The following is a 72,089-nucleotide window of genomic DNA, read 5'->3' on the forward strand; positions in this document are numbered from 1 at the left end:
GATGTTTCGTTTGTAGCTAGCGTTAAATGATACTTTCCTAGTTTGTTTACAAATATATCCCCATTGTTCATCTGAAAGTACGACCTGGAAATCTTTATCCCACTTCATTCTTGATGAAGCAGTCGCTTGCCCGCCGTTCTCCGCCGTTCTGTGATACATTATGCATACCAGGTGTACTCTGCCTTAAAGGGATATTATGTAACAACTGAAAGGTGGCAGGAGAACGCCACGTGCATGACGCCATCTGTAGTATGTGCAAATATTGAGCACCAATCTGCCCCCAATCTTTTAAATGTCTCTAATGAAATAAATGTTCTCTGAGAGAAAGCATCCCCTCAATTAGAGGTTCATACTCATTGCATCCAATGCAATAGCATCGAATGCCATACCAGAGAGAAAAAAGCATCGAAAAAAAACATTGAATGCATTTTTCAATGGCAGAATTGGGCAATATAGAAGATCCTCCTTCCACAGATTACCTAACTTGGTCAGGCTTTAATAGTACACTGTACCACATCAGTATCTCGGCACCTAACATTCCTATTGGCCAGTATACACTACCGCGGCAGTGCCGGGACAGCTAGAGCTTGTGCCACCTGCAAATGGGGCCTACTGGGGGATGGGTTGCACCATTAGTATTGCGTCTGAGCTCTCAAATAGTACAGCTCCAAGTCTGACATTGGCTGCTCCCCAGTCTTTCTGACCCATAAAAAACATAGAAGAATGCTTCTTAGGCAGACCAAATAAGGTTGGGGTAGCACTATAGGAACATTGGTAAATAAATAAATATATCTTGGTAATACTACCATTTTCAGAAGAGCTATTCTGCCAATCAGCGATAACGGGAGATTTTGCAATTTGTCCACACAAGTTTCTAGTTTTTGAACGGTTCGTTCAAAATTCAGCACAAGCAGTCGTCCCTCGTTCAATGCTAGTTCAATGTCCAAATAGCGTGTGTGCTCATATTGCCATTCCAAACTAACTACATGCTATCGGTGCCCATGTACCTCCATCAGAGAGAATAGTACAGATACGGATGCATAGATGCGCAACACTACGAACTCAGTGAAACGTAATGGCTTGCAATACTGGGGGGGGTTGGAACTAGGTTGTACGAAAATCATCATGTCATCAGCATACATAGATATGAGGAACCGATGCATATAGAATTGAAGACCCCTGTGCATGTGGTTCTCCCTGCGCTAGGTCGCAAGCAGCTCTAGTGCCATTGCAAACAATAGCAGAGACAATGGTCATTCCCGGCCAGGTTCCTCTATTAGCAGGGATCGGTGATGATATGCGCTCATCAATCAGGAGTCTGGCCAGGGCTCCAGTGTACAGCAAGTGCACAATTTCAACCAAAAGTCAAAAACTTTCTCTGTATCTAGCAGAAAAGATGTTGCCTGGCTATCAGGGTCAACTAGATTCTTAAGCCCAAACAACTTTCGCAAGTTATACAAAACAGACTTAACAAGTATAAATCCTGCATGGTCTGTCTCGACACAGAGTGGCATCATACGCAACAGGAGATTGGCTAAAACCATAGCGAGGATCTTATTGTCCACATTTATTAAGGATTTCGACCGGTATGAGGAGCAGGCATGTGGGTCCTTGTCCGGTTTAATTAGGAGGATGGTTGCCTCTTTAGAAGTGCCAGGAAGTACCCTGCACTCCAGAGCCTATCTATATATTTGCAATAATAGGGGCACAAGCAGGTCTGCAAAGGTCTTATAAAAGTTTGAAGTAAGGCCATCCGGGCCAGCGCCTTATCACTGGGCAGGTGTATTATACCCTGATGAATTTCCTGCTCCACAAGCGGCGAGCGTAGAGCCTCTGCCTTTTCCCTTGTGAGAGTAAAATAACTAATTGAATCCAAATACTCCCTAATTTGTTCCTCTGATGCCTTTACTTTGGACGAGTAAAATGCTGAATAGTAGTTTGTAAAGACATCAACAATATGAGGGCCAGAGAACAGGGTCTCCCCGGAATTGTCTCGTACCATTTTTATGGTAGTAGGAGTGCAATCCGCCTGCAATAGCCAAGCAAGGGTTCAACCTTGCCTATGCCTCTCCTCATACTGCCTGAGCTGATGTCACTGGCCCACAAACTTAACCTCCCTCGATGCTGCTTTGTGAAACTTCTGCAGCGCATCCCTAGAGTCCTTACGTAGGATTGGATCCTTGTTTTCTTGGTATGCAAACTCCAGCTCCTTCAAAGTTGATTCCCACTTATTAAGCTCTGCTTGGACCTCTTTAAAGATCCCAGCTTCTTTGGCTATACAGACCCCCCTAATGCAACACTTAAAGGCTTCCCATGGGGTGGTCACCTTCTCTACCGAGCCTGCATTAAACTCAAAGTACTGACTAATTTCCATTCACAGTTCTTCACGGAATACAATGTCTGTGAGAGCATCTGATTTTAAGCGCCAGGAGCATGCAAGTGGCGGCATGAGTGGTACAGTGAGTTGATTTGTTACTGGTGAATGGTTTTGCAGTCTACAAGGTAGTATCTTGCATTCCTGCATCCAGCTTGTTTCCCAGTCGATTAGGAACAGACGATCAATGTGTGCTGCTGTGCCATGCGAGTGAGATAAAAAGCATGCCTCAACCTCCAAACATCCACTCATTATATAGCTCACATATTTGTATGATCTGTTTGGTGGATCGGGATAATTCACTAATGGGAATGTGGGAGCGATCAGAACCTAAGTCTATCACTGTATTAAAATCCCTGCCCTAAATTATAGCCACCCCAAAACATTTCACCAATTGCGATTTTATCCAATCAGAATATTCACGGCTATCTATTTTTGGTGCATATCTGTTAACAATGATCACAAGGTGGACCGACCACAGTAAGCGTCCATCCTTCCCCATCAGCAATGAACTCTTTGAGTCTGAATCTCACATCTCGCCAGATTAAGGTTGCCACCCCCAGAGAATACGTAGAGTAAGATGCAAAATATCTATGGCAGCCCCACTTGCTAGCATATTTGAATTTGTGTTGCAGACTAAGATGCGTTTCTTGTATAAGGGCAAGATTGATCCCATGACGCTCTGATTGATCCCATGATGCTCCATATACAACAAGGTCTTCCACGCCTTTATGGGGTGATTCAGTCCCCTCCATGTCAATATGTTCAGACTGAATTCACAAAAAATGCCCAATGTGCTAGTCCCCAGCTTGCTCCAAAATCACGTTTTACATGGCATTGAGAAGTTACGCAGGCCCCATATTGAGGCAAACCCAGGCCCGACACTTCCCACTACCCCATCTCTTCGATCTCATCCACTTAATAGGAAAAACCTTTTTACCTCAATTAGTTTCCCCATGTGTACAATCTCTTGTGTGTTAACTTCAAACCAAAATCATGAACACCCATCCCCTTCCCTCCAACCTCTTCCCATCAAAAAGTAGAATCGGCACAGAATTATCCACATTGACCCCGCAACATCCTCCCTCTACACCTCCCCCGCCCCTACTGATAACACAAACCTTCAGTGCAGCCCCCCTCGCCAAACACAAAAACTTCAACTATGTCTTATACTTGGTGGACGAGCGAGAGCCCAATCCCAGCCCAACGGCCCCTCACGGGATTCATCATTTCAAAGCAGGCAACATATCGTGTTCCCTAAGCAACTGCAAGGGATACCCATGTGCCCACCTGTGGACAGCGTACCCTCATACCAGTGTTATGGCCCAAAAAATATAAAAACAGGAATGCCACCAAGACCAAGTGATCGACTCAAACAGAAATGTCTGTGATTCAGTTATTGCCCTGTGAGTTTCATGCAGTGCTATTGCTTGTGCATGTTGGGCTGGCACAATCGTCCTCCATCCCCTGATCAGTGATTCCAGATTGCTAAAACTGGATGCCGGGCTGACTCCATTCTAACAAGCCATGCTCTGCAAAACCTCCTGGTGCATATCAGGAGTCATCATTAACGTCATTGCTGGAGGTGCCCCTTTTGCCAGTATTGTTGTCTGCTCAGAGTTTGGCAAGAGTGACCAGAAAATCATGTGCAGGCCCCAGAGTGGTAAAACATTATGTCTACCTTTTAAATGATTTGCATAACTTTGCCTGAAAAAAATCATTGAATAGGGAATATTGTGCGTTGCTTAGGGCCTTTTTGATATTGAGATAGGATCTTCTGGCCATTTGCCCTACGGGCCAAAAGTTTGGATAGATATGTATCTCATCCCGTTTGAACTGCAACTCCCCGTTAACAATAATGCATGCCTATCTTGTAGTTTAACAGCTTTGCTATAATGGGGTGCAGTACCCCACCCCGTACCAGTGTCCTGCTGTTCTGTGGGCCCATTCTACCACAACAGCATTGAAAAAGTCTTTGTTCCAAAGATCATGCAAAAACGATTCTACAAAGTTCGCCATGGGAGCCATCAGGGCGGGTTCACTTACCCCCAGTATGCGTACATTATTCTATCTTGAAAGTCCTTCCAAGTCCTCATTTTTTGCTTTGACAGCTTTGAGCATAGTTTCCAGCACAGGGAGCCTAGCGGATACTGACACTGTTGCACCCTCATCTGCAGAGTTTCGAGTCTCCACCTCATACAGTCTGCCTCCACACCCATCCAGTGACTACTCCCCAACAGACGACTTCACAATAAATGTAGTACTCAGGCGTACCTGTAAAGGCTGCGGGCCCTCAGCTCCTTCTTCAGCACCAGGACCACACCATGCCCCTACGAATTTTGCGGCACTTCTTGCAGCCAGCCCTTTCACAATACTGCCAAGGCTGGCCATGCAACACAGCCGGCAACGCCTGCCACTGTGCAGGGCGCACGCTGCTGTCCCCACGGGAGGCCGTCCGATGCTCTTTGTGTCCGCTATGGCATCCACCTTCATTCCACCAACTTCCGCAGCCGCAGGTCTGACACTCAAATGAAGGCCGGAACGTGGTTCTGAGTCAAACAGCACATGGCCATCAATGGAGTATGCTCTAGAGAGGAACTCCTCCCGGCACTGCAGATTGTTTTGGACCAAACAAGAGAAATAGAGAATTTTGAAGACTATTGCAGAGCTTGGACACCAAAGCTCACAGAGGAGCCGCCATGTTGGTCGGGCTTTCTAGCGCCACCTTACTTAAGCTTTTTTAAACACACGTTTGGTTTACCTTCATTTTATCTGAAGCGCATTGTGAATTTCATGTTGACTTTACATTTAATACCACTTCACATTTATATTGTAACAATTTTTTTCTTGTTTCTGTTGTCAAGAAGCACGGTCAGTATTCAGGGGATTATATATGTACCAGAATAGATAGAAAAAGAAATGAAATCAGGGCAAAGCATAAAGAACATGGGGGAGATCACTGATACAGAGGACAATTCTCCCAATCCAGAACTGAATAGAATGAAAGACATTTCCACTTGGTGTCACTGCCATCACTGTCAAGTAATTCCATCTTTTGAAGAAAATACATGGTGCCAAGAAAACTCCACCTGCAGGGCCTGTCTATTTGGTGATTTTGGGGCAGCATGCATTAAACGCTTGGCTCTTCGAATGCTGATGGCCCTTATTCATGAAATTAGTTGCACGGTGCATCCATGTATTCACACTAATAAGTGAGTATGGTGTCTATTTATTTTAAAGATTAATCAACCTGTGATTTGTTTCAAATGATTTCACAATCTACAAGTCCAACAATCTCAGGTTTTTTCTATATTTGGCATTTCATATTTCTTGTTTTCTTTTTACAGTCAACCAATCATTGTTCGTGTTACTTATTTCAATTACTTTACAAAGTTTGTGTTCACAACAAAAATCCCAACAAAAAATTATTTTGTGAAAAATATATTCCTTTTTATACTGCCCCCTGCTGAGTTGGCCTTGTATTTAAATGTTACGGTTATTATTTTATATTGATTTGTTGTTGAACCCTGATGTTCAGTATTTTTATGTTGCCTAGCGCTATTAAAGTTTAAAAATGTAAAAAGACGTGCACAGGTACAGGGTTGTGGCATATAGAGCCTTCAAGTGTTGGATTCACTGAAGACTGGGTGTCAGAATCTATAGAGTTATACCAGCATGTGTACTGCCAGCCATGAGAGAGGATTTTCCAAGTGCGATAGGTGAATACCGAGGGATTGTTGACATACCAGCCAATCAAGGATCATATAACACACATGTTTTGTTAAAGAAATCGGAATTTGTTTTCAGTTTTATTTTTTGGTTTCTTTACCATGTGAAATAAACATTAAAAAATGGACTAACTTTATGAATTTTAAAATGCAAGTCACGTCATTTTTTTAATTAATAATTTTCCCAGCATTTAGCCAGTTTTCGACCACATTATAAACAAGTGATGAGTGCACTGTCATTCTGCTGTGAACTCATGATTCTTTTTAAACATTTACAAAAAGAAACAATAATTATCTGATAATTACTCAGGTGATGCTTGTTACACCTTTATACAATTATCATTGATCTAATGCTACAACATTGTACACATGGAACGCTTACAAAGCACAACATTATTTGAGATCCAATTGCTTTTCCTCCAGTGAAATGGTTCTACTCTGCTCAGAAAAACCTTTTGAGATTATGTGCTAACTGTCCACAGGTTATCGCAACATGTATCAGTCAAAAAGGGGCCACCATAGACATGTTGTCTCCTGCTTGTCAATATAGAACTATGCATTAGTCCGAATCCAAATTTCAATTAGTCATTAAGATGACAAGATGTCTACAAGATGAGAACTAGAGAGTTGTATTCACCTCAATGACACATGGTAGAAATAACATTTCGTCCATGACATTAATATACATGCTGCCTCTATGCAGAATATTTACGAAATGATATAATATCGGAACAAAACAATCATCTATTGACTTTTTAAGTGGTGTCATTTAGGACACAATCTTATTTTATAATGATATCGCTGCTGTATATTCAAACTTTCTTCAATTAACATGTACACAAAATTTGTTTCTGGTGTTTATGATCAATGAGCAAGTTTAGAACATTTTGTTTTCTCCAGTATCCAACACAAATATTGGTATTAGAGAAAATGTGCATTGAAAAATTGCATTTATGTACACATATTTGCATCAGTCCACCTGTGAGGAATTGTCATCTGTGTTCAGGGTGTAGAAGCCCTGGCTTTTTTCATTTCTATTAATTAATAAAATGATGCATGTAATTCTATCTCAGAACCAGTAATCTGCTTATCGTCTCCCCCTTTCACAAGCTCCATGCCAAAAGCATTTTGTTTACCTGTGCCCTGCTGGATCAGTGCCCTGATCTACAGTGTCTGTTCTCTAGTGGAACAGAGCAGGTTCACGGGTCGCATGTGCCCTCTTGTGGGCTGCAATGGCAGCTGTCTTTGCAGTGCAGGGCCTGCATTTAAGACATGCACCCCTGTTCCCGAAATTACGTTACTATGAGACTGCTATCCTGGTGGCTTGTTAAATGCTAAAAATAAGCCATATCTTTGTTTGAGGCATGGTCGCTGGCATCTCTCAGAGTTATCCTAGCCATATCAAATTAATATCACACATGTGCCAGACTTGTGCGCCCAGTTCAGCTATGGAAGGGTTATATGTATTCCCCCCAGCCAGGCTGCCTTTACTTCTGCCAGCAAGACTGTAGCCCTGGGGGCTGCATCTCTTCCTTCCTTTGTAAGGGCAGGTAACACCCTCCCCAGGGTACAGGAATCAAAGGGCACACTCATTCACAAACGGAGTAGCTTCACACCAGAGTGCTGTATACCAAACGGGACATTCATTCTATTGAGAAGGGGTGGAGCTAGTGTAGGCAGAAGGAGCTCCTTGCAGCTGGACACAGGTTCCATCATCTTGTTTCTCACTGCATCCATCTTTCCTTCCTGTCCCCTCCACTTCCTGTAGCACAAAGCACTTTGGGTGTGATCTCAAAAAGCAAGGTCCACTTGTTCCAACGACAGCGATTGGACCATTAATGCAGGCTTGCTTTTTCCAATTGCCTGTAGACATTTGCCTTTAAAAGGAGGTCTCCTACTCCTTCTTTGAATCATCCCCCAAACTTGAAACCTCCACGAGGGTTTTGATGACCTGTCGCAACAGCAGTCCTTTCCAAAGTTGCCAGTTGTGAGGTGACGACAGGTAGTCAAAGGCAGAGGAAAGCTCTGTTCCCTAACCATCCCCAGGGCACATTTAGGGGGACCTAATGCTGGAGCAAGACCTGTACCTCTCCTAGCCACACTGCTGCCCAGGTCCTCTCCATGCTGACAGAACCCTGAAGGTGTGTTCTATCCTTCCCCATACTTGCGAGCCCGAGAAAAAATTACTCTTGCCCCAGAGAACCTGGAGTGAGACTCATAGCGTTGAGAGCTGAGACAGCCAGGATTCCTGCTCTTTCATTGTTGACCCACTGAGAGCTGTGATTCAAGCTTGTTTAACACCATTTCAAACCAACATGACACTCCAGAGATACCTTTGGCACTCACTGACTTTCTCACTGCAGTTCCGCACATTCAAACCCGTTCATCGACGTACTGTGTCAGCTGAAGCATATCATTGCCTTAACTCAAGCAAAGAAGTATTGCTGCACTTGCATTGCTCATACCACATTTTGAACCATCCGTCTCCTCACCGCCACTCCAGTCAAGCATTGAACCAACTTTTCTGCACATCCCAGTACCAGCTCGACTGCCATCAAACTTCAACTGCAGAACCACAGCTTGTGACCTCCAAAATCTGCATGACTTGGGTAGATCTTCGGACCGTAGCATCCTTCCATTCAACCTTGCCGCAAAAACTGCTCGCCTCTGTGACTGTGACATTTCAAACCAAACTGAACTACCGAACAGCACAGAGAAGCCTTGTTCACCATGTCAAACTGCCAAGACACTGTAAAGGTACTGACTGATAACTGTCCCACTCATTCATTTTGGGCCCTAGAGACTAGCTAGGTCACATTAATCCCTTTTGCAACTCAAAAACATATTCCTTTTGAACATTGTGGTTTTCATTGCCTTTTCTCTCACTGCCTCACTACCCAGAAGCTGCTGCTTGCTATCTTGCATATTCTGTGTTTTTTCTACAGGGGTGAATTTTTGTAGTGTCTGCTATTTAATTATTATTGCATATGGTGTTTTAAGTAATGTATATATATTTTTATAGAACCTTGATTAGACATTACTTTATTTTGTATTGTTATACTTCACTGTTTGGGTTGGTACTGTTTTACAATCACACCCCTCTTGAGAATATAGCCTTCCACGTAAACCATGAAAGGCGAACGTGGTACATCTCTTAACTGTGCCTGCTTTACCTTTATGATTATGTTGGCTTTTGGTTTGTAGAAGTATGAGGGTTGAGCAGGCGCATTCACCTCTATTCATCCTTGCACTCCTGCAGGGCAGAAGATAATTCACATCACCCCCCTGTCCATACGTGGGGTTTTAGGTTTCTAGCATGTGCATTCAACTTGAAAGCAGACTATAATGGGTTTCATCTAATTCTGAAGGTTTGTGTTAGGAAAACAGCATTATCAATTTAGAACACACAGGATATTGGCTCACCCATCCAATATAGGAACATGGTTTTATGATTTTCTAATGCAAGAATCAATGCCCCTCGCACTTCACTTCGCAAATCGGGTCCCACAGATGCAGTGCCCTTCCCCTAATGTGCAATGTCAAGAGAGAGGAGAGGGTTGATTTATGTTGGTATCATTTTCCATGGGAATGAAATTGGAATGTGTAAACTAACTTTCACCTCCACATTCACTTATTAAATATCTATGGCTTTCAAAGGTTGCACATTTTCAAGCAATCCTCTATTTAAGCTATGAAGTGTGGCCGCCTATTCAGAGCCAAAAGTATTTGACTATACCTGTGACAACCGCAGGATTCGGTTAATTTTAGCAATCATTTACAAAATGCTACACTGTCAGTGTTGGGAAGTCTTCCATGTTTTACACAGCAGAGAGAAGCATTTGTTTCTTACATAAATATAATCTCCCTAAGCTTTAGTACAGTAAAAGCAGGATACAACTCTAATTTTATTAATGAACATTTATCAGCCCTTTGGCTCTGGCCACATAAAAATGCTATGTTTTCTACAAGAAGTCAAATCTCACTTGGCTACAAATATAGTGAGAAACACGGTACATTTCTGCACTATAATACTAAAGTATTCTATTGAAAATGGGCGTACCAGTATTATTATCTCTTCAGTTCCCTCTCACTACATAGACTCAGCAGGTCAATGATTCTAGGAGACTTATCTAGTTACATTTGTCGAAATAAGTATACTCATTTTAAAATAATTCTTTAGGGCACTAAGTCAGGTTGGACCCTCCTGAAGTGTCCAGTCCACCTCTCCTTCCTGTTGGAAATCAGATTGGCTTCAGTTAATAGCCTCCTCATGGATAGAACTCAATCACCAAGGTAATATACAGGCTCAGCTTACATCCATTTGGAGGAAGTGTTATCCCTACTATGCAGCTTTTGATCCAGAGTGAGTGAGAGCCTTATCCCCTCTGTGCTTCTGCTTTTATCATGGGTGATATTCCCATGGTTTGTCACATTTTGATTGGTCATCTTTCCATTGGTAATCTTAATAGTCAGACGGTCTCAAAGAACACATCCGCAATCTTTGTAGATTAATCATAATTCTAATATAAAAAGGTAGGGGGTTAATCTCCTTTTAGCACCTTTGAATGCAAAACCATATTAATTCAATATTTCATTAGTGCAACATGCCGCATTGATGAAATATGAATTTCTGGTATCCCTCGACAAAGACAAATGTCTGGATATGTACCATGAACATGTACCATCTTTTTTCATGAAGTTAATAATATTAATAATATCAGTTAATTAAAAACATGTGAAAGATGATTTTGGCTTCATACGATAGATGAATATGCCATGATCGTCACACATTTTTCTATTTGGTTTTAGGTTATGTGATTGTGGATATATAAGCAACGCGTTTTTAAAGGCATGCTTAATGTAGGGTCAAATAGGCCATATGTTTCTAGGTTATGTGATTGTGAATTTATACGCAAAAATAGTTTTAAATGCATGGCTGGTGTAGGTTCAAATAGCCCATTGTACTCTTGCAACAGAGTTCCAACCTTACATTTTATTTCTAAGATTTTTGAAACCCCATATTCGGCATAATGAGTCATGCAAACATCGCTGAGAGGCCCCATTGTCTATTTTCCATTACTTGGCATTTAGCTGGCTTTATTTCCTTAAATGATGTCAAAGGTGTCACCTTAAGTGAAGTCATTTGTTAACACCTGGTGTTCCTCCCTGACATTTCCTTCTGCAGTCAGCCACCTCTTGGAGACATATATCATGGAAGAGAGGGAAACGTACAGCCACCTGGAAGTGAATTTGTTGAATCTATGCTCTTACAGTTCTTAAAAGGAACATCTCAACGTTGTACTGTACACATCATGAGTTTTTTACAAAAGCAACAAATTACAATCATTTATGCTTATATGACACTTAGATTTTAACATGTTCTAATTGGCCATTTTACATAAAGGTCAAACATCACTTAATGTGACACTTACCTGGACTCCTCGGGAGCGTAATACCTTCCCAGCCTGTGGACCTGATACCTTGGAACCTTTAGGATTCTTTCTCTGTTTGAACAAATGATAACAATAGAAATCCTATAAAATCGATTAACTGAGATGTACTACATGAGATGTGTATTCCCTTAAATTACTCCCTTCAAACTCTAGAGAGGAATTCCCTTCTCACCTCTGTTTTATTATTGTGCAGCTCTCCATCCTGCTTTTCTACAGGGGCGCGTTGAGATGGAGAAACAATGCAGATGAATTCTATAGCTTCTTGCCTTGAAAAGTCTATTCTTTTAAGAATGAGTCTTTGGGTAAGTAAGCAGGTGAAGATACTGTAATCTTTAAGGGCTTGAATTGATTCCTACATTGGAGATATCTCTCTTTCCAATTTCTTTTGTTCTTTTTCTCTTTTTCGCAGGTTTTAGGAATTCGGGAAATAATTATGGCTGCGGATGGCTGCGGAGTTACTCAGGATGAGAAAACATTTTAAAATGTATGTTCGCCAATATGGAGTTACTGCAGCCTTCAAGGTGGAGCATGGTAACAACTGTGAGGTGATAACTTGAAGAACCTTCAGGTACGTAAAAGCTTATAAAACGTCTTCTCTGTAAAACTGTTAAGTTCGTTTTTCATTAAATACCTCTTGTGTTGTCTGCAGGTTTTCAGAAAGCTGAGGAAAAACCCTTTGGAAGATGCGGTGGCTGTGGAAGAAACTTCTGAATGGAGATGCTGCGGCTGTGAATGAAACTGCTCACTGAAGATGCTGCGACTGTGAGTGAAACTTCGGAATGAAGATGGTGCGACTGCGAGCAAATACATTTTCTTAACTGAAGATAACAGCATCGGAGATAACTTCTGTCGGGTAAGTCTCTTCTGAAAACTATGGTACTCTGTAGCTTTTCGTAAAACTAATGTCTCTATTATCTCCTTTTATCACAGGTGCTGTGAGGAGAAATGCCGGTAGCGTTAGCCACTGTCAGTGAAGCAGAAGCGAAGCGCGCATTGCAGTGGAGGCGGGGCTTAAGTAGCTCCTCTGCAAATATGAATAGAACCGTGCTGCTACTTGTAAATGGGTCTTGTGGCGGCCATGCTAAGTGTATGCAATCACGGTTGAACATCACAGGAGGCTATGGAAGTGGATGCTGTGGATGGTGTAAATGACATATGTGCCAGGCTAACACCCACCTTTGACCTGCTGATTGATATAATCTTCCCTGCCTAGCCTGAATGCCTGAATGAGGACTATGCTCACTGACTGTGATCATCGCACTTAATTTCCCATTGGACATAAACATTTCCTGAAACACATGACTCCCTATGCAAATTGGCAAGACTAGGTAGTTTCCCAAATGTCACTGAATCATCGACATATGTTGCAACCTTATAGCTAGACAAAACAAGTTCCCAGAAATGACATCTTGAGACTTTTTAGCACATTGTGTTCCAGACATAAACAGGCTGTCTAGTTTTTCATTGGTCAATTGCTCTACCTTATCTTTCCCATGCTGTTATGCCAGTTTTGTTTTATGAGTCATACCACTGAGAATCACATATTCTGCTACTTAGTTTTACCATCTCACTGTACCTTGGTTTCTGCCCAGACACTCCCTTTTCTGCACATAGCACTTTTCCTGTGCTTCCAGCCCTTGTAAACCTTCATTGGATTCTGAGACCTGCAGCCATCTATAATGCAATGGCTATCTTTTAGTAACCTATATTCTACATCTGATATCTATGTTCTGCGATAATTATTTTGTACCCTAAACAAGTGTATCTAGTGTCAGTTATTTCCAATGTATTTGCCTTAAATAAGAGCAGCCTAGCTGGCCCAATAAACAATATTCCTGATTTGTTCAAATTTGGACAGGAGAGAGGGGTATTGGCGCTCATTTCCATATTTACGTGTCTGTCATCAAAATAGTGAGGGAGACGCTGCTCTCCTACAAAAGTGTTTTTTGAAGCTGGACACAGGTTTCATAGGCTGGATGACCATGTGAACCATCCTGATTATTACTAGTCCGAACATCACATGTAGGCCTCTTCTGGAATTTTAAAATGTATTTTTTAGAAATAACTCTTTGGAATGGGAGGGATCTGTCTCATTAACTTGGAGGTCTAGTCCAAATGGCTCTTCATACTTATGAGAACTGTAATGAATCACAGATATTCATCCCTTCTCCCCAAGGAGGAGACTCCCCCTGTGAGGCTAGGGAGGTGAGCCTGCCTAGGGGTTGAGGCAAGTGGGACCTCAGCGGGAGAGTCTCCCCCTTTGGGGACAAGGACTTCCGTTCCTGTGAGGAACTCCCTAAACAACCTACTATAGCTGCATACATGAGATTACCTATTATAACAAATAATGGGATACCTTTTCATTTGACTGCAGTCATTACAAAGAATGTGGAAAAGAAAAGAAAGATGTCTCGGTAAGAAGAGACATATATTTAACAGGGATGAGTCCAATGAGAAGAGGAGGAGAGCCTTGTGCACAGAGGGAGTCCCCTGACATCATCACACCTTGTGGTGGTGGAGCAAAGGTGAGTTGCATAGCCTGTGACTTTCAACAAGGCAGGGAATGTCAGCATTAAATTCCAGAGGCCTGGCTTGTGCAGAAAGCATTGTGAAGAGAAAAGAAAGAACGCTGTATCCGGTGGTGGCATCACCACACGTGCAGCTTGGTGGACAGGATACAGAACAACAATGCTGAGATTACCATTGTGGGATGTGTCGATAGCTTCCGCTCATTCGTGCTAGTCTACGGCAGGTACCCGATGAGGAACCGTGAACAAGTAGTCAACTACCAAGAAGAGTGAGAAAGCACACTTGAGCAAGAGCGAGCACCGCCACCTTCCCCTGCATATAGAAAGGGTACAGTGGGAAACGGGAGAAGCAGGAGGCTACCGGGGCACCATTCTTAACCTGAAGAAACTCTTCCAAGTTCTAAGGACGAACCATACAAATAAGACTGTGTAATTATGTCCTGGGAGGATAGCTCAGTGGCAACGTGCTCGCCTTGGAAGCAAGACGACACGAAGCAACACAGGTTTGATCCCTGGGTCCGCGCTTAGAAACTTCTGGGTATTGAAGCGCATTATAAATATGCAACTAAGACAACAACAACGACAAACATTCCGTAACAGTGCCTCGATGCCCCTGGGCTGTGTGAGCACTTTAAAAATGCAAATAGATAAATAAAATAATTGGAATTCGAAAAAAAGCAGAACATTATAAATGTAGGGCCACACAATACACAAAAACCAAGAGTGTCTTTGAAGAACTACAAGAACTGATCTCGCAGACTATCCAAGGAAACTGTGTTAAGAAATATTTGTACCACAGAAAAAGGTTGTTAATACAGAGACTATCTGAAGAGAAGAGAAGACCAGGCGAATAAAAAACACTCTCCTGGCCTTATTTAATTTAGCTAGATACAATGGTAGGGTCAGATAAAGTTACTTTGAACGTGGGACACATTGACTTTGGACTTCCTGACAACTGACAAGGACCTTCCGTTCCTTTAGATAGGCAGGATATTCCCTCTAATAATAGGGAAAGTTAGGCCTTTATTTATAATGTAATTAAATAGATTGAACAATGTCCTCAGTGAGTCTGACTCCTTCTTCTGACCCGCCACAGACCCAGTGAGTTTTCAGGATTAAAGGCAATCAAAACGTATTCCCCCCAGATGGTCCAGTCAACTCTGCTGGGTAACACACACCTTCCCCATGTACAAATGCAAGCTGCAGTTGAGTTTTTTAATCAAGAGACAAAACAACAAGCATTGGTTTAGCCTTCTCAAGACACCAAATAATAAGCCATTATTATCAAATGCTTTACAATGATTTAATTCTTTTTTGTTAAACATATCCTACCCAAAAGACTCATTGGGCCTCATTCCGACTTGGGCGGTAAGGGATAACGGTCACCGGTGAGGAGACCGGTGCCGTTAAACCCTTACCGCCCAATTCCGAGGTCCCTTAGCGGGAGCCGCAAAGACCGTGTGGTCTGACCACACATCCTTTACGGGTCCCGCTAAGAGACCAGGGCGCTAATTACGGGCCTGCTATTTGCGGGCCCGTAAGTAGCGCCTTCCCCATTCCCATTGAGCCCTATGAGGGGTCAATTGGGAATGGGGAATGGTTGGTTGAATGGAGACTTACCGGGTCCGCACAGGTAGGAATGTCCCGGTAAATCCCCATTGAACCAGACCGGACCCGGACCGGGTTTTGGAGGCAGCCATAGCGCTAATAGCACCATGGCTTCCTCCAAACTTGGAATGAGGCCCCTTGTAATTTAAAAAAAAAATTCTTTTCATTTATTCATGATTAACTACTTATGAAATCTGTCAGTGAAGTTCATATTGTTTTTAAAGTTTAAGCTTTTTTCAAAATGTCATTTCCCTTTGTCCTGGGAGGATAGCTCAGGGGCAACGCACTCGCATTGGAAGCAAGACGACACGGAACACCACTGGTTCGATCCTCGCGTCCGCGCTTAGAAACCTCAGGGTATTAAGCGCATTATAAATAACCTATCATATCCAAGTAAGATGCCTTCCTGTATTGTGATGTGATAGCCAAACTTTACTCATTCTAAAAAGCCTGGCTTTGTGCTCCACATTTTCCCAAAAGATGTGTTGTTGATATGTCAATGGTTACTCAACTGTGGATTTCCAGATTCTGAAGTTGACAGCCGTGTTAATGATGTCTTGTAGGATGCAAGACACTATAGTTCCCAAATGTACAACAAGCATTTTTCAGCTGAGATGTACCAGTCTTCTGAATTTTCAAAAAAGGGGCATTCCAAGATAGACTCATAGGTTACTGGCAAATTTTGTTCTGACTATCTTTCATCATAGACATGGTGAAGTGAGTGTAAAGAAGAACAATGTTTTGAATGCATTATGCTTCCTCCATTTCTATTTTATTGGACACCATGTGTGACAAGGTGAAATCCTTAATGTTGTCAACAGGGGTGAAGCACCCCTAATCCAGTCCATAGGCGATGGCAGGAGAAAGGGAGAATCCATAACCAACCGTAAGGCAAGTGTGGTGAAACTAACCTAAATCTTTAACCACCCCCTGCATTAGCATGCTTCTGCGCAGAACGAGGTCTCCAACCTTGCCTCTGAATGCATACACTCACCAGTCTTCTCTTTCTATTACAGATGCAGAGCCCACAGAAAGAGAAGAGCACCCTGAGAATGTAGAGGTGTGAGGAGAAAAGCCAGCAAGATCAGAGACATCTACCTGCACTATTGAGGCTCCAGTGACACAGGGACCCGATTACTGCAGCGGAGCAACTAGGGAGATAGAGATGCCAGCTCCAACCATGCAGAGACACTGACCAGCCACGGGATCACAGGGCAGCCATGCAGTGGTCCCAAGTGGCTGCAAAAGTAATGCGACCAGCAGCGCATGCCCATAGTCCGAAAACAAATCCACTAGACAACTATGGGCTTGAAAGGGAAATGATCCCTGGATTTATGACCCTGATGATACAACCCTGAAAACGAATTTGGACTTCATCTTCCATTACCACCAGATCTAACAAGTGGCAAGCCAGCACTGAGAGGGTGGACCGGGACAAGGCCCTTCTTTAAGCCTTTTTTCACATATACACTCCCAGATAGGGGAAGAAAGCAAAAGGATTGTGTAGGGACAGCTGACCAACCATTAGCAAGGGAGGGATATCTAAGTAGGAGACAGGAAACAAGAAGTGTGGTGAATCGGGTGAGGTCAGAGGAGGAGGTGGACAACCAGGAGGAAGGAGGGAGCTGTGAATTTTAGAGATGAGTTTGGAGCAGGTGGTGCATTGGCTTAGTAGTGTTAGTGGTTTTGTAGTGTTTGTGCTGTAAGTGATTTCAACCTGGCACTTCACCTAAGTCAATGCCTAGTGTAGGATGCACAATTGAAACCCTTAATTATTTAATTATGTCTATAAATTAGTTTATTTCTGAATGATGTACCCTTATATCACGCCCCTCTCTTTGAATCCCCCCCCGGTCACACTGAACCAGCAAGCAGGCTGTTTTGCAAAGTTAAAAATATTTATTTTAAGTATTTCACAATATATATATCACACATTTTTTAATGGTTATACAATGATCACCAAAGGGGTGATGTCACAATAAATCTCCTTAATCACACAGAGTAATGATAGGAAAAATAATGCAGCATAGAATAAGACTTTTGTGTGGGTTCAATCAAAAATGCAATGTGATTACTCTTTCCCCTGCACACTACTCAATCCCTCCAATATGCAATATAAAGAGATGGATGAAGAGAACACAGGTTTCAGGAATACAGAATTCAACACAGGAGTATCAATCCCAATTTCCCCCCAGCAAACATAGAGAAAAACAGGAATGATTGCAAACTTGTCAAAAATGGTTATGAATTTGGCTTTGCATGAATGGGAAAAACACTGAAAATGGATTTAATTCACTAAAATGGTTTCAATACTAGTGGGAGTCACTTTGTATGGTATCAGACAAACACTAGCAATGATTATTGAGTAACTAGCAAGTTGAAAACTTAATTCTGAGGTCGGATGCAATGAACAGCTATTTCACACGTGATAGATTTGAGCCAAACGAAAAATGTGCGGCAAACTTTTTTGCAAATGCGGAATAATTGTAAGGAGTTGAGATGTGTATTTTGGATCCTTTGGAAAGCTGATGATGTTAGCTTCAAGTAGACACTTAAATTTTGTTTCTAGCATAAATGGTGAAGACGTTATGAAGGTTTTTGTGGAGGTCGTTTTTTTTAGAAAGAGGCAAAATTGCAGAACAAGAATGTGCTTTTAAAATTACAAACAAGGTTCTTTACACTAAGGGAGACTATGAAGATACAAACTACACAACTGGTTTGGCCTGCCGAGACGCTCGCCTTTCTTCAGAAAATATATCAGCGCAAAGATTATTTTAACACTACTATTACAAAGGACTATAAGGTAAGAGAAAGAGTTCAGGCATGACAAACGGATTCTAACAATGCAGTTCTGGATGTAAGAGAACGGGTTTGGATAGGATTACTTATGGACAATACATTTGCTAGTGACAATCATAGGCTATGGATACTCACTACCAATGTTTGGAATGGACCCGTCAGGGATCTGGTCAGGGATTTTTCTGGACAGGAATTCAGCTAGCACACCGGACTGGACTCAAGGCGCTCTGGTTCTGCAATCAGCAGGCACTCTGGATACCGCACGGTGGGGCCGGACTGGATCTGACGGGGTCTGGTTCTGGTTCGCAGCTATCTGGTCATAGCTCTGCTCTACTGGGTTGGAACTTTGGATTCTGGCAAGAATTCCTAGCAAGAAAGCAGTACAGCACAGCCAGGCTGTTCTTTGGTTCCCCTTAGAGGTCTGGGGTAAAATCTGGTTTCTGGATTTTTTTAAAGGCCAAGCTGAGAATGGTTCAGCTTTGGAAATGGGCCTTACTGCTTTCAAAGTTCTGGAGTCTGGAGTCTGGAATATGGATTTCTCTTGCAAAGTGCTCCGCCAGCAATTGGTTGGTAGGTGAATGTGTGTGTCTTTCTAGGTCCTAAACTGTCTCTATTTATGTATTTCCAAAAGGGGTGGGTATGTTGAATTCTGCTAGGCACACCCCTAGGTATTCTATTGGTTAGGGTCTTTCCTCTCCCTTGATTTGAGAAGAAAACAGAGTGTCATCATGACGATGTGTTTTATGATCCAGGGAAAACCTCCCCTTTGTCTTTGCACATGAAATCTACTTTTCCTATTATGCATATTTGCAATTTTACAACCTTGATAGCAATAGCATATCTCTATCCCAGATTTGGTGGACCAAGTATTCATCCAAGCCGCGTCGCAGTGAGAGCTTGGGTCTAGATTTGGCAATTTATCACACTTTTGGTCTGGTACCAAATGTCAAATTTGTCCACAATTTTACATATATGTGCGCATGATATCTGGGCATAATCATATGAAGGTTCATGTTTCTGTCATCAATACAATTGCTACAAAACCACAATTTCTGCAGTTATGTCCCTGAACATAGCACAGAGTTCTCAGTACTTTTAAAACGTACCCAAACATTTCACATTAACAATACTGTCATTTTATATTTTTTACAAATTTGCACAGTCCTTTGTCAGTCCTTTTCAAAAATATACTTTTCTGTGCTTTAAGAATAAACAAAACTGTCTGTTCCCGCCCCCAAAGTTCCTGGAGGCTCAAGAGCAATCCCCGCCTCTTTCCTCTGGCAGGGGCTTCTGTTGACACTTGCATCTGCATATCCTTTCAATCAAGGAAGTCCTTTGTCTCTCCCAGGAGCAGCAGCTCAAATCCCCTCGCCTCTTCATTAACACCTGGATGTGAGTTCCTGGGTCAGAGAGCAGAAGGGAGGACCCTTTTGTTGGGGCAAGCTGTGGAATTTGCTTTGGAGTGCTGTGGCTGGGATCAGGTCCCTTTACAAATCCACTTTGTTAAATTTTTCTTTGATTAAAGTAAACTTACATTTTCAAAACAGGCAAACAGAACTCTAATTCCAGTCTTTTAAAACCTAGAGATTAAATAGTTGCAACCTATATTGCTTTTGATAGCAAGTCACTTAATTCTAACCATTTGATTTTAACTGCACAAGTTTAAGCTTCCAATGCAATTAAATGACAGGTTTCATACAGGCGGCCGGTGGTACTGCGCCCATATTTGACAGATTTTCTCAGACAAGCACACTTTTTAATGTGGATATTCTTCTGATGGATTCTGCTTTTCCTGACATTGTGTGCTCCTGTTAATTCTTTAAATGAGGTGACGGGTAACACCCAGCAAGGATTTTGGATATTTTCTGATGTTTAGAACCATTATTTTGTAATTTCAGCAACCAAGGAAAAAAAGGGATTTCAGAGCACTTCTGTGTTTCCTGGCAATAAAGCACTGCCTTTCATGTAATTTCCATTTTTCATTTTTCATTTGCGGCCCAGTGACAGGTTTCAGCAGTGTGGTCTCCTATTCCACCACTGACACAGGCAATGTAGATTGGCAGCCATCTTTTCCGGTTTCACCATGCAATTTTCAGAAGTTTAGCGTGCATAGGGCTTTTTGCGGCCCTAGGTCTGGTTCCACCAGCACACAGGGATGTCACAGGGCAGAGCCTAGTGGGTCAGTACATCCCACAAGGCCCCTCACGTGATTTGGCTTTTGACTGCCCATCAAGGGGAAGTCGCGAGATTGGGATGATCAGTTTCTTTTCTTTCTGGTCCAAATGGCAAAATTATCTGCTTCTTCTATCTTTGGTGGATCGACCGGTTCTCCTTGCCGATTCCTGATGAGAGTGTGGAGCGATACCCCGGGCCCCTTGGATCTTTCCTTCCAGTCCCTGGGTGGTCCTCCTTGGTTTTAGTCTCCATGGTTTCCAATTCTAGGATGACAAATCAAAGCATATTTGTAGACATTTCCCCACCACTATTCATGTAGTGGGGCAAATACATACATTTTTACATATGAGGACAATTTTTCTATTAGCAATTTATTTATTATATAGATGGAATCATTTTTATAGTTGTAATTCTAGGGAGCGGGAGTGACCCCCTCTGGGGTTCCAGAAGAATCCTCTAGTTGCTGCAGAGTGTGCCTAGGATGGCAACACTTCAGTTGGTTGATATGGACCCACTTATCATCCCCCTCTGCCAAACTGCCTTTGGGGATACGGATTTTGTAGGCGACTGGTGAGATTTTGTCTACAATTTCAAAAGGACCCCTCCAGCTAGGCAAAACTTTGCGCTGTTTGGCCTGGTTCCTTTGGAAATTGTATAAGTAGACCCAGTCTCCTACATGGTATTCTTTTCTAGCAGTCTTTAAGTCATAGTGGGTCTTCATACTGTCTGCAGATATTTCTAGATTTCGCTGAGCATAGGCAAAAGCATGCTGAAGGTGTTTTCTCAGATTTGCAACATACTCATGAGCTGTGGAGGCCTTGATCAATGTCTGCTCTTGGATTCTGTAGAGCAGATGCTGGGGAAGCAACATCCTGCGTCCAGTCATCAGCTCAAACGGTGACATTTTAGTTGCAGATGAAGGGGTAGATCTGATGGCCATCAGGACAAGAGGTAATCAAATATCCCAACTTGGCCCAGGATCTGCCACAATTGTCTTGTTGTATCTCTCCACTGCACCACTAGAGGCTAGCTGCTAGGCAATGTGTAATTTCCTTTTGACCCCAAGTATCTCCCACATCTTTGTCATTACTTCGCTAGTGAAGTAGCTACCTTGGTCTGACTCGATCCTTTGGGGTAGGCTAAAAAGCGAGAAGATGTGGTTGATCCTCAGGGCAGCTGCTGTTTCTGCCTTGCAATTTGGGGCCGGGAGACATTCCACCCACTTAGTAAACAAGCATGTCACGGTCAACATGTACTTGTTCCCCCTAGAGGAACGAATCACAGGCCCGATAAAATCGACTTGTAAATCTGACCAAGGCAGTTTCATCCCCCTCTTTTGGAGAGGCGCACAGTGTGTGAGGGATGTTGGCTGAAATTCTGCACACACAAGACACCCCTTCAAGTATTGGTCGAGGTCTTGCCCCATGTGTGGCCAGTATGCAACCTCTCTTAAGATTTCAAGTGTTGTATGAAATACCCTATGACCGGCTGTGGCCGCATCATGGGCGTGACTTAACATCAGGCTTCGGAATGAGGTAGGGACCACCCACTGATCTTGGCCAGCTAGGGCTCGCCTCACCAACAAACCGTCTTGGATTCGGAACATTTTTGGACATTTCATCAACACTCTGAGGTCCTCTTTCCCTATGTAATCGGTATCCGTCAGGGGAAAGTTCTCAGGGTCCTCAATGTGTTGATAAAACGTACCAATTATTGGCTCCCCTTTTTGAGCCGTAATCAAATCAGCATCTGGGGTCGCCTTACTCCATTGTGCAGTTGAGAGTTCATTGTGAGCATTTGTCTGGCACCTAGTGATAGCAGTGACCTGGATTTCCCCCAACAGGCACTCAATCTCAATTAGATCCCCTTGGATGGCTCCGGTTTTGGCCAGCTGATCAGCTAGGTCATTTCCAGTTCTGTCTGGTCCATTTACTTTAGAATGACCCTTGATCTTTTTCCAGTAGATGGTCATCCCATTCGAGGTGACAAGATCATCAATGTTCTGTATTCATTTCCCAAGTTTCAATGGTTTGTTATTAGCAAATAGCATGCCTCTGGTTTTCCAGTTGACCAGGTGGAGTTGGTGTTGGACAGCAGTGAGGATGGCTTGATGCACAGCCATCAACTCTGCCACTTGACTACTTCAGGGACCAATATTGTACCCAAAAGAGGGCTCTGGGGCATCGTTCACCCATGCATTCCCTATGGCGGTCACAAGTTATTTTTCCCCGTTGTTGTCAACATGGTAGGAGCATCCATCCACATAGACAGTGGGCATTCCCTCACACTTGTCTTCTTCAAAGACTTTGTGTGGGGAATTAAGGTATGCCTCCATGTTGTCCATGATTTTTAGACTCTCGTCCTCGAGACAGTTTTCTCTGGCACAATCATGCAAATCAGCCAGACCTTGCGCGAGGGCACTCTTCTTGTTTTGCCCATATCTGACCTCCACAGGAAAGCCTTGCATTGACAGAATCCAAGAAGTAATTCGGGAATTACTTACATTTCCGGCCCGGATTCTGTCACTTTGGAGATATTGCAGAGGCTGGTGTGGAGTCTCCACTATGATGTGTTCCCCCTGGATAAACGGGCGGTAATTCTTCAATGCCCACACAGTTGCCAGGAGTGCCTTCTCACAATTGTTGAATTTTTCCTCCACCGAGGATAAAGTTTTACTCGCATAAGAGATTACTTTATTGACCTTGTCATGCTTTTGGTATAATACTGCAGTCAAGCATGTATTTGAGAACCCTGTCTCCAAGACAAACTCCTTGTTTTTGACAGCGTAAGCTACCCAAGGTGCTTGTGAGAGGCTCTTTTGTGTTGGCTTACTGCCTGGGCTTGTTCTGGACACCACTCTCACTTAACCCCCCCATTCAAAAGATGGATCAGTTTTATTGTGATCTCTGCATAGTCCTCAATGAACTTTCTGCTATAGTTAGTCAGTCCAAGGAGGCTCCTTAGTTCCCGCAGAGTTGTGGGGTCTTTTAATTTCTGGAGTGCTTCCACTTTCTTTTCTTGGGGACTAGGGCCCTGAGGAGTAATCTCATGCCCCAAGAAATTGACATGGGTTCTGCACCAGTGTGCCTTTTGAAAGGAGAGTTTTGCTCCGGCAGCCCTCAACTGTGTTAGAACATGACAGATCTCTGCTATGTGTTCCTCCACCGTTGAGCTTTTGATTAAAACATCATCTACATAGGCCAGGTTACCCCTTTCACCCAAGTTGGGCATGGCCTTATGTAGAAAAATGTAGAATTCATTGCCGGAGTTGATGCATCCGAAGAGAGTCCGGGTCCATGTGTACTGCTGCCCCCCGGAGGTGAAGGCCAGCTTGTATTGGTCCTCCCTACTGACAGGTACAGTCCAGTACCCATTGGTCAGGTCTATTGCAGTGAATACCTGTTACCCCTGGATCTGGGCCAGCCCTTGGTCTATGTAGGGAAGAGGCCTTTGGGAAGTATGGACCCATTTGTTGAGCTCCCTTCAAAATCCCCAGCACCGGATTATTGAAGGTGCTGTGGACTGGACGGATTATCCCACGGGACACAAGGTTCTTAATTATTTCAGTAAGGGACTCCATTGATGCGAGAGGCAAGCAATATTGCTTCACAGACACTGGAGTCATGCCAGGGTCCTTGGGAATTGTTGTTGTGTGGATGTCGGTGCGATCACAGTCATATGAGTCCACCACAAAGAGATCTTGAAAATCTAATAAAACTTGTTTCTATTGTTGCTTCTGCTCCAGAGTCTCACAAGCATCAGCTAGGTTGACTCTCTCTTCATCCATCTGCATGAAGCCTGGAAAGACTTCCTGTTTTGCTATCTCAGCGTGAATTTCAGAGTGTTTCCGTCCAGTGTGGAACGCCACCTTAGACTGGAAGGAAGGTTGATTTTCAGAAATAGATAGGACCCCCCATCACCAGTGTCCTACTGTTATTACTGTCACATCTGGGATTTGGTTGTTCTTGAAGTGACATTTTACTTGGTCAGGTTTTTGTGCAACCATGTGGCATGTGCCGTTTAAACTAACATGGTTGACGCTCTGTTTCAACTTTATTGGTCGGCTAGTCTGGGTCCAGAGGACCTTGTTTACACAATCTATTACAGGTGACAACCCTCGCAGGAGGTCATTCCCTAGTAAACAATGGCTGCCCTCTGGATTACAACTATGACCGGGAGCTTCACCTTGTGTCGCCCAATTTTATTATCCAAATCCGCAGTCCCCTCAACGGGAATTTCCTTCCCGTCGAAGTTCTGAAGTTGTCCAGGAAGAGGGGTGAGAGGAATTTGGTATTTCTCCCCCTTCCCGCATTCAGTTGGTTAAAGGCCCTTTTTGACAGAAGGGTAGCTTGGGATCCAGTGTCCACCAGTGCCAAAATTGTACACTGCCCCTGTATTTGGACCGGGGCATAGAATCTTCCCTTCTTCTCCTCGAGGGGGCACAGACAATGTATATTTTCGGACAACTGGTGGGTCAGTTTCTTGGTTTTGGACACTGATAGAGAGGTGATTTGGGCAGGATACTGTTTGGAGTCTTGAGAATCTGAACGAAAAAGGTGACAGCTAGATATGGGAGAAGTTTTGGGTTCCCCTGGTTCTGGTTCTGGGCCGCCCCCCTCTTTTTGGAGGGAGTCACCAGGGTGGGTTTGAACCAGGGGATTTTCATGCTGTTCATTCTGGGGTTGGATGATGGGCGGTGCTAACTCAGTCCCCACATCTACCCAGTCTGGATTTGGATCCTTTGGGACCCATTTTTCTTTGGAAGGAGTTCCCCCATCTCTGAAGGAGAAGATCCTTTCCCAAGATCCTCTGAGGACCCCTCTCCTTCAAACTGGAAGACTTGTACCTCCTCCTCAAATTGGGTCTTTTTGGGCTCTTTATTTCTCCTACCCCCTCTCTGCTCCTTGGGTGGCAGACTTTCAGGGGCAGGAGATTTTGGCTCTGGTTCCTGGATTTCCAGGGGCTTTTTACTAGTGGGGAAGGAAGCTTCCTTCAAGGCTTTACACCCCCTCCCCCTTGTGCCTCCTCCCTGGGAACCGGTGGGTTGTCAGGGTTCTTCCCCCGTCATTGCTCTGGAGCATCAGGTCCGGGGATTGAGGCATTCTGCACCGCCATGCTCATCTGAGGGTTCTGTTAAGTCCTCAGCATGCGACCCAGATCCTGTGCCATGTTTTGGTCCTGGCGCTGTAGTTGTGACACCCGCTCAGGCTGATACAGGCTTCTCATTTCTCCCCAGGGCTGATCCTGGGAGGGGTAGCTATCCCTTCTCCCAAAATACCTCAGGTTTGGAAAATTTGGGTACCCCTCCACCCTTGGCCTCCCCTCTCCTGGATTGGGTTGTCTGGGCTCAGGAAGGTGGGGAAAGAAGGATGGATTGTTTTGGGGTTGAACGTTTTGCGGGTACCCTGGGAAGAAATTCTGTCCAGTATTTGGGGAATTACTGCCCTCCTGGGGGAAGTGAGGAGGGAAGTTCGCTGGGTTAGCTGCTGTTTGGTTGGATCCCCCCTCCTCCCCCTTGGGCTGGAGGAGTCCACACATAACCCAGGATGGGTCGATTCCCCTTGTAGCGGGGGCTGATGTAGTCAGGGGAGTTAGAGGTCCCGTTTTTTGGAATTGCCTCCGTGGATCCCTGTTTGTTATTGGCCCGATGGCTTTCTGGGCTTGGGGTTGCTTTGATTCTGTGCAGGCAGGTTTCTAGGCCCCCCATCTCCAAATCTAAAATGGGGGTAACCTTCAACTCTGCCACCTTAGCAGCAGCACGGGTGTTGGTTATTTTAGTGCTTTTTGGATTATTATTTTTTCCACTGGCTTTTGCACCTCATTTGCGGGTGGCTTGTTGAATGACCCAGTCTAGTGATCGTTTCTTTTGAAAGTCTCTCACTAGCTGGGTCATGATGTACTTGGGGAGAGCGTGGAAGAAAGTATTCACAAACTCTTTGCTGTCAGTGCGCACCCTTCTGGTGGTCTGCGCAAAGGCACGCTTTAATTCTTGAACAAATTCTTGTGTGGCCTGATCTTCCCCACATTGCAAGTTGTAGGCTGCCTTGCAGAGCCTCCTGAGGATTCCTGTGCACAGAAAAATGTTTCAAGATGGCCGCCCTATAGGTGGACCGTCTAGAATGATTCTGGTCCTCCAGCCCCGCAAAGAAGCTGGAGTACTCTGGACAGAAGGTCCATTTCACATATTGAATACAGTTTTGGCTGTCCTTCCAATGGAAAGTTTCGATCATCTGTTCAAAGAGCTCTAGGTGCTCCCAAACTGAATATTTTGCGTTCTTATGATAGGGCGTGATGACGATACTTATCGCTTTGATTCGTTTTAGGGGATCCTTGAGCAAGGCCCTTTTTACCTTATTGGCCTTTTTGGTTCGGGTAACCCTGGTCCACTCCTCCTCTGACTCATAGGCACTACTACCAGAGGTGCCTGTCTGATCTTCTAGGCTCTCCCGGATTCTGCAAGCCTGAGAATGGCTGGCAGAATGTGGGGGCCTAGTTTCTTATGTCCTGGGGCACTCAGAGGAGTCTTCTGATTCCTCCTTTCTCCCTGGATTTGATGAGTAACCCCCCACTGTACTAGCTGGGCAGAGGTTTTCAGAATGCCCTTAGTGGGCCTACTCTCATGGAGTTCCTGACTAAATTTTACAGCACTTGGGAACCCATACCCAGATGTCCGCCCATCCATTCCTGGGAGGTGCTGATCTATGAGCCCCATATTCCTCATTGGATTGAAGTCTGCCATCCCCGTGGCCCTTGGCTCATGTGCGCCAGTGGACATGGGGGTGGCAGAGTCCAGGGATTGGAAGAGATGAAGGCCTCTGGTACTAGGGTTCCTGAGGTTATGCTCAGGTATTTGCCTTTCCCAGCGGACCTCATCTCTCTCAGCCACTGCTCCCTGTTGCCATGCAAGAAACTGAGCTTTCTGTTCCTCTAACAAGGTCTTGCTAGTTTCTATCAGTTGTTCTTGCATAGCTACCTGTCTGTGGAGCCTGTCATTTTTCTCACAGTGAGCCTCATTGTCTCTCTGTGCTTCCTGTGTCAATTTAGAGTACTGGGCCAGTTTCTGCTGCAGGAGTGTTACCTCCTGAGCCCTGTCCATACTGGCCTGGTCCTTCCTTGCTAGAGCATCTTCCACCCTCTTGGTGTGCTCTAACAGTTTTTCATGGTGTTTTTGGAGGTCACCCAGTCCCTGAAGGGCCAGGTGATTTTCTTCTATCTTCTCTTTTAAATAACTGACCTCCTGGCCTAAGGTGTCCCTCTCCTGAATAAGGGTATGCCTCTGTGCAGCCAGGTCGTCCCTCTGTCTTTGGAGCGCACCAGCTTTCTGGCGCTCTTCATCAAATTCTGTTTGGGTGTCCAGGTCTTTGAGAATTAGTTTATTATTCTCTTCTTTTTCTTGGTCTAGGCGGCTTTGCAGGGTGACTACCTGCTCTGCGTATGCTCTATTAAAGTTTATTTGCTGTTCCCGCTTTTTCTGGCTCTGTAGTAGAGAGTCCAACCTTTCTTGGTACTCCTTCTGCAAGGCCAGCATTTTGGTATCCTGCTCTACCTTCTCCTGCTGCAGGATACCCATATCTTCTTTTATTTTTGTCAGGTACTGCCTGATTTCATTTTCTGATTCATGGCTCCTTTGCAGCCTTTGCTCTGCAGAGTCCATATCAGTTTGGGCTTTTTCTAATGCTTTCAGTTGCTTGTTTGCCAGATCTTGGCCATCAGCATTTTTGTCCTGTATTGCTCCAATATGGAGGTACAGATATTCCGCTATTTTGGCAATCTTAGTTTGCTTTTCTTTTACCTTAGGGGCCATATGCAGTTTACTCAGTGCCATATGTAATGGACCCTGATCTTGCCATGTGTCTAATCCTGTTGCAGTGGTCTACTCTTTAATTCCCTGCAACCACACATTCTGATCCTGTTGTGTCCATTCACCCCTGCCAAATAGTTTGTGCAGTAGGTGTTCTTTAGCCATATTGATTTCTACCAAGGTCGCCATTCTGGAAATATTAATTTCCTTTCTGACTTACAGGAGTTTATTTTATTTTTGCAAACAGACTAAGTTCCTTAGAGCGTTCCTATTGAGGGGTGCTTTTCACAGTGTAACACAGCGTGGTAACCCAACAGGGTTTATGTACCCCATTAGTTAGCACGCTGTATTAAGCTGTCACAAGTGGTATGTCTAATTCAGAAATCCCGGTGCACAAGCCCAAAATCTTGTAAGTGATTTCAACCCGGCACTTCACCTAAGTCAATGCCTGGCGTGGGATGCACAATTGAAACCCTTAATTATTTAATTATGTCTATAAGTTCTTTTATTTCTGAATGATGTACCCTTATATCACGCCCCTCTCTTTGAATCCCCCCCGGACACACTGAACCAGGAAGCAGGCTGTTTTGCAAAGTTAAAAATATTTATTTTAAGTATTTCACAATATATATATCACACTATTTTAATGGTTATACAATGATCACCAAAGGGGTGATGTCACAATACATCTCTTAAATCACACAGAGTAATGATAGGAAAAATAATGCAGCATAGAATAAGACTTTTGTGTGAGTTCAATCAAAAATGCAATGTGATTACTCTTTCCCCCTGCACACTACTCAATCCCCCCAATATGCAATATAAAGAGATGGAAGGAGAGAAAACAGGTTTCAGGAATACAGAATTCAACACAGGAGTATCAATCCCAATTTCCCCCCAGCAAACACAGAGAAAAACAGGAATGATTGCTACCTTGTCAAAAATGGTTATGAATTTGGCTTTGTGTGAATGGGAAAAACACTGAAAATTGATTTAATTCACTAAAATGGTTTCAATACTAGTGGAAGCCGCTTTGTATGGTATCAGACAAACACTAGCAATGATTATTGAGTAACTAGCAAGTTGAAAACTTAATTCTGAGGTCGGATGCAATGAACAGCTATTTGACACGTGATAGATTTGAGCCAAACGCAAAAACTTGCGGCAAACTTTTCTGCATGCAGTAAGCATGATTGCCGGATAACTATAAGGAGTAGAGATGGGTTCGTTGGTAAGCTGATGATGTTAGCTCCAAGTAGACACTTACATTTTGTTTCTAGCATAAACGGTGAAGAAGTTATGAAGGTTTTTGTAGAAGTCGTTTTTTTTAGAAAGAGGCAAAATTGCAAAACAAGAATGCACTTTTAAAATTACAAACAAGGTTCTTTACACTAAAGGAGACTATGAAGATGCAAAATACACGACAGCACAGCCACCAGCCCAGGATATCATTGGATGGTTTGGCCTGCCGAGACACGCGCCTTTCTACAGAAAATATATCAGCGCAAAGATGATTTTAACACTATTATTTAAAAGGACTGTAAGGTAAGAGAAAGAGTTCAGGCATGACAAACGGATTCTAACAATGCAGTTCTGGATGTAAGAGAATGGGTTTGGATAGGATTACTTATGGACAATACATTTGCTAGTGACAATCCTATGCTATGGATACTCACTACCAGTGTTTGGAATGGACACGTCAGGGATCTGGTCAGGGATCATTCTGGACAGGAATTCAGCTAGCACACTGGACCGGTTTCAAGGCGCTCTGGTTCTGCAATCAGCAAGGCACTCTGGACACTGCACGGTCGGACTGGACTGGATCTGACTGGTTCTGGTTTGCAGCTATCTGGTCACAGCTCGGCTCTACTGGGTTGGATCTTTGGATTCTGGCAAGAATTCTTAGCAAGAAAGCAGTACAGCACAGCCAGGCTGTTCTTTGGTTCCCCTTAGAGGTCTGGGGTAAAATATGGTTTCTGGATTTTTTTAACGGCCAAGCTGAGAATGGTTCAGCTTTGGAAATGGGCCTTACTGCTTTCAAAGTTCTGGAGTCTGGAGTCTGGAATATGGATTTCTCTTGCAAAGTGCTCCGCCAGCAATCGGTTGGTGGGTGAATGTGGGTGTCTTTCTAGGTCCTAAGCTGTCTCTATTTATGTATTTCCTAAAGAGGTGGGTATGCTGAATTCTACTAGGCACACCCCTAGGTATTCTATTGGTTAGGGTTTTTCCTCTCCCTTGATTTGTGAAGAAAACAGAGTGTCATCATGACGATGAGTTTTATGATCCAGGGAAAACCTCCCCTTTGTCTTTGCACATGAAATCTAGTTTTCCTATAATGCATATTTACAATTTTACAAACTTGATAGCAATAGCATATCTCTATCCCAGATTTGGCGGAGCAAGTATTCAAACAAGCCCCGTCGCGGTGAGAGCTTGGGTCTAGATTTGGCAAATTTTTGCACTTTTGGTCTGGTACCCAATGTCAGATTTGTCCACAATTTTACAAATATGTCTGCATGATATCTGGGCATAACCATATGCAGTTTCATGTTTCTGGCATCAATAATATTGCTACAAAACCACAATTTCTGCAGTAATGTTCACATTAACAATAATGTAATTTTACAATTTTTACAAATTCGCACAGTCCTTTGTCAATCCTTGTCAAAAATATACTTTTCCGTGCTGTAAGAATAAACAAAACTGTCTGTTCCCGCCCCCAAAGTTCCTGGTGGCTCAAGAGCAATCCCCGCCTCTTTCCTCAGGCAGGGGCTTCTGTTGACACTCGCATTTGCATATCTTTTCAATCAAGGAAGTCCTTTGTCTCTCCCAGGACTAGCAGCTCAAATCCCCTCCTCTCTTCATTAACACCTGAATGTGAGTTTCTGGGTCAGAGAGCAGAAGGGAGGTGCCTTTGTTGGGGCAAGCTGTGGAATTTGCTTTGTAGTTCTGTGGCTGGCATCAGGTCCCTTTAAAAATCCCCTTTGTTACATTTTTCTTTGATTAAAGTAAACTTACATTTCATTTTCAAAACAGGCAAAAAGAACTCTAATTCCAGTCTTTTAAAACATAGAGATTAAATAGTTGCAACCTATATTGCTTTTGATAGCAAGTCACTTAATTCTAACCATTTGATTTTAACTCCACAAGTTTAAGCTTCCAATGCAATTAAATGACAGGTTTCATACAGGCGGACGGACAGTGGTACTGCGCCCATATTTGACAGATTTTCACAGACAAGCACACTTTTTAATGTGGATATTCTTCTGATGGATTCTGCTTTTCCTGACATTGTGCGCTCCTGTTAATTCTTTAAATGAGGTGACAGGTAACACCCAGCAAGGATGTTGGATATTTTCTGATGTTTGGAACCATTATTTTGTAATTTCAGCAACCAAGGAAAAACAGGGATTTCAGAGCACTTCTGGGTTTCTTTGCAATAAAGCACTGCCTTTCATGTAATTTCCATGTTCACTCTGTGGGTAGCCCAGTGACAGGTTTCAGCAGTGTGGTCTCCTGTTCCACCACTGACACAGGTAAAGTCGATTGGCAGCCATCTTTTCCGGTTTCACCGTGCAATTTTCAGAGGTTTAGCATGGATAGGGCTTTTTGTGCCCCTGGTTCTGGTGCCACCAGCAAACAGGGATGTCGCAGGGCAGAGCCTAGTGGGTCAGTACATCCCACAGTGCACATGTTTGTATGATGTTTAAGGTTTGAATGTGAGAAGAGTGGTACTGAGTGGAAGGAGGATGACTGAGTGGAGTGGCAGAATTCATAGAGTGGGAGGAGGAGTGGTAGTAGTGGGATAAGGAGATGTAGTAGTGGGAGAAGGAGGAGTGGTAGTAGTCTGAGGGGACAGAGTAGTAGAGGAGGAGTGGTAATAGAAGGAGCAGAAGTAGTAACAGGAAGAGAGTAGTACAGTGGGAAGAGTCGTAACAGTGGCGAAGAGTGGTAGTAGTGGGAGGAAGGAGGTGTAGCAGTGGTGGTATTAGTGTAGATGGAGGGTGAAACAGTTAATATCAAGCAATGGAGGCAGGATAAAGGAGGAGTGAAACATCAGAAGCACAGAAAGGTGGAGGGGGAGACAGGCAGGAACAGGTATAATAGAAGAGATAGATAACTGAAGATATTAGTGGAACAAGGTGAATCTTAATGAGTAGCTATAAAGCACAAACACTAACATTCTCATTAGAATGTTACCATCTGGTGAGAGTAGGGAAAGTTAGGAAGACCCTAAGGGAATTTGAGAGCCTGCTTCCAGGGAGAACATCATCAGACTAAGGCAGCTATTAGGCAGTAGGAGGTCAACCATCAGTAGAACTAACCAGGGGCTACAAGATGCCCAGAGTTAGGGTGGAGGTTTGTGGGGAGTCCCCACAAATATTTTGATGAAAACCTTTGAAGCATCCTTGAGACTCTGATCTGTGTCACATATTTCAACTTCTGCTTGTTGTACTGTACTCTTAGATTTCTTGAATGATCCATGTGACCCTCCTACAAATTAGCGTAACAAGTGATTTACTGTGGCACTTGTTATGTTCTATGCCTCCATTGTCATCATTCAGTTGTAGTTCTCAAATGTCAGGTTTCCAATATCAATATCCTTATCAGAAATGCATGTATAAAACATTCAAATTTCACCAATCATAACTTACTTTTAGCTTCTTTCCTATCATAGACCGAGCAAATGAAAGGCCTCCCAAGTACTGTAGATGAAAACATTTATACTTCGCTTGATCCTGAGATAATCTAATATGTTGTCATTGTGTATGGCAGTGTTTGCCGAAAGTCCTTTCAATTGACTGAAAAACTATAATTTGTAACTTGCTGTTGTTGTCTATGCACTTGCTGTTGTCATTTCTTTAACTATCTGCCTTGACCAATTTTATATATTGTCAACAGGGCCAAGTATCGAAGTCTAATGCTTTACCTTAATCCACAGACATGTTGCTTGATGGTTCGGTATGCTATGTAACAATGACAGGATTTGGAATTTTTATAACTTTCTTTATGTTTAAACTCGTTTGATACTATACTTCTAACAATAATAGATTCTATCTGCCCAGTGCTACAGTTGATGCTATTCTGTTTGTCTTTTTTTAAAATGATGTTGTAGTCATGGTGGATCCTATTTGTGATTTTTTTAATCCAAGAAAATTGTCATGCGCTGATTGACAACAACCAATATTATATCTATATATATGTATGACTACATTGGGACTACATTGGGAGATGCTATACTTTTCCTTTTTCTTTTTTATTGATTTAAAGTTCTGTGATGTCAATTGAACTAATGCTCACTTATTGTTGTATGTTTTAAAAGTAGAAGATATTACAACATAAGAGCAACCTCTAAGCAAAAATGCTGGTTTTTATATTTTTGTTACAATGGCTATGCTTCAGGAGATGACTGTGACATCTTAATCTTGAACAACATTATTTCAAACCACTCAGCATGTACAGTAATTACACTTTGCATTGTTAGTATATTTTCTAGTGATCTTTCTGGCTAGGAGATACAATATTATCAATATTTTCGTTTAGCTTTTGGTGACAACATTTCTTTTTTTGATGTACAGGTATATTCTTTTATTTTGTTATTGCTTTGATGTTGAAAGCTATGAAAATGGAGATGTTTAACTAATACTGTCAATGTACAATATGAATTTTCTCTCCATACTTTAATTTGAATGTATACCATCAAGGAATTGTACATACTTTTAAATTTAGCTTTTGTTTACTTATCTATTCATTTCTTGTCCTGAAGGAGGATGTGTGATGGGTTGTCTTTTGTAAGGAGCATACAACAGCACCCAAGGAGAATAGGTATGTTTCTAATGTTTGCTTTGTGCATATCGCTGGGTAGGCTTCATAAGCTTGTTAAAGGCAACCCCATCACACAGTCTCCATACACAAATTACAATGAATAGCAACTTGCCTTTTGTCTGTTAGAATAGTTTGCCTTTTTTTACTTCTCTTTTCTTTTCTTGTTCCAAAGCAGGCAACCCTTATGCTGGCTCTTAATGCCAGCACCATATGACACAACACAAGGAGGACAGGTACACCAGGTGTATTGAATTGGGTTTTGTAGTTGGAACTTTATACATGGATGTATTTTGATGTCACAGTTGTCTGTGTATGCTCATTTGTATGTATAGTGCCCTTTTCTTGTATCCTTATTCTTCTTTTATAGCAAAGTGCAGGTTAATTCCTTTTATAGCTGGATCAGAACATGAGGATGAGTATTGATTTAGGATCACACAAGACCATGCACAGGTGTGACATTATGAACTGCTTGTTGTATTTGTTATTCTTTGTACAATGTTCTGTTCTTTGGAATTTTAAATGTGTATGATTTGATAATTTGAAGTGAATTGTGAAAACATTTTTAAAACAAGAGAATGATAAAATGTCACACAGAATGGCATTTGCAATTTAGTGTCATTAATACTAAAGTACACTGCTTCTCTACCTTTGCATTATTGTCTCTGTCCTACCTTATCATGACACTGACAAGAGCACAAGATCAGTTACTATTATCCAGCACATCAAAAAAACAAGGCTGTGTGTATATAGTATTCATGAAAATATACAACTGTAATTCACTGCCTCTTTCTGTAATAGCTTCTAAGATGTGCTTGAAATCAAGACTTTGCAAAGTTATGTCTAAGAGGTTTGCAATTAGCACTGATCCAGAATGCTAAACATTTTTTTGTATCCAATGAAAAAAGTTCTAAGGAAAATAAGAACATAAAAACTCAAACCATGCCACAAACATGGGATGCTAGAAGGCTTTCAATGGTGACTTGGAAAGAATGATTGTTGCAGATATCTGAACAGCGCCTCATTGTTGTCATGATGTATGCTCATTTGCAGTAGCTGAAATTTGTGTTGAAGCCCACTGCAGAGCCGTGGTAAGAAATGAAGGATTATTGCTACTCCACACCATATCCTCCTCACCTGCCATTATCAACAGAAGGGACAACAACATTACTTGTGGCTCAAGAAAGGCAATCAACACCATTGAGGGCTTGCTGTAATTTTTTGACATTGTTTTCCATATTTCACGAATTGCATCAAGCCACCTGATATATCACTGTTGGAAACCACCATTTACAGTACATCTAAAAGTCCCCTGCTGCCAAATTACAGGAGTCTCAAATGTGAGCTTAATTGGGTTTGACTGCTGCCTGCCTGACATTTTTAAGATGCTGAGATGCAACAGTTGTGGCAAACCTTTAATACATTTTAAAGGACAAGTAGTTTGAACAAACTTTAACGTTCAAGGAAGCTGTGATGACGAACACTGGAGCCTTTCTTGGTCTGCTGAACCAATACTTGGGAATAACCCAGCAGAAATGTGACTAAGTTCTTGCACACTGTTATTTGGTGGCTCTACATTTACAAAGCGGTCAAGCTTTTGTCAACTATTTGGACTGGGGTTTCATTAATTACAGCTGGAAGGCATCTGGAACGGAATTCCTAAGCACCACAGACAATTGAAATTAAATCCTGTGTCCAAAAGTGACCTCTGTACCTGCAACCTCTGGGCATTCATTGAGCGAACCAAGCATAGACGATTGTGCCCCCAAAGGGATTCTGCAGCCTCTGCAGTGGTCTCTGGAGAAATCGATGTAAAGGGGGTAAGATAACATACCCTTTCCTTTCCCCCGTTCTCCATAGGGTCACACGAGTGCAAAGTCCTGTCCCTAAATCACTCTGTCCTGCCTTTGGTCAGTGGAGGCCTGATCAAGGGTCCCTTCCTAGGCCTATCCTACTGTATGGGATTGAGAGAGTTTCCTTATGTGAACTTTACTTACCTTTTTGACTTTCGTATCATAACCACTGGCTTCATCCAATCTCTTAATGAAGCTACCTGAAAGGTATACCTTTGGAACTGATAACTGTATGGAAAAAGACCCCAATACGATCTTGGGGTTGGGCTCATTAAGTGTTGGGGAAACTGTTCTGTGGTTATTCTAAAGTGTATTTACGGAACTTCATACATCTGAGTACTTACCTGTGCTACACTGAATGTACATATCTGCTTTCTAGTAAGTGTGTGCTAATATTTGCCTAGAAAGTATTGATGTTGTCCTGTGTGGACTCATTGTAGCCCTAGACCATTCTCACAGCCATCCTGAGATGAAGTCCCTCATTACGAGGTTGCCAGTAGGCCGCAGGTAGTACCGGCGGCCTACCGGCAACCTCGGCTTACCATTTCTGCTGCTCGATATCCCGGTAATACCAGGATATTACGGGCAACGGCGGAATGGCAAGTTCTCATTCTCGTGGAGTCGGGAATACTGACGCACTGGCACTGTTGTTAACAGTGCCTGTGCTCGGTGATTTATCTGCTGGCAGTGGACTAACCTTTCCGACAGGTCTGGCCTGCCGGTAGTTCACAGCCCGTACAAGCAGACTCAGAGTGAACCGGTCTGGAAAGGTTGCTGGTTTGTTACCAGCACCTTATTTCCGGAGCGACTCACTTATAACTCTTGCTGCTGAAGGGTATGCTATTCTCGGTGAATCCCTGTTCACCATAATAGGGAGGCCTCGCAAAACCCACCCAAGGGTTGATTTTGGAAATCCATCTTAACTCCCCAGTTCATTAAAAATGACCTAATGCGAAAGTATGCTGGCAACGTTAAGCTGTGTCTACGACCCTGTTGAGTAGATCATCCAATTGCCCTATTTGAACAGGTCAAGATAACTACACCTCAGGTTAAAAATGGCCAGATCATGCTGATAACCTACAAAAACCCCATAGTCACTCCCCAAAAGCTCCTACTAGGCAGCCTGATCCCAGACATTGCTCCCACAGGCGCAACATTTTAAATCCCACTCTTCAAGAGAAATGCCTGTAGTTCTACCCAACTTTCTGGACTATAGAAGCTTGCCTTTTGCCACGAGTTTAGACATAGAGAGTAGGAAGGCAGGTATTTACTCTCCTTCCTTCTGTGCATTGCTAGAGTCCAAAATAGTCTGCATAATCCTGCCCCATCTGGCGTGAGGCTCGTTAAAACACATTGTAAGGTTAGAAATCTCCACATTGCCGCCTTCTGCTGGGACTGTCAGTCTGTCCTCTATGTATGTGCTCCTTGTTTTGAAGGCAGGAGGACCGAACCTCAGCTTTCACCCCATGCTTGTCACAGGGACCAGGCCACAGAAATAGGAGAAAGCCCTACTAGTTAAATCTCCTCTCCGTTACACTCCAGATGAGGCAAGACTTCCATCAGGCAGTGTCCTGAAGTCAGACACGTGCTGTAGATTGACCCCAGGATGATATGCAGTGCTTTGCAAGACACCTAACTATAGCAATTATTACACTTCCCCACTGAGTCATGCTAATATGTGTAGGCATGCTTCTTCAAAGTATGGTTCCATGTATATTAACATTCTCATGTAACACGCACATTCACAAACACACAAAAGTACGCACACACATACGATAGGCACATTCCTGCTTTTGTTCCCAATGTATTGATGTTTTGATTCCCTAACCTGGAGGATTGTCATGAGTTATGACTCTGTGTGGCTAAGGGGATGAAGCATGTGCACGGCAGGCTCCTGTATTTATCAGCCCCTCACCCTCAGGTCAGGATGCCTCTGTGCGATGGTGCGATGACATAACATAACATAACACAACATAACATCACTGCATAGTGCCAAGCAGATTTGGAACAATGATAATCTGACTTTCTTTGCATTCTTGCAAAGCTACGTGTTTCTTCCATTTCTATTCCCCTGTTCGTCTAATCAGTCCATGCTTAACTAAGCTGATTGACAGGATATGCCATGGCAGCCCCAGGCCGTAACACCTTGGGCAATGTGTTGGAGAAAGGCTGTGAAAGCCCGCATCATAACATCTTCCATGTTTCACGAGATTGCTTCTGAGCATCTCAGGCCGATCACGCAACCACGTGCGTCTATTGGCCTACCAAAAACAGTGACCACCAACTGTTGGACCACCTTCACCCTGTTTCTTCACCCATGCAAAAGAAAAGAAGGCGGAGGCACTCCATTGCAATTCTGTGTTTTCTTTTATTTTAGGCTTCTGTAAAATTGCATTTTATATCCTTATTTCTAGATCTCTTTTTGTTTATTTTTTCTCAAAGTGCATAATGTTCAAGCATAATCCAGATTGCATATGGCACAAGGTTAATAATGTGTCTATCTGCTAATGTGTGCATATAATGCAAGCTAATTAATTATGCAAATAGGCAAGTTCAAAGTCCAAGCAGGGGTGGACTGGGAACCAAAAGTGGCCCTGGAAATTATTTCCAAAGTGGCCCCATATTACACATTTTCATCAAACCCAACCCTTTTCCTATTAGAAAATGTTGAAAATAAAATAAGTTACCACACAAAAGATGTCCAGGGTGCAGAGGCCTTCTGGGGAATCTGCTGAGTTCCCTATAGCCCAGTCCACTCCTGAGTCCAAGGACCTAATAAAGTCGATTCATTTCTTGGTGAACATTCGAACACATTCTATGAAAGGCTGGACTCATTTTAACATTCAATCAGGCGAACTGGCACACGCAGCGAAACAGACCCTAACATTCCAAGGGTCAGTTATGAGAGTGATTCAATCGATTTACAAGGTAACCCGCATTTAAGCAGAAATAAACATGCTGCACCGTCTTCTTTATGTACCCTAATACTCTCCCACAGTGCTCCCTGCGGCCAGAGCCAGCCCCCCATGCTCTTCTTCTGCTTTCTCCTTTTCATCTCCACACCCCCAGGTCTGATGGCCCACTTACAGACTGTGGGGCAAGACTTGGTGCCTAGAGACCAATATGGTGGTAGCTGCACAGTGCAGTTGACTATACGTACACGCACACACACCACACACACTCTCTCTCCTATGCAATGATAAACATGTTGTAATTTGGTCATTTAATTAACACTCTCTGCAGGAGCTTCACTGGCCATCGCGCATGTCTCAAGTGCAGAGCACTAGTATGGAGCATCAGGTAGGGAACACATCACATGCATCACCTCTCCTACTCACGACTAACATAAGCACCACAATCAAGGTAACTCTAAACCTCACACCGTCACACAGGTGGGACTCTTGCACCCGTATCAACAGCCCCATACAATGGGGTGCAAGGAAGCCAATACCAGAGCATGTGATAGCACAGCGACCGCCCTGCATGCACTAATCATGTCACATCCTACCTCCACATAATCTTGCCACAGAGATAAGCTTGGAGCACCGCTTCAGCCACACTGTGGATTTACTAGTCTTGGCACTTAGGCAATATGTAAACAATCCACCAAATATCCAGACACCAGACACTGGTCTGTCAGATACCTGAGCTGACAAGGAGAGGGGGTTTAGAAGTCATACTAATGACTGTTGTGCGCTATATAGAACATCATTTACATTGACATTTACATATGTCATGTCGAAGCATGGAATGACCGGTGACATTTCCAGTAACCCACCGGATTCATATTGCCAGTATGCATTTCCAACGGGCTGGACAATTCCCCGTAAACTCTGAGTTTTTTATTCCCGTCAATCTCTAACTTTGACATTTCCATCAAATTTAACATTACCAGTAAGCGTCCAGCGTGAATCCCCCAGTATGTATGATATTCCCAGTAAGCCCAACGTAAGCTTTATAGTTTCACGATGTTCCCAGTTTGATATTCCCACTACTCTTGATTTTCTCAGTAAACTGCAGGATTGGCATTTTGACATTCACTGTAATCCCTCAGTTTAACAATCCATGTTAGCTCACAGATTGACATTCACAAAAAGCTTGAGATTCCCATTAGTCTCTGTGTGAGATTCCCATTATGTCTGACATGGCCAGTAAACACTTGTGTGAAATTGCCAGTAAGTTCCCAGCTTGATTTACCCAGTAAGCTTGGCATCCCAAGTAAGGTATTGTTAAAAAGCTACATACTTGCCAACCCTACCGATTTAGGCGGCAGGATACTGCTTTTTAAGCAGTCCTACCGCCTACTGATTTAGTGACAACAAATACCGATTTAAAAAAAATAATAATGTTTTGGCCTGGATTTAGCAGCCTGTTCAGCCATGGTTGCAGCGTACGCAAGTACACAGAATCAGAGGAACGTTCTTCAGTGGGGATGTGTCCAAGCTGCTGCTTTTATAATGGTGTGTTCTTACTGGCAGCAGTTAGCAGCACAGTGCACTAGTGCAACCTCCCCAGACTGTCAGAGGCACCCATGAGATCGGCTCCAGCACTTCTGGATATCAACAGCCACATGGTTCACCCTACCTCAGCTCCCTGGTGCCAGTCATCTACATGCTGTAGCGAGCCGCTGAAGCAATGGCGAGCCACTCCTCCTAATGAGTTCTGGCAGGTGTGAGCTTGCGCCAGGAGCCGGGGGAAACCACACGTTTCAGCCCGCCTTGCGCGAGTCTCGCCACTTCCACCCGCCTGCAAGTGCAATATGCTATTTCTTCAGCGTAGCCGCACAACGCAGCGCCCCTCTCTCCGGCACCTGATACATACTTGCCAACCCTACCGATTTAGGCGGTAGGATACCGCTTTTTAAGCAGTCCTTCCGCCTACCGATTAAGTGGCAACAAATAACGATTTTTTCAATATTTCTGAAACTTTAAGATTCCTACAGATTTTTGGTCACAGAATGTTGACATGTATAAAGCTACTGTACGTGTGCTTGAGTCCATTCCTCCCTTCTTTCCTCAGCTTCATCGGCTACCAGTCTAAAACTGGATTCAGTTTATGTTCCGTAATCTGTCTCAGTGTCTTCTACAATTTAGCCTCCCCTTTTCTCAAAGCTAAGAACTTTGAAGTAAGAAACTATAATCAAAAGGCAGAAATCCCGAATAAGAATACAGAAAAAATACATTCAGAGTTGCTTTCTAAAACTGGTGAACACTGTCATAGAAAAGGGCAGGAAAAATACGGGAGCAGAGGCTTAATGACATTCTGCTTTGGGCTCTTCCAGGGGGAAATGCGATATACACAGTCGGAGAAACGTGGGAGGAGCTGCGTAATGACGTGCTGATTGATAGCGTGTGGTCAAGGCAGGGAACCTCTGACCCTGACCTAGAGACTCAACAGGGCAGTCAGTGGCAGATGCAACCTTTGGTGCTTGACTGCTGAGAGCCCTCCAGAATAGTGAATGACTCAAGATCGGTGGCATGTCGTAAACATTGTTAGTGGAGGGACACTCAAATTGATCTCAAATTATCACAAGCGAGCGAGCATAGAGAGGTAACCCCAAATAAGGTAGGTGGGTTTGAGGTTTCTTTGGGGGGCACGGAGGACATCATGTGCATGTTAATCTAAAGCTCGAACATCCTTTGTAAGTCCTCGTGGCAAGCCCCAATCGTGCAAACTCTCTGCTACTGCCAGATTTGTATTCATACAAGGTGCCTTATTAACGTAGACCCCAGGATTTTTTAATATGGCCCCGAACTCTGGGGCAGAATCGAGGGTCAAATGGCTGGGGTATTTGTCCCACTCCAATTCACCTTGCGAATGCCTTAACAAATGTATTTTTTTTGCCTACAAGCAAAGACCAAGTAGGCCCTGTTGGGCACAGCACCTGTGCAAGGTAGTGTGTGCTATCAGGCTGTTCTCTGCAGCCTGTTGCACAGTGGGAGAGGAGAATTAAGGGCTTGTGTTTTTCATATTTCAGAGAGACCTTTCTCTCAACCAAAAAGTCAACCTCAATCTAAAAGACAATTCTCTGATTACCACTAGTAAGGCACTGAGGGCAATTAGGGAAGTTTGCGTGCAGACCTCCCCCCACTTCACCTGCCAGCCCTGCATAATGTCTGCAATGTATCTATGAGAGAGAGCCAGAGGGAGAGAGAAAGAGAGAAAACAAAGTGAGAAAGAGAGAGAGAGAGTACATATGCACAGGAACCCTTACTCCCATCCTCTGTTAACCCAAATGCAATGCGTTGCTTCACTATGGCATGGTATGTTGTATTCTATAATGGCAGGCACTGTTTGAAACTTTATGCAATGCTTGCAAAGTTTTATAATACCTGCAATATCCTCCTACGTCTGTGACTTCTTTTAAATGACTGCGACATTGTTATGTGAATACCAATTCACTTTCATCCTCTTACTCTAATTGATACCCATGAGTATTTACAAATGTCTTTGAGTCTGTTTTTCAGCAAAATCATTGTGCTTACAAGTCTATTTCCTGCATGAAAACACCAATTTCCAGGTGGCTGTTGCTAGATATGTGTTCGTCCCCCAGGGAGCACACTATCCCCATAGGGAGATATCTGATAGGCCTGTTAGGGTCAGGTGAATGTTAAGAAGGATATTCTAAAGCCCCTTTGGTAGGGGAGCACACTATGCACTCTGCTGCAACAGAGGTCTGTGTCTTTCCTGTGGGTCCCTTCTGTTTTAAATATCTGAGGCTGGTGCTGCATTTGTTGGGGATTGTCATGCTCTTAGGGGTATTTCTAAGTTGTGTGGCCTGACTGGAGTGAGCAACTCTGCCTGTGTTTTCAATTGTTTTCCACTGTAGTTGCAACATAAAAACGCAACCGCGAGACCTGCGCTAATGCCGTTGTGTCCTGTCCTGTCCTGATGTAATGAGGGTCTGTTCCCATGCTATGTTCCCATGTTGTGTGGCAAAGAGACCTCCCAAACATTGTCACAAGGTCCTGGGATTGATATCAGCAGGTCAAGCCAGCAATACTGGGAAGGGCTCTTAAAACCTATCCAAAGGAAAAGTTTTCCTGCTCATTTTGAACGACCAAACAAATGAAGAGCACATCTCACAGAATACCCTAATTTCAGAGAGGGAAGACCCAGGAAATATGCAGGAAACTCAGCTACTGGTCCAAAGGAAGGAAGACTATGGGGAACTCCTAATCATCCCTCAGAAGTACATTTCCCACCCTATGGAGAAAGGTTATGTGATACCTGTGCCTCCCTCCCATTTAATACCAAGGGTGATATGTAGAAGTGCAGCTCTTCCCAATGCAGCCACTAAATATACAGAGAGGACTCCACTGCTTCCCCACACAACAGGGAAACATGAGGAAAGGAAACGCATGTTTTTCATGCAGCTGTAAAATAGACCCTCCCGCAGCCAACATCTGATGGAATGAGATGAAAAACCACATAGCACAGAATACAAGAGAACAGTTTTTCAATCCCTCAGTCGAACAGAATTTTTTATAGCACACAATTGAACATGCTGAGTAAAGCTGACAGCCAATCAGAAATCTGTGAAGGGAGGTCCTGCAGTAAGAACGGGACAGTACATAAAACAGCACCATCACAGGAGCTTTCAGCACCACACAGAAAATAAATCCCAAATGTCAGCTGATCTATTTAAGATATCTGTCCCAGACACAGGACTGCAAACGCATTTGTCACTGGTCATGCTCAGAGAGAGCACCTGCCCTTTCCAGCCACTCAGGGAGAAGCTATTAAATTCACACACTTAAAAGGACCATCTCCCATGACAGTAGTGAAAGGGAGCTTTGGAGTGCAGGTTGGGCGAGTTGTAATATTAGAGAGATGGAGAATACTTGGCCTAAGAGAGTGGACCAGGTGACAATCAGGGGAATGAAGAGGACAGGGACGTCATTTAGGGGCGCCAGAGTTTTTTTTTTTGTTTGTAATGCAAGCTCCTGGCCGGTGGCCCACACCATGTGGCTCTTTACTTCTGGAGTGGCTGGCTTTCTTGTTCAGGCCCCTTCATAAAATAAGAACATAAGAACAAGAGAGCCACAAGTCTAATACTTTCAGCACTGACCCTAAATAAGAAAGAATAGGAATACCAAATAATGTGTCTTTCTGGAATTCTATACAATAATTGCTAGACTCATTAAAGGTTTATTTCAGGGACACTTTAGTGGGTGAGTCACTGATTTAGTGTTTCTTAAACGCCTCAACTCAGCCTTTCATCCTTCTGAGGTCGATAAATGAGTACCAACACAGGTTGGGTGACATTTGGTGTATAAAGCGCTTAAGCGTAAGTGCTATATAATAACACATCATTACCATCTGGTCATGGATGTCTGCTTGCATTCACAGTAATTTGGTAATATGGGCCTATACACACTGATCTTAATGATGCATATAGTGATCTATTCTTGTATGAAATGTACATCACATTATAGTGATATCGTAAACATATTTTTAGTAGTGTACAATGCTATGTGATGCCACTTCCTGTTTTGTCAACGGGTGAAAGGTTGTGTTCCATCGCTTCCCACGATATCACTTCGGGGTGGGGTGAAATGACATCACTTACTGTGATGTCATCGGGGGGTCAAGGGTCGTGTGATGTCACTTCCGCTACCCCAGGCATTTTGGTGAAATGACGTCCCTGGAAGAGGAAGCTTACCTTGAAACCCGGGTGAGTGAAACAAAGTAGAGTAAATGAGAACACCTGGAGACTGGAGGAAGTTGGAGTAGAATGGAAAATCTAGAAAGCGGAGAAAGGTGCAGAGAAAGAGAACACCATAGAGTAGAGGAAAGTGAAATTACAGAGGAAACCTGGAGAGTAGTGGAAGGTGGGGTGGCACCCAGAGTATAAGCAGGTGACCTAAAAGTGAAACCTGGAGAGAGGAGGAAGGTGGAAAAGGGGAACACCAATGACGAGAGGAGTGTGAGTGGCGCATCTTAGCCCATGTGTTGGAGAAGGTGAAGAGCCACTCATATCCAGAGAAGAAAGACAGAGAGGGTGCCTCATTTAAAGGCAGAAAAGGCAAAGGCTATGGCCAAAGAGAAGACAGGGAGGAGGGAAGAGTCAACCCCGAGGCCAAATAGAGAGCAGAAAACAGAAGACAATAAGGAAAACTTCCTGGTCTAAGAGTAAATGGGGAGGGAAAGGCAAGCTCTGGCCAAGATAATGGTACAGAAAGTAAAACCCAATGCTTTGGCCAAAGAAACGGAACACTAAGGAAAGGCTGAGGCCATGTCTAAACAAATGGCAGAGAAAGAAAAGTCAGAGACCTCGCTATGGAAATGGAGAGAGAGGGAGCTAGCGTCTAGTGCTAGAAGAAGGTTAGATAAATGGCCGGAATAGTGTCCTGGGAACTCATCCAGGGGGGTGACAATAACCTTGCTAGTAACTATTTTACCTTGAGGGGCATGTATTAAAACTATAGAGACACACAACCAATCCCGATAAAGGAAACAAAGCAACTTTACCTAATATACCTGGCATGTGTCATAGGTTTGTCATAGACGTCAGGCTGCAATGGGCCATTTTAGCACAGAAACGAGGCACCTATTTATTTATTCTGTCTATATTAAGTGATTCTTTGTTTGGTTTGTTGGAGGAGTTGCTTAATGGTTGTGGTCTTTGCGCTCCTCTGGAGAATTAGCATATCATAGTATTAGGCAGGAAGGTGTGGGAAGATCTGCTTAGTGATTTTCCATTCTCTGGGTTTTCTGGAAGGGTAAAAAGAATCACACTTGCTTCCTCTCTCATACCACAAGAGGTCAAGGCAGGTGCCCCGTGAAAAAACAATGCAGCTAGGAAGGTCTGAGAAACTCACAGGAGTATAGCTGTAATGGGGGCGCAGCTGCATGTGCTCCAACAAATGGTTTAAGCCTGGATCCATCTTTCCCACCCTAACCTGTAATCCAACCTTCTAATTGTATGCATGCTAGTGTACCCTATTACTATATGGCCTTATTGGGCATTGCTTTATTAGTTCACTGTTAGTTTATGCTATATAATAAAACAGCACAGACAATGCAGCACACATATTCATCCTTTAGATCGCTCTGATTTGCAATATCTTTTTTTGTGGGAGGAGTTACTAGGTTGTGCAGGCAATGCATAGAGAACTTGTCTTTGTTTAGTACAGATCCCCATGCTGATACGCTATGGCTGTCCTCTGCCCTCACTTAGGGTTCTGGCCCGTTTCTTCCAATCCATCCTATATCCCCTAACCTCCCACATCAGCAGTCTAGTGTCAAGGCACCTGTGGGTGTATTTTGTGCTTTATAAGTACCATCCATGAACATAAAACAAAGGCAGATGACATCCCCACCACGTTTTACATTCCCATGAAGCTTGACGAAATTTGGCATTTCCAGTAAACTCACATTTTGACATTCCCAATACCTTGGCATTTTCACTAAGCTCAAAATGTGTATTCTCCACGAGCTCACAGTAAGCCTGACTTCCCTAGTAAGCTCCAAATGTGTCATTCTCAGCAAGCTCCTATTTTTGACATTCACAGTTGGTCTAAAATATCCAGTAAGCTCCCACTTTGACTTTCCCAGTAAGCTCTGTTTTACATTACCAGTATGCTTATCACTTCCAGTAAACTCGGAGTAAGTGTGACAATTCCCGTAAGCTCCAAGCTTCACATTCACCGTAAGCCTGACAATAACAGCACTCTCCCAGTTTGATATTTACAGTAAGTTTGACATTACTCGCAAACTCCCAGTTTAATATTACAATTAATCTTGACAATCCCATTAGGCTCCCAGGGACATGATATTCATAGTAAAATAACAGTTCGGCATTGCCAGTAAGTTCCCAGTATGCCATCCCAGTTAGCACCCAATTCAGCATTTGCAGGAAAGTATGACATTCCAATTAAGGTCCCAGTTTGATATTCCCAATGGCCCTAACATGCTCATTAAAATCCCAGTTTTATATTCCAAATTGCCTTCCAGTTTAATATTCCCAGAAAGCTAAACATTCCTTGTAAAAACAAAAACATTGTCATTGTTTTTTTTATAACACACTTAATCATGCCAGACTCCAACCTCCAAACTTGGGAACCGGGAATCAGACCTGTGATTCTCAGAGCTGTCTTGTTTCCAAGATGGTGTTGCTCCTGAGTTATCCTCTTGGCCCACAGTTTGACACTCTCAGTAAACCTGGCTTTCCCATTAAGACTTTGTTAAGTTTGACATGCCTAGTAAACTCCCAGTCTAACATTCCAAGTCACCTCAAAACTTGACTTCCCCAGTAAACTTCCTCATTGAGATTCCCTACAAACTTGACATTACTAGTACACTTTCAATATGAAATTCCCATTAAACTCCCAAATTTGATATTCCCAGTAAGCTCTGAGTTTGATATTGAAATATTAAAAATATTGAGGCTTAATACCATATAATAGAAATACAGCAGTCACAAGTCCAAAGGTACCATGTACATTTATTAACAGGCAGCTGTCTGGCTCTCAACACCCCGCAATGTGTGCAAGCAGACACCGTGAGATGAGAGAGTGCTGGACATTTCAAAAACACAAGTATTAATACAAGTTTTCCACAATCCCGGACACATCGTCCAGCTCCTCTTCGTGTCATACATTTACGTAGGGTTCATGGCCTACCCACATAACTAGGTCATGTTTGAATATCTTTGAATAGTGTGTTGTTTTCCTTTAAACACATCATACGTTTTCCAAATATAGGACACAAAGGTAACAGTCCTTCTTTTGCACGCTTATATTTGTCTATCATTTGTTCTTGAGTTTAAAGTCAGCTTAGTTTCAAGGAGCGACAAACAAAGATTTCTGCAGAAAACCATGTTCAAATATTTGTTATTTTACTTTGCTGTTTGAACGGGGAAAGCACTGTTGTAACAGATGGTATCTAAATTACTAATTAGTACAGCTTTTGTTTAACTCCAAAGTTTCTCAGTGTAGGACAAACAATCCACTTTAGCAGCTTCAACATTCTTATCTACGATGGCATCACGGAAACAGTACAAAGTTAATTTTGCTCTGCTGGAGCCAAAAACACAATTCTAAACATGGGACAGAAAGCAAGAGGTGATCAAAATGGTGGATAACTGAAAATGGTGGCGTAGTCAGGCTTTTTCTGGTTATTTCAATGCAATTTATAGTGCAATGCGAATGTGCTTAGGCCAATGTTTACTATCAGGCGGTATTCATGCAAAATATACTTTTACAAACCCTCCTTTTGGCCTAATCCAAGAGCATTACTCAAACATTAGCATAATTCCGAAAAACATGTATCATCATCTGAGCATCCTGAATCGTTATCTTCAGAAACATTGATCGCCATTAAGTGCACGCCTTTTCACTAATTCTTAACCATTTATTCCTTTATGGCGCTGTCCTGCATTACCAAGGCTTTAATCATTTTTCCCGGCCTATGTGTCTTACTTGCAGTTTTGCAATAAAATATAAAGCGGATGTGCACTCTCCAGATACCAAAGTAAGAGTGTCAATGTAATTACAATACAAGCTGTTATTGTGATCAGTATCCAATTGGTCCTAGGGGACCATGGCCCTCAATGGGCGGACTCATTATCAGCAAAACGATCAGTATCCTTAATAGTGCGAGTGGCCCCAAACACAGGCATAGTTTCTCAGTGTCCGTTAAGAAGCCTCTATGTTAGGCTCTTTTAGTTCATCCGTGGGTGGCACTTGACCACGTGTCCTATCTTGATTGAAGGTAACTTTGCCGGTCCATGCCTCTTATCGTATGCAGCAGAGGAATCACAATGGAAGGGCTCAATGTTAGTTTCTTGTGGGTTTCTTGTGGGCACAGAATCCTAGCTGCACTTTCCTATTCTATTCACAATAATGTAATGTCGGCAGGCCCTAAATCTAAATCCTGTTCCGTGGTCGCAGATTGTACCTTAAAACTCCAGGTACAGAATGATCAGGGAAGAAGAAGCAGAACATGATAGATCAACAGTGAAGAAGAAATTGAAGAAAAAGAAGCAATCTCCCCAGGCCACACAGGCTCAGGAAGGACTTTCGAAGAAGACGCAACAATCTCCCCAGGCCTTCACGGGCTCAGGAAGAATTTTTGTGGCACCTTTGGTGTCGCTCAAAGCAGACTCATTATGAGCATCAGGATCATCAATTCCCTTCTCCTCCCCTTCGTCATAGGGCAGAGGAAAAGGAATCCTCTTCACATGTGTCACGTGGATCCAGTGTTTCTTCTGGTCACTCATACTGCAGTTTGCGTAGCCAAAAGGATCTGATGGTGTCCCTTTCAACGAGGTGCAAGGCAGGTGCCCCTCACAAAATTTTTCAACAAGACCCACTGACCACGTCGGAGTCAGTGACCTGGACCCTCGTATTTTACAGGGAGAGCTGCTTGTACCTTTTGGTGAATCAAACGCAAGTTTTGAGTCAACTGGTCACAATAATCAGACAAAAGCAGATACTCAGTATCTTTCAACTGTTTGGGCCTCTGTGCATTCCATACTTTGGCTGGTCTCCCCATGACAATCTCATAGGGGGAGAGCCCTGTCTTTCACTGTGCAGTTGTCCGCATTGATAGTAAGGCTATTCGCAATGTGTCAGGCCTTTTCAGATTGCGGTGGCGTCTTTTAGTGGGAAAGCCTCAACCCATTTGCTAAAGGCACAGATCACAACTAAGACATATTTATAGTTTTGGCAACGTTCCATCTCAATGAAAGCAAAATGGATCACCTCAAAAAGGCATGGAGGGGGGACCGAAAGTGTCCTTGGATGTTGGTGTTCCCTTCCCAATGTTTTGTTGCAAACATATCATGCAACTCTGGACCAAATGTTCAAGCAGTTTTCTAGATATCAGTGTTATACCCGACGGGATCTAATTGTTGACAAATATTTTTAGCACATATGTGTGTTGGGCCATGACCCATGGTGACCATAGCAGTGACATAGGCATTGGGTAGCATCCGTCTTTGCTTCTCATTATGCACGCAATGACCCCATCATCTAGAACCGGACCCTCAGCCCACTGTTTGATTTCTTCTGGAGTAGCTTCAGTCTGAATTTCTTTTACACTGCTAACCCCTTCGTCCATCATACAAGTATCAGTAACCCATCTTGCTGAATCAAACATGTACATTTTTAAATGCAAATCAGTAGCAGTCTGGCTATTTGTCAGCAAAAGCATTTCCTTTTCCTACATCATCCGTCACTTTCTGGTGTGCGACACACTTAATTATTGCTAGTTGAGCAACTGGACTATCAGAGTGCCATGTTGAATTTGTGTTCCATGTGAGGTCAAGAATCCTCTATCAGCCCATAGTCTGCCAAAATTAAGAACCACCCCAAATGCATATTGGCTATCTGTATATATATTTACACTAAACCCTTCAGAAATTTCACAAGCTCTGGTTAATGAAATTTCTGCGGCCTGCGCAGAATTATGCGGAATTTGTTTGCTCTCCACAACAGTGCTTAATGTGGTGATTGCATAAGCAGCGGTAGAAGTACCATCCAGTAGTTTAAAACAGGAGCCATCACAGAATAGCTCACCTTGTGTATTCTTTAAAGGTGTAACAATTAAATCAATTCTTCTCTTTGTTTCTTGTTCTGTAATAAAGAGGCAATCATGTGACATTTCATCACTGCAATCCTTCTTTTGTGCAGAAGGCAATAGTTCAGCCGGATTCAATGAACAACATCTCTTAATTTGAATATGCGGAGCAAATACAATCAGCTCGTACCTTGTTAGTCGAGCTGATGTGAGATGTTGCATCTGCGTTCTGCTTAATAGCACGTCTACGGAGTGGGGTACTATCACGGTTAAAGAGTGACCTAAAACCATACCCTCACTTTGTTTCACGGATGCAGCAGCAGCAGCTACAGCTCTCAAAAATCTCTGCAAAGTGCATGCAACAGGTTCTAACGTGGAGGAAAAATACCACACTGCCTATTCCTGCCTCATGTACCTGTGTCAAAACAGCCAAAGCACATCCATCACGGTCATGCACATGCAAAACAAAGACTTTTCCATATTTTTTGGTGTGCCTAAAACTGGTGCTGAACACAACGCAGCCTTAAGCAAATCAAAAGTGTTCTGAGAATCCATTTTCCATGGTAAAGGCAAAGAAATGTCCTTCTTTGTCAGTGCCAACATAGGTTGTATCAACAACGTAAAATGTGGGATCCACTGTCTACAATATGAGGCCATGCCTATTAAAGCTCTGAACTCTTTCTGTCTATTTGCAACAGACATATCAGAGATGCTTTGTATCCACTCAGGTGTCAGTCTTCTTCCCTCCTTCGACAGGAGACAGCCCAAATAGGCGACTTCCTGTCGACAATACTGAACCTTCTTCAATGAAGCCTCATGCCCACGTTCTGCCAAATGAATAAGCAGCAACACGGTGCCCTCTTTGCAGGCATCTTCAGAATCAGCAGCTCGAAGTAGATCATTAAGATATTGCAACAGCGTGAAAGTGGAAGGCAACTTGAGCATATCAAGCTCCTCTTTCAATGCTCTACTATAGATGCTAGGATTCTCAGTGTACCCTGGCGGCACACAAGTAAATGTGAACAAGCGTCCCCCTACGCTGAAAGCAAACAAATATCTGCTATTAACATGCACAGGAATACTGAAGAAAGCATTTTTCAAATCCACCAAACTAAAATGTGTAGCCGTGGCTGGAATCATGGTTAGAATTGTGGTGGCATCAGGTACAATCGGAAACTGTGGAGCAACAACCTTATTAATCATGTGCAAATCAATAATAAAACGAAAAGGAATCGCATTATCCCCTTTTTTGTAGACTGGTAAAATCAGGCTATTACACAAGTTTCCCGCAATTTCTTCAATTACACCTCAGTGTACAAAATCAGAGATAATACTTTCAAAGCCTGTTTACTTTTGACCGAAATCTTATACTATGGAAGACACTGCAATTTAACACCTGGTTTCAACACAATTTTAACTGGCTCAACCTGTAAAATTCAAACATCATTGTCATTAACTGGCCATAAACATGTCGGAACCTTATTTAATTCAAGTTTGTTGGGGCAAAATTGTTAAGTACACTCCATCTGGAGAACAATAAATCACAGCATTCAATTTCTTTAATAAATTTAATCCCAAAAAATGTTCACCACAATTTGTCATCAATAGAAAGGGACAATAAATCAGTAAATGGTCCTAGTGAAATTGGTACCGGCCAAGAGACCGGACTAAATAGTGGCATGCCAGAGAACCCTACAGAAATGTTGTTCTGCCCTGACAGTGGAATATCTACAACCTAGGAATGATCAATAGAACACTTCTGTACTCCTGTATCTATCAAGTAGAGACGCTCCCTATTCCCCACCTTCATTTCAACATAGGGTACTTTCTGATCGCCTGGAATAGGCATCGGTTTCAGACCCTACTTCGGGCTGCACTAACGGAGCAGTATATCGTCAGATCCAAAATCTTCAGAAAAATAGACATTCAAAGGATTATCAAAAATATTCCCTCTACTGACACTCTGTTGCGGATTATCTTGTGATGGTGTCTGTTGGTTCTGTGCAAACTGACTTCTACCAGGACCCCCTAACCCAGGACGGCCTCTGGATCGTCTACCCATGGCAGCATATGTACTATTTGATCTCTGTTGTACGGTCGGGCATTGTGCTCGCCAATGACCCTCCTGTCTACAATATGTACACTGGTTTATCTGTACAGGACCTAGTTGTGCGCCACCCTATGGTGTAAATTGGCCTCTGAACTGTGTATTCCCACCTTTGGCTCCTACAGCTATCTGCTGCAATAACACTCTAGTCTTCAGGTCTTCTTTCTTCTTTTACACCTTCTCCTTCTATGTATTAACCCTACTTACATAATACTGAGCCATGTGTAACACTTCAGATTATGATTTCGCTTGCCACACACTCTCAGAAGTCATGATCTGTGATTGGATTTCAGGCAACAATCCACGCACAAACTTATCAAGAAATAGCCTCTTTCCTGGCTCTGTAACTAAAATCCGCAAATACTTGTTCAAATTTGTTAAAATACTCTGTTGCACGTTCTTACTTTCTTACTTCTTACTTCCCCTGCATGCAAGCCATAAGCTTATCCCATATAATTCTTTTTTCAGGAACCAGAGTTTTCAATTTAGTCACTATTCTATCTGGCAACATCAATATCAGCTATGGCGGTTTCTCACCAGCATTCCTTTCCCCATCTGCTCATGCTAAGGCATCCAATGTAAGACCCATCCCTGCCTGATCTTCTACAGTCTAATCTGCTTCCATAAATCAGCAGGGAGGATCACAGGAAACAACAAATCTATAACACCCAGAGTGAAAACTGATGAATGCAAGACAGATTCAGTTTCTTTATAAAATCCTGTTGGATTTTTCTAATATCTGGAATTGATTGCCTAATGGTATTCACTTCCTGTCTAGAAAACGAGACATGGACAAACTGTGAGACATAATGTGCTTTAATAGTGGTGGCAGGTGTTCCTGCTGCAGCATTAGCAGGAATCTCTACTTTCGGAACAAATGTCAGAGGGACCTCCCTCATCAGCAATTGTAAAGAAGGCAAATCTGAACATCTATCAAGCAACAAGGCTAAATCAAGTGACAAAGAAGTCAATGCAGTATTGGGTGAAAATGCTCTTTTATAAATAACCATCAAATCAGTGGTACAACATACCTTTTTCTTCATAAATTCATCTTGTAAATACTCAACCATCACCTGTAACACTTTCCTTTGCATTGCTGGAGCATACTGACTAAACGTGTCATGCACTTCAATGGGAGAAATTGAAACATACGAAATTCATCTAAGAGTGTCTCTTGTGCAAATGCACATTTCTTCACTCATTGGTTTCAATGGAGGAAGAAATTGCTTCTGCACATATGAAGCCTGCCGTCCATTATCATCCATCTCATCTTTCTGTAACAGATCTAGCTCCCTTTTAAACTCAAATACCTTTTCTACATGCTCATATACTTTCCCTGCAGTGTCTATTGAGCGGGAAAGGACATTCAAATCCCTCAACCCCTGTGGGACATTCATGTCCATCAAATCACTCCATATATCATCGAAATATGTTCCCATCCATTCTATCAAAATATTCTGATCAGGAATACCCCCTTGATCAGAAATCGCAACAAAAACAGCTTATTCATCACCCCTTCCTATGTACTTTTTAGCCCACGTATAAAATTCTCTCTTTCTGTCTTTAGATACTGTGCCACGAGTCACAATTCTTGGCTCAGCTCCCGCCCCTGCAACCACTACAGGTGGAGCAGAACAACCTGACAAAGTGGGTTCATACAATTCTTGTTCAATAGTTAGTGGAGGCAATACCACTGCCAGTGCAGACGGAATTATGGGGACGGCAACTGTTGGCATGGGTGGGGGTGCAAGAGGCGGAACAACAATGGGAGGAAGAGGAAAAACAACGGGAAGAGGAGGAACAACAATGGAAGGAGGCACATAAGGTGGTTGTGTAGTTGAAACAGTCCAACGCTCATTCAATAATTTGTTGATCAACTCATCTGATGTATGAAAATCCTGAGAGGGATATATCTTTTGTACATCTAGCTGGAAATCCCTATCTATACCTCTAATGGATTCTGATTGTTTCTGTTGATCATGCAACAATGCTTTCTCAGCATCCGTCATGTGTCTATGTGCATGCTTTTCTCTATTTTTGATAGCTTCCTTCCTCCAATCTCTAACTGCATCAAATGCTGCAGGCCTAGCCTTTTTTCTCAACAATACAGATTCTAAATTCTCTAAGCGGGCAAATTCAAAACTACCATAAACTGGCCACTGAGATTCGGAAACATGTCTGGTTTGTCTGTGTTAAATATCATTGAATATGATAGTTCCTGGACCAAACTTACAATACATTAAATAAGCTGGCGACCCATCGGGTGGCGCCAGTTGGCCTTGTTTCAAAGATTGTCTTTTCCTGTAGAATAAAACGCTGCAATAGGATGACAATTTCCCAGGCATAGTTAAATTGCGATCTTACCTGCCTATGATTGTTTCTGCAGAGACAACACTTGCAACATATCAGGATTCTAAGAATCGGGGTATGACTCACCTGATTTCAAATCAAAGAGTCTGATCGGACATCAAATCATTGTGGCTGGCGTTTTTGCAAAACAGGCCTCGATACAGGGGACCCTCGTCGTGATGCCCTAATAAACGCTGCCCACCGTCCAGGGATCGGGCTTGCAGTACTGCAGAGGAATCGCGTCTCACTTTGCAGGGCACCCTGTCACTCTCCAATCCCGGTCCGGTAGACTTCTCTTTGCCTAGCGATGTGTCTATTTGGGCGCCATCTGAAAGATTACAAATATTGAGGCTTAATACCACATAATAGAAATATGCCAGTCACGAGTCCAAAGGTACCATGTACATTTATTAACAGGCTTCTGTCTGGCTCTCAATACCCCACAATGTGTGCAAGCAGACACTGTGAGATGCAAGAGTGCTGGACATTTCAAAAACACAAGTATTTATACAAGTTTTCAACAATCCCAGACACATCGTCCAGCCCCTCTTCATGTCATACAATTACCTAGGGTTCAGGGCCTATCCACATAACGTAGTCATGTTTAAACATCTTTGAATAGTTTGCTGTTTTCCTTTAAACACTTCATATGTTTCCCAAATATAGGACACAAAGTTAAGTCTTTATTTTGCTCACTTATATTTGTCTTTTATTTGTTGTTCAGTTTAAAGTCAGCTTAGTTTCAAGGAGTGAAAACAAAGATTTCTGCAGAAAAGTATGTTCAACTATTTGTTATTTTACTTTACTGTTTGAAGGCACTGTTGGGACAGATGGTATCTAAATTACTGATTAGTACAGCTTTTGTTTAACTCGAAGGTTCCTCTGTGTAGGACAAACAATCCACTTTAGCAGCTTCAACAGTCTTATCTACGTTGACATCATGGAAACAGATCAAAGTTCATTTTGCTCTGCTGGAGCCATAAACACAATTCTAAACATGGGACAGAAAACAAGAGATGATCAAAATGGCAGATAACTCAAAATGGCGATAACTCAGCCTGTTTCAGGTTCATTCAATGCAATTTATAGTGCGATGCGAATGTGCTTAGGCCAATGTTTACGATCAGGCGGTATTCATGCAAAATATACTTTTACAATATTCCTAGTAAGATTGACATTTACAGTAAGTAATCTTTAGATTCCAATTATAATGTAAGCTCCCAATTGATATTTCCATTAAAGTCCACACATCTGTAATCTTGACATTCTCAGTAATATCCCAGGTGGACATTCCAGTTAACTGCCAGTTTGACTTTACCAGTAGACTCTCTGTAGCACATTCAATATAAACTTGTAATTGTGTTGCATATATTATGTTGGTCAAACTTCGATGAAGGTGAGGATGCGATGGAACGAACATAGAGTTAACATCAGGACAAATAATCCCAACTCCTCAGTAGCAAGAACTGTTAAGGAATGTCATCATTCAATAGCCCAATAACAGTTTCGGATTTTAAAGGTGATTGAGGTCAAAACTTTCTTCTGTAATGTCCTTAACAAAATAGAGCAACAATACGTGTATTGTAGACATGGATTAAACAGTGTGATTCCACAAGAAATGGATGTAGAACTGAATTTATATTGCTTTTGTAGAAGATATATCATCTTAGAAAGTGACAAATGGTAACTCTTTTATAGTTTTCACATGTACACATGTTTAGTAGACATTGTACAAGATGAATTGACAGTGTGTATGTACTTTTCCTCAATGGATTACACTAATTGGAATCTATTTAAAATTATGTCTTTCTTGTTATTCCTTTTGTTTTGCACATTTGTTTCATTCATGTATTCTCATATAAGTAATGTACAGGTGATAGACTACTTGTTGTGAATTGTTTATTATGGAATTGAATGGATGTACCATCATTTTGCATACCATACTTATATATATTGTACACAAGTTGATACAAGATCATACAGAACTACTGTGAATACAGGCTATATACATTCAACATAGATATGTGTAACTTCTGATGTCATGAATTGATAATTGTGTTATCCTCCAAAGGCATGCATTATTTACTTTTATTTTAAGATTTCACATCATCTAACTCATCTTGTGTGATTGTAGCGCTATCCGTTTTTTTGTGTGATTTATAATATACATATTCGGTTTGTATCTGCCTTAGGCACTTTTCATATTGGTCCACACTAGATATTAGTTAACTAACTCACTAAACTACAATATGCCACATATGTAATGTACAGGGGTATGTGTTGTTTCATATATTATGACTTTATAATTGTGTTATCATCTGATTGATCAAATATTAATTGTGATTATTGCGTTGTGTTTGTTTCATGATCTGACACAAGTTGTTTTTTGCTCATCTAACTGATTATGCACAGCTATACAGCATTGTAGTTTTTTGCGTGACCTATAGTCTGAGTGTTCTGTTGGTATCTGTGTTAAGAATAGGACTTTCCATAATTGTGCATACTAATTGTGTTTTTGGTGTGCCTTGAGAAAATATGGCTCTCTTGGCTCTTGGTAATTATTCAATATTTTTATTTTGATTGTATTTTAATATGATATTAGTCTCTGGCAATCTCATTATCTATCTTCTTCTTCCTTTCTTAGGACATTATTTTAGTTCCGATTCCTTTCTGGTTTTTGTTTTCCATTTATTTTTTATTTTTTTCTTGAACAGCTATAAATTATGTCATTGCGCTGGTCTACGGTGCAGAACATGGTGCCGATCGTAGTATTTTTATGAAACCATCCTGCTGGTCTAGCGGTTCTTGAAATGTCTAACTTTTTTGCTGACACTTTGCACTTTATTCATTACTTGATCTGGTAGTTTTTCTTCAATTACTTAAAAATCAGCATTTTGAGCGTTTTATATTTTGATAACCTGTTATTTCACTTTTGCATCTTTTTATTTTTTCATTTTTTACATGCCTTTTTGTTCTTACATATTTCACAAAGCTACACAGTACCTACATCCCTACGTATATACTTTTTTATATTTACACTTACTTCATTTGCATTTTGTTGATACATTTTTCTCTTTAGAGGCAAGTGTTGGTTGCAAATTCAGGCAAACTTTGTATCCACAATTTGCTTGGATTTTTTGGACATTTTTAAGACATTAATGTTTTTTCTGCTTATTCGTTTTTTGAAACCATCCCATGCTTTTAAGTACATTTTGCTTACTATGATGTTCTGTATTTGAGGGCTCTGGTATTCCTCTAATGTCCCCTTTCTCTTGAACACACACTGATGTTCTATTATGGCACAATTTTGATCTTTTTGCTAGGTATGCTTTTTAACTTTTGTTTTAATGGGAACCATAGTTCCATCAATTTGCTGATGCATTCATGTAGGGATCACAATTATTTCATAATCATTAATAGACATTCCTCATTTTTTTTTAATGTTGTCCACAGACATTTCCATGATGAGGGACCCTAATGCTCTGAAAAGCATTGGCCAACATTGTCTGCCTTCTAACATTTGAAGATAAGATGAAGCAGCCACAAAGAAATATGTTGAAATATCTGATTGTTTAGGAGTCATATATTTTAATGATGAATGTTATGTAGTATTGACTATTAGGGTGCGGCCAATGCTGGGGCTAACTTCCTCAGTCTTCCCATAATTCCATATAACCTTGACACTCCCATGAAGAACCCATTTTGACATTTCAAGAAAGACTTACATTCCCAGCAAACTACTAGTTTGACTGTACCAAGATTTGTCACATTCCCCATGCGCTCCGATGTTGACAATTCCAGTAAACTCCTAGATTGATATTCTCATAAAGTTCGGAGTTTGACATTTTAGGCAATCAACAGTACACACAATGTTTGCAGTACGTTCCCTGTTTAGCATTCCCAGTAAGCTTGGCATTCAAAGGAACCTCTGTGAGGCGGTCACATGTGAGAGGCTAGTGGATGAGGACTGGGGGTTTTGTGTACTGGCTATTGACAACCACTCATTTATGCTGGCCTGAGGTGATATTCGAGAGCTCCACCAGGAGAAAATCCCATCCATAGGATTCTGTTACGGATATATCACATGACCCCACAAAATAAATTAGGGACGAGGAGCTGTGCTTTTTAGAAGGAATTTAAGAAACCCAAAGGATGATGCTGGCAGGTCAATGAACATGGATCTCAATGAACAAGATGTCAGGGTAAAGTGTCCGTTGATAGAATACAATGGAGCCCATGAACATGAAGCTCAATGAACTGTGGGCTGACATGAACATGGGGCTCAATGACCTTTTAGAGGAGCAGATGTATACCTGTGCAGGAAATCCCGCCCCTACCTCCTTTGTATTGGAGACATGAGACCGTGCCTTGCTTGACACCAGCTATCGTACCAACATCACAGCAAGTATTTGGAAGGAGATACCCATTGGAACAACCCTATCGAATGTAGCCCCAAAGTGGTGACAACCTGCAGGAAGAACTCCCTGAAGGAATATTAGAAAGGGTTAAGAAAATGAATGGATGACGTCTTAAGAAAGTGTGTACGATGTCCTGAGATACTGAATGAAGGGGATGTATGAAATCTAAAGAACAAATGATGAAGTAAAGAATCAAGTGAACTATGCAAGTGGAAAAGAAGAAGAGTGCACGTTAACGAAGTGCTGCAGAAAACAGAAGTTCAATACATATACAGAAGCTGAAACGCAAGGTAGATCAAGTCATCATAAATGGGCTAGCTATGAGTAGTGAATATAATGTAGACAAAGCCGCCATTGTACAGAAACTGGACATTGGTATCATGAAATAAATAAGCCAGAAAGCATGGAGGGAGAATGAAAGGCTGTGTTGCAGCAGAATAAGCAGGCTAGTGGGGCTGTGTGGCAATGCTGTCTGGCCTGAAGTCAAGATCTTAGAAATCAAGGTCAGCTATCTGCTCTGAAGAAGAACAAGTGTGCGGAGGATGAATCGTCATACATTAAGGTGCAAGAAAGAACACAAAGTATGCCAAGTTTTAATTCATTGAATCATTTAAAAGCTGTAAAATTGACCAAATAGTAGTCTTCTGTCACATGAGCCAAGGATGGAAATAGAGCTTGAACTTGGAGTTCCAGACACAATAGCAAGTGCCCTCACTCCCGTGCATTCTCAAGAGGAGAATTCTCTGCAAGGCTAAGTACAAAGACAATTTCATGGCAGAAGGAATGGTTGATGAGAGATGTTGGGCTAATTGGGTGGTGAGGTAGCTTCATGCCCTATCTCCCTGTACCTGGGTTTTGGCTTATGTGCTGCTGTTTATGTGCTGCTAAATGAACTGAATGTTCCAGACATGACACAAGTGTGACAGACAATTGTATTAGTCTGCATAACAAAGGACTTTATAGCTTGGAAGACCAATCAAACACAATGTAACTGGTGTTTCTAAAATTACATGTTTGAAGAGGTGGGCTTAAGTTGTCCAACTGATAAAGGTCAGCGAATAACAATCCAAGCTCCTATATGATTGTATATCTAGATATTTCCCTTAATCAATCCTGATGCTTGATAGGTTTTTCAATATTGCCATGTATTATGATGTCACTCTAATGCATAACAGAGTATATGCATTGTCTTTTTTGTGGAAATCATTGAAGACTGAGCGTAGGTCTGTTGATGTTCGTTGTAACCTCACTGTTTTAGATAATTGTTAATAAAACAGTGACTTGCCATCTTCTTGATTTTGTCCGCTTATTTGGATTCATCATTTTTCTGGTGTAATCCCATCTATTACATATGCACATTCCAAAGGGACATAAGCTCATCTGGTAGCAGTGAGGATGGTTTCAGATCTAAATTAGTTCGACTTCAGAGTTTCGGATGATCAGGCGTCCTCCACCATTAGCTGGAAGATCGTGGAGTTTCCTGTGGAGAGCGGCTAATAGAAATAAACTCACAAGAAGAATTGAGACTTTGGGCAAGTCCCTCTTTGAAGAAATCCCTGCTCGGTTTCCACGGGCACTCCACGGACAGAGGGCGAAATGGTTGGATTGGAGGAGGAGTCGATAGCGAAGGCCTCGAGTTGATTGAACGGATATAAGTAGACTAAGGGAAATGGCAATATAAAGGGGTGGGATTGTGATATTTCTGGGGTAAAGGGAAAGTTTGTACACATAACGGAACGCCAAAGTAATCCTATTTCAGGGGTAATAGAAGAAGATATTTCAAATTCAAGTCAGGATATTAAGAGAGAGAAAAAGCACAGTCTTAAACCCTGTACAGGGTAATATAATTGGAGGCGAGGAGAGAATACTTCTTACTGTGAATGATTATAGGGAAGAGGGAAGGTATCACAAAAGTTATTAACGTTTATTGTGTTATTGTTTTAAGTATTTTTTGCTGTGTGAAGTTTCAAGAGGTAATAAACTGTGAAGGATTGAAGTGACATTGTTTTGAGTTAAAGTGTACTAAAAGATTGTCACCAATCAGAAGGTAGACAGGTTGTTGAAACAAAAGAAGATTGAGCGGTGATTGATGGTGCTTGATCATATTTGTTGTTTTGAGATTAAAAGTGGTGAGCAATAAGCCGTGAAATAGACAGAGATTTATTAACAATCTGGTAAGTATTGCAGTCAAATGGGACTTGTTATTATGCAGGACACTCCTCTGATGCACCTTTGTAAAACATTACCAAGACATTCAACTAAGCTCAAACAGTACAGTGCAGAATAGGTAAAGGGCACAGCTGATAAAATGTTCCTGCCATGGCCACAAGGGGGATCATTGTCAAAGGTGGTATTACAACACATGACCACATATGTGCATGCTGTGTACACAGGAAAGAAATTAGAGAAAAGAAGGGCAGTTATAGATCTTTGGAAAATGAGCAAAGAAGAGAAAGAAGACCCACTAAAGGAGGAGTGGATGCTTAACCAGCATAAAGGGGAGGCCATTGAGCCCTCAGCTCCTCTTATTTTGTCTGAGATTAAGAGTGTAGATAGAGAGGAGATAGGAGTTTATCCTTTAAAGCAATTAAAAGCAGTGGCTGAGTATAGTAAGCCAACATATGAACCCCACGTTTACAGTAGTGATGAAAGTCCAGAAGAGAGCATAAGGAAGGAAGATGCCGGTAAGTTCACATGAGATAAGGAAGAAAGAGCCGAGAGATTGAATATATCGACAGATAAGGATAAGGCTGATGAGGAAACGCTTGTACAGAATGAATGAATGGGAAGACAGATATTACACAAGTTAGATGGGAAAAGCATTGAGCTGGTTAGGCGAAAGGATGATAAAGACGAACAAGAAAAGAAGGATAGGGAATGAGAAAAGAGGTTGAGGGAGGATGAGCAAGGAAGAAAAAGAAGGGAACAACAGTAACAGATATATAGATAAGAGCAAGAAAAGGATGACCAACAGGCAGAAGAACAAAGGAAGTATGACACTAGAAAGAAAGAGATGGAAGAAAGAGATAGGAGAGAAAGAAAGAGAGAGGAAGAAGAAGCACAATAAGTGAAGGAAAAAAGATTGCAAAGAAGGAGAGAAGAAGAAGAAAGAAGACAGCAATTTAGAAGAAAAGGGATGTGAGAAAGCAAAGAGAAGTGGAAGAAGAGACAAAACAGAATAGAAGGCAGCAAGGTCTTGATGCCAGTCTTATTCTTACGGAATGAATAAGACCAAGCGACAAAATACAGGGGCAGTGGGACCAGATAAGTGAAGTTCTCCCGATGAGAGAAAAAAGTCAAGAAATGCTTATAGTAGCACAGGAAGAGGAAAGATATGATGCAGAAAGTATTGAAGAAAGGATTAATAAGATATATCAGCAAATAAGGCAGGACAGCAAGTAAGGGAGCTGCAACCAATCCCCAATACCTAAACCACAGGATGAGAAGGAAATCATGTTTAGTGATGAACGAAGAGCACTGTCTTTGAGCAGATTACATTTAGATAGAGAAGGGGAGGATTAGGACCCCACTAATTGGGGTCTAGCAATGTCAAACAAGGAAAGAGAGTCAGGTTTTGAGTCAACGGGAGAGGGTACATGTGTCCTCCTGTGAAGTCAACAGATGGATAAAGAGGTAAGATGGAACACCGTGAGGAAAGAACACCAGATCCTATACCATATCCTGAACTTCCCCGAAGATGATTGTGGAGTGAGAGAGGAGGATCTCCACCTTATGTGAGTAGGTTAAGGTCATTACTATCATGAAGACGAATAGGGTCGATTACCCCTGCATTAACTAAATTAATAGTGGGATCTGACTATGGGATGGGGTTCTCACAGTTGTCCTTGTTAGAGAAGGGTGGAGCAAGACCACAATACTGTCGGGGGGAAATTCTGCCGGGGTCGGCCGGGCCGTCCGCGGACCTCCAGGCAGGGAGGCCCCAACTCCTCCCGTATATCCCAGTTGAGACAGAGTGCGAGACACACACAAGGAGCAAGGTGACTCTGCTGTTTATTAGACAAAAACGGCAGGGATGGGTCAAGGAGCGTACGCGTCCTTCCTGACACACACACAATCGTGGGGCTCGCAGGCCCTTTTTACTGCATTATGACGCGCTATTCGCGTCACTTCAGAAAGTTAACAAAAAACCTATCGCCACTCTTAATTGGTTGCTCGAGTGGTAGGGTTAGTATAGCGCACATATAGAGGACAATGTTACTGGACAAAGGGTAGTCAGGTGATATATCTGGGTTGTCCCTACAATTAGATACATGAAAATTGTTACATGAAGACTCCTGAGGATTGGTTAATATTACTGACGTCTGAGATAAGAGCCCCATGTTCTGACTGGTGCACCCGTGAGCTTCCCAGCCTGGGACCACCGTTGTTCCCAGCTCTCGGTGTACCTGCGATTGCAACAATGTTTCAATATGGGTACGTGCAGACAATGTGAGGATTTATTCATAGTTGGAAGGCTGACCGCTCCCACTGTCGCAGATGTCCATTGAGTCTTTCAAGTGTATCTGCCTGTGTCTCGTAGCGAGGGATACAGACGCCTTTTCTCTCCTGGGTTTGGCATCTCGTCAGGTTCGGCTTGGTCACGTGGGGAGGGACCGTGTTTGAGGCAGAATTCTGCACAATTAATATTGCTTTTCCACTGTGTGTCTGGTTTAATTTGCAGGTGTGACCTTAACGTTGGTGCGCGGAGTACGAGGCTGCAACATCGTGCCTTTGATGCTTTGTTCTTGGAATGTGGGTTTGCAACATCGCGACCTTGGCTGGTTGTTTCACCGGGCCCCTTCTGCAGGATCAGCAACCAGACTCTTGCTTTGTTAATGTCCACGGGAGCTCTTGTTTGAGGCCTACTTGGGCCTGGTGCATAAGTGGTCCGGTTGGTGCATGGGTGCTTTAAGTTATAGTAGCATATAGTTCCATGACCAGTATCGTGTCTTCATTATAGTTCTTATGGTGGTAACTGGTTTCAAGAGAAGCGTGAGCAAGCTTTGTAGATGAGTTCATGACGCGTCTTGCGTTTCTGCATTCTGAAAGCCTATGTAAAAATAATAAAGATGCACGTCCGTGAATATGCCTGTCGCCTACGTCATAGCACTGAGTATATTCTTCGTGTAGATCGGTGTGGGAATGTCCAATGTGTGTATTTGTACAGATGTGCTTCCCGTTGTCTAGGTCGTCATGGCATCTCTAACGACGTGTAGATTTTAGTCTAGTTGGTCCGTGCCGCAGGTGTCGGCATGGCCAGTGCGGGCTGTTGGGCAGGCAGATGGACACATCCGTATGTTCCTATACCAGGGTATTTGGTCATCTGGTACATGGACAAACTCTTCTCGTGGCGGGTGTCTGGGTCGTGACCCTCTAGGCCAAGCGCGAGAGGTGAAGGACGGGAGCCTGGTCTTCCATTCTCCTACTTCAGTCCCCCCTCTGGTCGACTTGTCGACCACAAACATATCCTTCTCGTTATCTCCTCTTACTCGCCATATCTTAGTTATTCCTCCTAGATGTCCATAATGGTTCACATGATCTTCAAATGACCAATACATATATTCACAGGTTCCTTCAGGAGTACAATATACCCATTTCCCTATGTAACTCCTGGGGTTTCTTGGGTTCTCGATCTTCACTGATGGTGGGTCTAGATGGTTGGTGATTATTTGGGTGCGCAGCTTCTCCCTCTCCTGTATTATCACACCTGTATGTTGGCCGTCATCTGCTGGCATCAGGGGGTGCATTCCCACCATTTCGAGCAACTCGTCAGTGGTGCGTGCCTTCCGGGCCTTCCAAAATCTAATTATGATCAGCGTAGCTCCAGCCAAAATAGTACAACCCACTATTATTTTCAGTCCATCTGACAGCCAGGATGGCATCCATGACCATAATATTGAGAACCAGCTCTTATCCTTGTTTACACCGTTACTTTCATCCATCATTTTGGAGTGCATCTGGGCCAATTGTGAAACTGCTTCAGTCAGTGTACCATTATCAGCATCGTTGGCAGGTATGAACGTGCAGCATGATTGTCCTATCTTTGCACAAACTCCTCCTTCCATTGCTGTGAGAAGGTCCAATACATATCTGTTCTGGAGTGCTACCATTCTTATAGCTCGCAGCTCCTCTTTTATTGCGTTAAACCCATTTACTGTAGAATTGATGGTCATCATTAGTTCCCATCTAGTTATTTGGAGCCATTTCGCGTTTGCGTAAGCCTGCAGTCCCGGGTGTATTATTGAAGAGAAGAACATTGCTGCTCTGCTGAATAGTCTGTGTTCTGGCGGTATGGAGGTTAGTTCCGTTTCCGACCTTCCCCACAGGTAATTTCCTGCCAGTGGCTCTCCTTGTCTTTTCCTTCTATTTAGGACAGTATCATTGTTGTTGGTCCTGTTCCCTTGCTCCTCCTTAAGTGGTGCAGATCTCTTTTTTCTCTTGTCCCCTTCATCCATTTTGGGAAAGTTCGCCACATTAACATGCTTCTTAGGTACCACTAGTGATGGTACATTGACGTGCACCATTGTGCACACACCATTCCACAGGGGGGGCAGTGTATGGTATGCCTTTTCTCCACAGGCCCAATAATGGTCCATTATTACTGCTGTTCCTGCTCCCCCCTCAGGTAACTCCGTCACACTTGCACAATTGGTGTTATATCCTACGTCCACCTCTCCTTTATGCTGGTAGCATACCTTGGGCGCAGTCAGCGGTAGTATTGTTATTGGGTCTTCATCTGTTTCTACCCACGTGAGCATTGGTACATACTTGATCCACGTCGTCCAACATCCGTGATTGTGGGCCTCGATAGTTGAGATAGTTTCTTTTGTTACCATGTTGCTGCCAATCACTCCTATCTCCCAGCTGTTGTCCAGATACACCTTTCCCGTTATCGTCACCAGCGGCCTCTCCCAACATCCTTGTTTACCCGGAACTTAGGTGGCGTACCAATCACATGGTAGATACTGCAGTGTTACTTTCTTTGTTTCTCCTTTTGCAGGGCCACTTGTTATGTATCTGAATGCTTCTGCATGTAAACTGGTCTTGTGGTAACTCAAATAGGTCTTGAGGAAGTTGTTTTCATATGGATATGAGTCTCGTGTTTTCCATGTCATGTGCACTACCGTCCCTTGAAATCTTCCTTTCGTTTGGAACAGTGCCAAGTATATTATGCATTGTGCTATCTTTTCATCAATTTCTGTGGCAACAAATGTTCGTGAAGCACTCATGGCGTATGGTATTAATGAGCAAACGTAGCAGCTGTCCTCAGTTGTTTGTTTACCAATGCGGGTCATGTGTTGGTACCATATGTTGTTTGTGACGTGTGCTGAATCTTGTATAAAATTATCAATACCTTTATTGTCTGAGTATGTGCTGCGTTTAACTCTATTTTGCTTGGGTGCAAGGTTACTACTATCACCTGACGTAACACCTGTTGCAGCAGGGGACGGGGGTATATTAGGTTTAGGTGCAGCAATAAAATTAATAGCATAGCTGTACTGCCATACAGAAGCAGCCAAGAACCCGGTGACCATCAAAATCCCTATTACCTTTATTACATATGCTAGTCTCACCGGCATTTTGCTCTTACCTTGCTGCAGTCCTGGCAGCGTATTCTTGCGACGTTAAAGTTGCCCGCCTGAAAATTCTCAAAATGCTGGTTACTAAATGTTAGTGTTTTGTTTCCTTTAAGCTCTCCCTATCAAATAGTCATTCAATGCCCAGGCGAAGAGCTGTTCCCACGCTACTCTAAGTGATCTGTCTCTTAGGATCGGCAAGTATGGGCGGAGGTGGGGCATGGAATATTCTATGGCCAAGAGGAATGCTGTGTAGTAGACACGCACCCTTCTCCTTTTTAGGTACGTTGGCCTTTTTATTTCGTATACAAATTGGTGTGACAATTCTTCTGGGTAGTTATCGTCTGGGAGTACCATCTACACCTGGGCAGTGAACTTGTTAGTAAGCTATTTTCTTAACAATACAATACGCAGTTCCTGTATGTGCGAGAGAAAAAGAGAACATTCACGTGTTTACAGGTGTATTTGTGAGGCAATGTCTTTCAGGTCAGTTATAACTATACTTGGGGGTCAATGGGCGGGGGGTTTGGGCTCAGGTGGTGGAAGTATTTTTACTCCTTGAGCGTGTGACCATGGGGTGGGCAGCATGGGGATCACTCCTTTCTTCGTCAGTTATTGTCTCCGGGGAAGTTGGGTAGTGACACGATAAGGGAACAATTGGGTCGTTGTCTGTGGTAGAACTTCCTTCCTCTGTCGGGGATGTTGCTGCTGCTCTTCCACTGGACCTGTCGTTGGCGCTGGGGCAGTTCTGCAGTTTGTAGATCTTTACATCATGTAAGTGGTTCCAGGCACGCTTGTCTTTTAGTTTTACTGCTCTTGTTGATACGTCCTCTACCAGATGGGGGCCAGTGAACCTCTTATCGTTCCACTTTCTATTGAAATTGCGAAGTAGCACGTGGTCACCTTTGGCAAGTTTGCACAAGTTCTCCTTTTCTAATTCGGTACTGGAGCCTTCTTCTTGATTGCTGGTAGACCCGCCCCGTGTGCGCTCGAGCTGTTGAGACACAAACACAACACTAGTAATCAAAGAAGACACATATTGATACATTTCATCACCTAACACACTTGCTGAACTTTCGTGGTCAGTGAATGCCCTTGACGTTGGCGTTAGGGGAAGGCGCATTTGACGTCCAGTAACCACCTCGTGAGGGGTGAGGTGGTGGTCGGACCCTGGCCTATTCCTCAATTCAAATAGGGCTAATGGAAGGCAATACAACCAGCTTTTCTTTGTTGTTTGTTGTATTTTTGCAATTGGATCCTTCAGTAGGCCATTCAGGCGTTCACATATACCTTTAGCCTGTGGGTGGTATGCACATGCAAATTTATGTTTTATGTTCAGCAAGGATGTAATATGTTGGAACATTTCGTTTGAGAAATGTGGGCCGTTGTCTGACCTTAACACCTCGCACACTCCCCACCTGGGGAAGACCTCCCTTACTAGGAATTTGGCTGCTCTAAATGCATCTGGGTGTGAACAGGGCCCTGCTTCAATCCATCTAGAGAATGGGCATACTACTACAATCATATACCTATTACCTTGACATATGTTGATCATATCAACATAGTCAATGTGAAGGTGCCGAAAAGGTCCCTCTGGCCGGGGTATGGTACCTCTTATCACCTTTAGGGTATGACCGGCCGTAAACTGCTGACATGTAAGACAATTGCTGATAAAATTTGACACATGAGAATTTAACTCAGGACAGAACCAATCTTCTCTAATTCGTGCTGCAATTATTTCCTTGCCTGTATGGGCTGGGTGATGTAATTGGCTCAGGGCGGTGTTTAAAAGTGCCAACGGTATTACAACTTTCCCAGTGCCGTTCTGGCGCCATAATGCGTCGGTTGGTGACATTGTACATCCTCTTTTTACCCATATTTCTTTTTCGGCCATTGGTGCAGCCGCTTGTAGCTCCATAATCTGTGTGGCTGGAAGATGGGTGTACCCTTCTCTTATCAACATCTCCCTAGCCATTCCCCTCCCTCTCCCTCTCTGTGAGTCTGTAGGGTTCCATATCTCACCAAAGTATGCAGCATATTTCGCATGTGCGTCTGCTGCTGCATTCCCTTTTGAGACGTGATCTTCTCCATTGGTGTGTGCGGTGCATTTTACTAGGGCTAGTTCTTGGGGGTCGTTTATTACTTCAATTAGTTCAGCCAATAAGAGGGCATGTTGCACTGGAGTGCCATCAGCTCTCCTAAACCCTCTTCTTCTCCATTTTGATAGCCCTGAGTGGACAGTGGATGTAACATATGCACTGTCGGAATATATGGTTACTCGTTTGTCAAAACTTTCCTTTAATGCCAATATTAGTGCAACCAGTTCCGCGGCTTGAGCAGAATAATGCTGTGGTAATTGTACACATTTCATAGCCACACACACCGGCGCCTCCATCATTTTAACCACTGCTGCCCCCGTCCTCCTTATCCCATCTCCTTGATCAATAGTTGATGACCCATCAATAAACAAAAGCTCACCTCCCTCTAGTGCGTTTTCTTCAACTTTTCTAGTACCCGAGTACAGTTCAGTTATTTGGGTGCAATCATGGGCATAATCTCCCTCCTCAATTACTTCTGCTAGGAACCTTGCAGGGTTAACCGTGCTACATCTAACAATTGCTAGTTCAGCTCTAGACAAGATGATCTCATAACCTGATGCCCTTTGCGTTGTTAGTGTGGACTTAGGTTTATTCAATATTGCAAATAGTGCATGTTCCACAAACAGTGTAGTCGGACACCCCATGGTTATTGCTGATGCTTTTTCCACTGCAAAAGCAGCTGCAGCGAGACCTTGTTCGCAAGGGAAGTGGCCTAACATCACAGGGTCTAAGTGACCGCTGTAAAATGCTACTGGTTTATAGCCCATGCTCGTTTTTTGGGCCAATACTGCCTTCATCACTGCTGAGTCGCAATGTGAAAATATAAAAAAATCGTCGCTCATAGTCTGGGGATGCCAGTACCGGAGCAGTTGAAATTGCGTCTTTCAATTCATCAAAGGCCTCCCTCATTTCCATAGTCCACCTCAACTTTTTCTCCCCTTTATTTGCTTCTCTCAAACCCTCAAGCAGGGGTCCTATGTATGAACTGTAATCAAATACCCATGCTCTACAGTAGTTGCACAGCCCCAGAAATTGCTGCAGTTCTCTCACAGTCTGTGGCATTGGAGTGCTTGAAATGGCCTGTGCTCTTTGTGGTGCAATCTTTCTTCCATGTTGGGATATCAGTTGGCCAATGTAAAGTACCTGTTCCTGACAGTATTGTATCTTATTCATGTCTACCTTGTACCCTTTTTCAGCCAATATCGTCAACATTTTTAAGGAGTCCTCTCTACATTTACTTTCGTTTATACTGCAAATTATTATGTCATCCACATACTGTAACACTGTGCTTTCCATTTCAACGTTACTCAAATCCATCTGTATTACTCTATTGAAAATTGAGGGTGATTCACAATACCCCTGTGGCAATCTGGTATGTTTCCACTTTGTATTTCGGTAAGTGAAGCTTGTCAAATCTTGTGAGTCTGGGTGTAATGGTATTGAGAAGAAAGCATTTTTAAGGTCAATCACTGTAAACCGTGATGCTTCTGCTGGAATGCCACACAATATTGTGGCCGGGTTTGCTGTTACTGGATACTCTGCTTCCACTATGTTATTCAAGGGCCTGAGGTCCTGTATGAAGCGCTAAGACCCCCCTTTAGCCTTGCGCACTGGGTACACAGCCGTGTTGCAGGGTGACTCTGAGGGGACCAATATGCCATTGTTTATAAGAGCCGTTATGGTTTCATATATACCCTCATCTGCCTCTCTTGACAGTGGGTACTGTTTCACTCTTGGTAGTATTGCACCTTTTTTCAATTTTATCCTTACACCACCTATGCTTTTTATGCATCCCACGTCATAAGGGCTAGTAGTCCATAACGATTTGGGCACCTTTGACATATCCTCCTCAAAGAAGGGGACTGGGGTGCATGCGGGTGCCTCAAGTGCCATTGCAATTTTCTGTGCTACTTGTTTGTGAGCCACCCTTAGCCATATTCCTACACTCATCATGAACACCATTTCACCTTCCTCCTTTTCTTCTGAGAACAGCTCCTCATCTGACACCTGGGTCAGCCTACATCCTTCTGCTAGTGCTATCACTGCCCTCCATGCTCTCCCTTCTTTATCTTGGGCATGTACAGCAATATAATCAGCTGTTGCAATAATGCTCTCAATGTCCATTACAAACACCTTTCCTTCTGGTTCATTAACAGGTGTTTCTGGTCGGAACAGATAGGCTGCTGGCCTCCTCCATATTTTCCCTTCTATCCCTGGCATCCATGCAAACGCCATGTCTGTTCCATACTGGAATAGCTCGCCATCTACTGGCTCCGCCCTAATCGCTGTCTGTCCACAGTATGCTTGCATAATCTGTCGTGCTGCGAGCATGTTAATCCCTGGAGTAGAGCAAATTATGCCATCCTCTGTAAAGGAGATCGTCATATTCAACCTGTTCATTATGTCCCTCCCCAGTATATTCACTGGTGAGGCACTATAATATAAAAGTGGAACTGACAGATCATAATCTCCAATAGATAAGGGAACGTTATCAGTAAAGGGAACCAACCCTTTAGCCCCAGAAAATCCTTGGGTGTTCATGGCTTCGCCTGACATCTTAAATTTACCTTCCCTTATGCAAGACCGGGTTGCCCCGGTGTCAACAAGGAATGATAATTTTTTGTCACCTATCGTTACCTCTATGCGTGGCTCCTCCGCACTATTAGGTGTTACTGACAGGATGGGACACACCAAAGCCGTCTGTGGGCTGTCCTATTGTGGGTACAATGATTGGCCATTCCCTGTGTAAGGGTTGTGTCCCAAGACCGTCACCCTACCCAATTGCCTTTGTTGAGTTTGGGGTTGCTGTGTTAACGTTACTTGTTGTTGTGGCAGTGGCTGTTGTTGTGGTATTTGTTGTTGTTGTGGGTC

Source organism: Ambystoma mexicanum, chromosome 5q (genome assembly GCF_040938575.1).
Source record: "Ambystoma mexicanum isolate Mex_15411 chromosome 5q, UKY_AmexF1_1, whole genome shotgun sequence".
NCBI lineage: Eukaryota > Metazoa > Chordata > Amphibia > Caudata > Ambystomatidae > Ambystoma > Ambystoma mexicanum.